General features: G+C 44.8%; 1 long non-coding RNA gene across 2 annotated transcripts; it reads left to right on the top strand.

Annotated features, from left to right (window-relative positions):
- The first annotated feature begins 13350 nt into the window (after positions 1–13350).
- On the top strand, positions 13351–54012 carry LOC310657763. Of its 2 annotated transcripts, none has more exons than XR_014501909.1 (3): positions 13351–13496; positions 51162–51325; positions 51482–54012. It is a non-coding gene; the product is annotated as an uncharacterized lncRNA (long non-coding RNA). The 2 variants fall into 2 exon arrangements; XR_014501910.1 differs by lacking the exon at positions 13351–13496 and adding an exon at positions 49111–49248 and having other exon boundaries at positions 51482–54011.
- The last annotated feature ends 18077 nt before the right edge of the window (positions 54013–72089 follow it).

Here is a 72089-nt window from a genome sequence, read left to right as displayed (position 1 = left end):
ATTCTTCAAATACCACCTTGGCATTTCTACTCGAAGTGAAAGGTAGTACATAGATTATTTTGATGATGACGAATAGCAACAACAACTTTACTAAAAATAGGAATGTGCACAAGTGCATACCTTGGAGGTTGACATTTGCAAGTGAAAGGAATTCATTTTTGCAGACATCTGATCCTTGAAGGTTAGAGATTAAAAAGCCAGATCTAAGATCTATTATGGCCCTGGTCCCCCTAGAGTCCTTTACAATTAATTTGTTAGAAACAGAGTTTCAGGTATTGTTAATGTGCAGCGATGAATAACATTTCCATTTGAACATGAGCAGTGCAACTGGAGGTATGATCAAAGATCATGCCTGGGCTTACTGAAGAGCAGCTCAGCTAATTAAAATTGGGGAGCGCTCCCCCTCCCCAAGTGTCAACAGAAGATGATTGGTATGGTAGGTGGATGAATTTTCCCACTCTGCTTTTATCATACGCATAATATAATTACATCCTGACTTTTGCTCACCTCTATTTTTTTTGTTTTTTGTTTTAAAAAGGATGTCGAATTAGCACTAAAAAAAAAATTGCCACTTTTCTGCTGATCACTGCTTAGCAAGGTATTCCTCTCCAGAGGTTTATTATCTTTAATAGCACTCTCATTATATAAGGCAATCAATTACCTGCATCGCTCTAAAAGTCCACAGAGGTTGCTAAAATAACTCTGGAGGCCACAGCAGAGAAATAGGACAATAATGGAATGATTAAATGTAACCCTTTCTAGGGCGTCAAGAAGCAACAGAGGGGCAAAGCTCCTGCTGTGCCTTTAATTGTGGGGTAGGAAAGGGCGTTGTGGTCTTTGCAGCTTTTTATGGGGGCAGCTGGGCCTACAGTCATTTATTATATGGGGCAGGGAGGCAAAGAAGGGGATGTGTGGGTGCGGACTTTCTGGAACCCTGCTGTTGTGAGGCAAGCAATATAGATAGAGGCCTGGGGGCCAAATGCAACAGACCAGACCTCTCCATCTGGCCCTCAGGACTCTCCCCAGGCAACAGGCACCCTCCCTAGACCACACACTTTACTGCCTCTGCTTTGCACCCTCCTTGAGTGTTCTTACCCATTGTCCTTGGACTCTGATAATGTTTCTTGAAGGATGGAGAGGAAGGTGTTGAGTGTGTTTAGAAATCAGCCTATTATACAGAGGTAAGGTTTGCATTCATTGCTGTGCCCATTTCCCCCTCTGGCCTTGCCTACCACTATCATGGCCCCCGCTCTGCCAAGGGTTGCCTAGAATGGGATGCGACTGACAGGAGTGCCAAGCTGGCCCTGCGACTGTGGGTGACCAAGGCTGTGGGTGCCATGCAGCGTGCATGGCCCTGGCACCAAAATTTGTGGGTGCCCAGCCCCTTCTTGGGGAATTTTGTTTCTCATGATCTAACTCCCAGGCTTAATGCAAACAGCAAGTAGACATCTTTAGTTTTCAAGCAGATTTATTATACACAGTAATTACACTCAGAACAACTCCCATGGCTCCTGCCTCTTTCAGGATGTTGAGGCATCTGAGCTCCGATTCCAATGCCAACAGGATGTTCACCAGAACCCCGCCTTTCACTTCCTTGATCGACACCTTTTCCTGACCCTCGTTAAGCTACGAGCACAGGGAGATTGTGGCTGTTGTACTACATCTGACGAATCACCCCCCCCCATGTTATTGTTAGAGACCGCTTATCAGCGACTTGGCCTATCTCCAGCCTCCTTTCGCTTTCATGAGAATTTATCTCTTCTTTTCCCACTAAGGAGGGACGCGGGTGGCGCTGTGGGTTAAAGCCTCAGTGCCTAGGGCTTGCCGATCGAAAGGTCGGCGGTTCGAATCCCCGTGGCGGGGTGCGCTCCCGTTGTTCAGTCCCAGCGCCTGCCAACCTAGCAGTTCGAAAGCACTCTCGGGTGCAAGTAGATAAATAGGGACCGCTTACTAGCGGGAAAGTAAACGGCGTTTCCGTGTGCGGCTCTGGCTCGCCAGAGCAGCGATGTCACGCTGGCCACGTGACCCAGAAGTGTCTTCGGACAGCGTTGGCCCCCGGCCTCTTTGAGTGAGATGGGCGCATAACCCTAGAGTCTGTCAAGACTGGCCCGTACGGGTAGGGGTACCTTTCCCACTAAGGAGGAGAGGGGTTGCTGGTGACTGGTTTCAAACTGCTGAGAAGGAAGCAAAACTACTTCTTCCTCCTCTGACTCTCTGTTCCTCTGATCCTCCTCATCGTCACTCTGGGGAGCCCTGTCCCTGACATTGTGGGTGCTTGGGCACCCAGGGCCCCAGGGAGTTGGCACCTATGGTGACTGAAAAGATTTCCCTACCTCACTGCTCTGGGATCCTACCCAAACTGTACCATCTGGCCATACCAACCTTCAACCCTCAGCTAAGCTGGTGACATACAGCATGTTTAGAGGTAAATGCACAGAAGGCCCAAGATATTTTGCTGTCTGAGGTCCAAACAAGATGGCACTACTTGGAGCTTTCCAGTGGTGAACGGGTGTTGAATCTTAATTCAATGCTGGGGGGAGAGCGCAAAATATGGTTTGAAGCTCAACATCAAAAAAATTAAGACCATGGCCACTGGTCCCATCACCTCCTGGCAAATAGAAGGGGAAGAAATGGAGGCAGTGAGAGATTTTACTTTTTGGGGCTCCATGATCACTGCAGATGGTGACAGCAGCCACAAAATTAAAAGACGCCTGCTTCTTGGGAGAAAAGCAATGACCAACCTAGACAGCATCTTAAAAAGGAGAGACATCACCTTGCCAACAAAGGTCCGTATAGTAAAAGCTATGGTTTTCCCAGTAGTGATGTATGGAAGTGAGAGCTGGACCATCAAGAAGACTGATCACCGAAGAATTGATGCTTTTGAATTCTGGTGCTGGAGGAGACTCTTGAGAGTCCCATGGACTGCAAGAAGATCAAACCAATCCATTCTTAAGGAAATCAGCCCTGAGTGCTCACTGGAAGGACAGATCCTGAAGCTGAGGCTCCAGTACTTTGGCCACCTCATGAGAAGAGAAGACTCCCTGGAAAAGACCCTGATGTTGGGAAAGATGGAGGGCACAAGGAGAAGGGGACGACAGAGGACGAGATGGTTGGACAGTGTTCTTGAAGCTACCAGCATGAGTTTGACCAAACTGGGGGAAGCAGTGGAAGACAGAAGTGCCTGGCGTGCTCTGGTCCATGGGGTCACAAAGAGTTGGACACGACTAAACGACTAAACAACAACAACAAATGAGACAGCATCCACCACCACACTTGAGGACATGTGGAGAAGTTGCATTTGTCCTCCTACTCCCTGTCCTGCTCCACACTGTTTCTTTTTTCTCTGGTTTGTGTTCTTTCTCCCCAGCCACAAGATGCCTTGGGTGTTCTCCTGGATTCCCACATGGCCTAGACTTCTAGGGGAGATAAAGCCTCTTCGTAATATATCTCCAGCTGCCAGAACATCTTCTCTAGAGGTTTCTTAACTTTCACTGCTGAGCTCGCATGGCATTTTCCTCTGGCGCTGTGTGGGCCGCCATGTTATGGGCATGAATGAATGCAAATCCAAGGCTGAGAAAAGGTACAAGAGCTAAAATTCTCCCTACTGCATAAATCACAAATTTCTGCAATTTGCCTTTCACATGTTATTTGAACTGAGAACTATGTTGCAAAATTCAGAGAAGTAAAAATCAGAAGGATAATTATATTCCAAGCCATGCTTTAGTCTGGGAGGTGCAAATTAGATGAGTTTACTTAAAAATGCAGATCAAACAAAATTCTTCCCATCCATGCTTTGAACATCAGTGTTTCCTTGAAGTGTGTCCCAGACATCTGATGGAATATTTACTGTACAATTGCAGCAATGCCCTTTTTAAAGCCCCCCACCCTTTAAATAATCTGTATCTTTTGTATTTTATCTTATCTTGGTCTACACTGCTTCAATAGCTTTGGCTGTTTATAAATCTGTAAAATGATAAAATATGTAAATAAAAGGAACCATCGTTTTTCTTTCCATGGGGTTTGCTCCTGGGTTATAATTATTATTAGTCTCCAGGGCTGGGAAATAAGCAAAGTCGCTTGGTCTTTCTCCTTTCAACTTTATGCAGACTCCAAGGTTGTCTCTCAGGTGGCCGTGACATGGTGTTTGCTCCCTTATTAAGCACTGACTTGAAATCAATTACCGCCACTTTGGATAAACTCCAAAGGTGCTGATTCAAGCAGCATTTTCATACTCCCCCCCTTGCTTCCCACTTTCCATGCTCTGCCACATGCCAGGAGATAAAAAGTTAGGAGTTCGAGATTAAAACTTCTGGAGCTTTTGGCACCTGCCCCATCCAGAGTTCAACAAGTGACACAATCATTATCCCCCCTGAATGAAGATTCCCTCTCTCACACTTTTCTCACCATCTTCACTCTTGTCCCTTGGGGTCAGCATCAGACAGTTCCGTGCCTCTGCCTCATTAGCTTAATCTGCACCACTTCTCCTTCTTCTGTGTCTTGAATGAATTGGAGAGAAAGGGAATGGGAGGGGGGAAGAAGAAGATCAAGGCAACACCTCATGACCCTCTTCAGGAAGAAACTCAGAGATGGCAATGGAAGAAGCGAAGGAGGAAAGCCGTTAGTGACCCAATGAACGATGCGCTGTAGGAATTAACATTACGGAAATACAAAAAGGAAAGTGGTGAAAGGGTCTCATGTGGAATTTGTGAACTCATTTAGAAGCCGGGGATAAGTTTCAACGTAGCCTGGTGGGGAGAAGAAAGCTGACCATTTTTAAATACAGACGTCTTCCATTTTCAGAGAAGTGAATGAGCTTTCCTTTTGCCATAAACGCAGACCCTCCAACTGTCCCTAATTTCCAGGGACAGTCCTGGATTTACAGAAGCTGTCCCAGTTCCTGATTTGTTTTTTGTTTTTTTAATTGAGTTTTATAAACAAGAATAATGTTATACAAACCAAGTTTTCTTGTGTCATTTGTATATCACAAAAATTGCACAATTAATGTGGAAAAATATCTACAACATATGTTTCATTATTAGTGGTCAAGGTATAAGTTCTTGGTTTATGAAATGGTTTAAACAATTAAAAAGAAGAACGGGGGAAAAGAAAAAAGGGGGGAAGGGGGAGTGGTGAGATCCCAGAATGTCCTCCTTTTTCTTAGGATATCCCTATTTTCATTGGATAAATGTTGGAAGGTATAGAGTTATGTGACCCCCGAGCCAAGGAGATATGTAACTATACAACCTTTAGAAGACAGCTGAAGGCAGCCCTATATAGGGAAGGCTTTTAAAAAGTGTTTAATTATGTTTTTATATATGTTGGATAGCAGAGACATCACCTTACCAACAAAAGTCTGTATAGATAAAGCCATGGTTTTCCCAGTAGTGATGTATGGAAGTGAGAGCTGGACCATAAAGAAGGCTGATCGCCTAAGAATTGATGCTTTTGAATTATGGTGCTGGAGGAGACTCTTGAGAGTCCCATGGACTGCAAGAAGATCAAACATATCCATTCTGAAGGAAATCAGCCCTGAGTGCTCACTGGAAGGACAGATTGTGAAGTTGAGGCTCCAATACTTTGGCCACCTCATGAGAAGAGAAGACTCCCTGATGATGGAATAGGATGTCCCTATTTTCATTGGAGAAATGTTGGGGGGTATGCAAATGGTGCTTCACTGCAGAGCAGGGGTGGGGGACATCAGGGCCAAGGGGCAGGTGTGGCCCTCAAGGCCTTTCTATTTTCCCCCTCATTCCAGGTACACCCATCCTCAGGCCACAACCTCCTTGGTCCTTTAGTCTGTCTGGAATGTAATCTTGAACTTGTGATAATTGTGTCGTTGCCCAGCAGGGCTGACTTACTTAGACTCTGGGCACATCAGTTAACATTCACCATGGACAGCTTTATTTAAGTATGGCAGACAAGGAGTCCTGCTTACGCCAAGGTTTCCATATTGGCTTCCTCCTCCCACTCACTTCTACAGGATGTTCCATCTTCAAGTACTTCCCCCTGACCCAGGAAGTAACTGGATATACAAGAATGTCTCTTTCCTTGTCTGTAAAGAGGGCAGTAAAAGGTAAAGGACCCCTGGACAATTAAGTCTAGTCAAAGGAGACTATGGGGTTGCGGTGCTTATCTCGCTTTCAGGCTGAAGGAGACAGTGTTTGTTCACAGACAGCTTTCCAGGTCATGTAGCCAGCATGACTAAACCACTTCTGGCACAAGAGAACACTGTGACAGAAGCCAGAGCACAAGGAAATGGCATTTACCTTCCTGCCGCAGCGCTACCTATTTATCTAATTGCACTGGTGTGCTTTCAAACTTCTAGGTTGGCAGAAGCTGAAAAAGAGCAACGGGAGCTCAACCCGTCATGCGGATTCAATCGGCAAGCCCAAGAGGCTCAGTGAGACCACAATGCCACCTGTGTCCCAGGAGGGTGGTGGGGTGAATCTCTGACTTTGAATCTCTGACTTTGGCATGGCTGTAATGTAACACTGCTTTTGGCTCCAAGCGGCTGGCATGTGCCCACTCCTGGGACGGTGGGGAGTCAAGTGGGGAGTTTGACTGGGGTGATACACCTGTCAAATCATAATTCATGTGTCCTAAGGGAAGCTCAGGGAGGGCAAAAGCTCACTTGATCTAGATTTTCAGCATGAATACTGTACAAAGGCTAAGAGTCACATGCAGTGCACTGGTCACTTTCACATCTGGTCCTGCCCACCACTGGTGGTGGTTTTACACGGGGTCACCAAATACATGTTTCTATTGTGGGGGGTCTTAAGGATAATAAGAAAGGATATATTGGATAAGTATTATCCTTCCTTCACTCACGCTAGTAAGTGATGTAGCAGAGCAAATTCCCCTCATTATAACTGGAAGCTAGTTTGCAGATTCCTTTGAATCTCATAGTTAAGATTATTCCTGGTGTCCCCTTTTGAGCCCTCTTAAAAGAACAAAGACACAAGAGTCTTTCTGAGTAAAGTAACAAAACGTTTACTCACATTACAGTTCACGATTTTATCCTTGAAAGGCAGGCGTTACACAATAAAGTCTGAGTTCATCTCATATGGAGACTGAACTAATGTGCCGCTGGCTGAGAACCAACAGACAGCAAAATTGCATTAAGACAACAAAATGGATGCAAGAGAGCAGCATGGCAGCAAAATATAGAACAACAAGACAACAGAAAGACAATACTGGAGACTCGGAAAATGGCCATGTGACTCACCTCTTTTATGGTCATATGCAGGGGGAGGAAGCTTCAGACCAGTGGAACAGGAAGTTACACTGACTGGATGCCCCCCTTCTTGTGCCCACTCTAGGAAAATAAGGAATGTTGCATTTGACTGTACCAATGGATTACATCCCACATCTATCAACCCCTGTTTTAGAGATGCTTCCTGTATGGCAGAGGGGAAAGCATTCCACGTCAGCAGGAAATGCCCATTTTTCGGTCACTGCCTAGTGATATTCTGCAGGATACGGTGCCGTGAGAAAAATGTCTCCAGATCATCTTAGTGCACTTATAGGTTTATACATGGGCAGACAGTCTTTCAGATAATCTGGTCCTGAGTTGTTTAGGGCTTCATAGAATTGTAGAGTTGGAAGGGACCACGAGGGTCATCTAGTAAATCTTTTCCCCAGTGTGGGGCTGGAACCCAAGACCCTGAGATGAATGCTGTCATGCTCTTCCAACCAAGCTATCCCATGTGCAGTAGCTGAAAGAGAAAACATCATAGCCATGGGTACTTTCCCAACTGTACCACCCAATGAAAATGTAACATTTTCTGCTCCTAGCACTGATACCTCCTGACATTCTTCTCTAAAACCTTTAGCATCAGAGAACAGAAAGGGTTATCCTAAAGGTGGCTGGAAGAAAGTCTTTCATAACAATTAGCCAGGCAGTATCCTCTAACACATTTTGAGCTGACAAGGTTCTTCCTCCGGGGATTCCATTACATGTGTGTGCCTGCAGAGACCCACTCACCCATCCCACAGAAAGACCTTATCAATTGAGTCAAACGTATTTATCATTATTCTACATTTTTGTATTATTTCTTTGTCATTGACATAATGAGCCTGCTCATTAGGTTAAAAATAATCTGTCTCTGCTGTTTAATGATCAGAAGTTTTAAAGGATGTATAAAAATTAGAGCTGAGCAAAAAAAAAAATCCCATTGTTTTTCTGCAAATGTTCTCGGCGATGCTGAAAAACACCTCCCCTCAGCAGTCCTTGCAGAAATGTTTGCTCATTCATTTTAAATTACTGTCATTCCAAATTACCCTTAGTTAATCCAAGTGATGTCATTGCATTACCAAATACCATAGATTATGTCACTTTGCAGTTGAGCTGAAACAAATGCAAACATTTCCACTGGATTAAAAGAATAAATCACTCCTTTCCATTTCAGCCGTGTTTGGGAGACAGAGCTGAAAACAGGGGCGAAAATATTTCCTCACTAATACCTATCAGGAATAAAGGACTTCCTGCCCTCACTCTGAATTGGATTTGCCATTCCATGATCCCTGATTGGTTGTGATCACTTGCAGAAGGTGCGGGGAAGGAAGATAGCTAGGAAAAGTGCCCACGAACGGCAGCAAGACAGGGGCTTGATAATTCTCCTCTTTCAACTGCCAGCCTGGGACATTAAAATGAGGGACACCTGCATACCAACAATGCATAGCTTTTGATGTCAGGAAATGCCTCATGGCAGTAAGTGCATAACTGCAACTTCCCAGTGAAGCACCAGGAACTGCTGGTCACTGCCCCACCCGGAGAAAAGCAAAACTTCAGTCCCTCAGTGAAGAAGGCAAGGAAGAAGTGACATGATAAAAGTTGATACAAATATTCATGGCATGGATAAAGTGGATAGAGAAAAGATTCTCTCATTCTCTCGTAACTGATGAGCATTCAGTGAAGCTGAACGTTGGAAGGTTCAGGAAAGATAAAAGTATTTATCCATGTGGTGTATAAACGCTGGAACTTGGCCCCCTCAGGAGACAGTGATCGCCACCAACGTGGATGGCTTTAAAAAGAGTATTGGACGCATATAGTATTCTGCTAGAATGGGAAATAAAAGAACAGAAATCGTACGGCGGTGGTGCGGCGGCAGCGGGAGGCCCCATTAGCTAAAGTGGTACCTCAGGTTAAGAACAGTTTCAGGTTAAGAATGGACCTCCGGAACGAATTAAGTTCTTAACCAGAGGTACCACTGTAGAAACCACAGGAGGGAAGAGGGCTCTTGTGCGCAGGTCTAGCTTGCAGGCTTCTCTCAGGCACACGGTTGGTCACAGAGAGAATAGAGTTCTGGACTAGATGGGCCATCGGCCACCGGGTCTTGGGTTCCCCATCCCTGCCTAAATGTCAATTACAACAGAATATTTATTTTTCATAAAATAGAAACTTTTTGTTTGCTTTGTGTACCTCTCTCCACATCAGGATGTTGTCAGCGGCTTGCGGTTGGTTGCCCAAGAAAGTATAAAGACAAGGAGAAGTTTCTTACAGTCTTTTTTATTTCAAACTTTACAGAGAGAGGTTATAGAACCCAGCCTCTTGGAAAATGGCATTGTCTCGAGTGAATCTCCACCCCACACCCCTTCTCTCCTCATTTGTCATCACCATCACCTCCGCTACAGGTGCTGCGACGTGCCCTCTGTCTTTGAGCTCTTTGCTCTCCTACTTTTAAGGCTCGCCAGGTTCTGGGAGATGGTGGGTCTGGAATGCTTTCTGATGACATCGGGTCAGCCAGCTGCTGCTCTGGTTCTGCCTGCTCCTCCTCTCCCATTATTTCCCAACTTTTCCCCTCATCTTCCTCTGAGCTGTGACCTCCCGCAAACCACTGTTGTGAATCTATACTGTCTTCCTCTTCCTTCTCCCTTCTCTCAGGATGGGGAGGCGGTCTCCACCATTCTTCCTCCTTTGCCCAGTCCCTGACACTCCATTTAAAGGGAGTATTTCTTTCCGTAACAGATTTAAGCAAGCTCTGATCTGGCCTATTTATGGTTGTGTGGCTGTATCCAATAACAGCCACTGTCCATTCATTTGGCTTCCAAAGGCATGGCTTGCACCACCAATTTATGCTCCAGCACAACTCACCCTAGGTTCTGATATATACCTAGCAGTCAGACCTGGGCAACAGATCTTTAGGACAGCTTAATGACTGATGCTGCTGGATGAGAGATGGTGATGAGAGGAAAAAATCCATACTTCAGAGCTGGCTTCAAAACAGGGGCTACTCAATCAGTAATCCCAAGAAGGGAGGGACAGCGAGAGTCTGGCCTCATATCATATTTATTGCTGTCGATGGTGCAGGGTTATGAAGACTCCTAGATTTACTTCCCCAAACAGTCTCTGTTTGTCATGGGGAAATGATGCTTGTAATGGGTACCAGTGGGAAACAGATCTGGGACGATTGTTTGAAAATGTTGCCAAAGTCCGATAAGGGAGCCGCGCCCAAAGCTTGCTTCTCGCAATAACAGTTATGGGCAAAATATTGGCATGAATTCACACATCGATGTCTGGCCATCTTGGAGCAAGCTCAATGAGACACGGAAAATGTACCTTCAGGGCATCTGTCACGGCCCAGTCTATGGGCAATCAAAGCCCCGGCTAAGGACATCAGGACCAGGGGCAAGATGGTGGGGTGGAAGCAGGAACAAGAGTCCAGAAGCCAGGGGTCCGAGGGTCAGGAAGCAGGAAGCCACAAAGTCAAGGGTCCAAGGGTCAAGAAACAAGGAGGCATGAAGTCAAGGGTCTGAGGGTCGAGAAGCAAGGAATCACAAAGTCAAGGGGTGAGAAGCAAGGAGTCAAGAAGCCGAGGTCCGAGGATCAGGAAGCAAGAAGCCAGACACAGCAAGGCAGGGAACGTGTTGCTGTGGCAAAGAACCGAAGGGAAATGCTGACCTTATATCCCTTCCTGGCTACCAGGTGCACTGAGTTACCAAGCGGCCTCACCTGTGCGGCCATGCCTTGCCTCTCCAGAACAAACTTAGGAAGGCCCCAGTCCTGTGAAGCCCCACTGGTCACAGGGCCCGGCTTCTGCACGCTACTCCTGACAGCATCTGGCATAAGGCAGAAACATTATAGGCCTGTGGTTTTCATGATGTGTTTTGGGGACACTCTACTGTGTATTTCAGGGGTGGGGAATGTCAGACCTGGGGGCCAATCATGGCTTCCCCACGCCTCTGTATCTGGCCCTTGGGACTCTACCAAGGTCACATCCCCTCCCCAGGCTATTGCTCTCACTGGTCCTGAACCACATCCTCCTTGAGTGCTTTTGGTTGGCTGGGAAGTATTTTTTAGGGTAGGACCTGAATTAATGGCTTCATGTTACAAGATAGGAGATTCCAACTAAACATCTGGAAAAACTTTTTGACAGAACTATTCAGCAGTGGAACGGTTTCCCTTGGGAGGTTGTGGACTCTCCTGTCTTGGAAGAGGTTGGACGATCATGTGTCATCGATGCTTTAGCTGAGATTCCTGCATTGCAGGGGGTTGGAGTAGATGACCCTGGGGTCCCTTCCAATGCTACAATTCTATGATTCTATAGTGCCTCTTATTTGCCCAGATGGAGAACAGAGAGGGGTTTGTGAATGTGTGCAGATACTTGTGACAATAGGAGGATGCAGTGGCGTAGCGTGGGGGGTGCAGGGCAGGGGGGCCGGCCGCACCGGACACAACATCTGGGGGGGAGGCGTGCTCGCACTCGCAGCTCTCTGCCCCTACCTGGCTCACTCACTCTCTCTCACTGCAGTGCTGGCTGTGCGAATCCGATCAGAGCCGCCGGATCGCCGCCCACTGTGGAGGGGAGGGTGCCATGCGTGTGGTGCGGTGCGGAGAGAGAGCGAGGGACTATCTGGGGGAGGGACAGTGCAGCGGGGGGGGGGCAAATTACTTGCCTTGCCCCGGGTTAGGGGGTGCAAATTACTTGCCTTGCCCCGGGTGCTGACAACCCATGCTATGTCACTGGGAGGATGGAGAGATGTGTGACTGTGTTTCTATGTCTGTGCATAAAAACCTTAGGATTGTGCATGGCCTTTGAATGGTAGGCTACATTCCAGCCATGCAATGTCCTGAGGTCTCTATGCACAGGCATAGATACACAATGGGACCATTGTTCCATCCACTTTTGTATCTGGCTTCTCTCACCACTGGAATGTGGCCCCCAGAATGTTCCACGTGAGGGAAAGTGGTCCTTAGGCTGAAAAATGCATGGCAGAGAAGGAGCTGCAGTCCCAACCAGTCACTTATGTTTCTGCTGGAAAGGCGAAACTTTCATCCAGTTCATTCTCATGGTCTGCTCCTATTGAATGTTCTGCATTGCCTCAGAAGTTCCTCAGAAGCTTATCAGGAGTCCCTCAAAGAAAAGATTAGCACTGTGTTGAACATTTATCCTGCATATTATTATTATTATTGGCCACTCTCCATCAATTAATGAGAAAAGAAATTGCATTTGAAAATTATCAAAGGGGAGGAAAAAACACACACTAAAATTCACATGGGTTGGGTACAGTGGTTTCAGCTGCGATTACCTTACTTTTGAGGTGGCTGAAGGGTATTCATAAATGTCCTTTCTATCATGCTGCAAAAGATATCACCAGTGGCCTGCACTCTGCAGCCTTCCTGGGTGCATGTTCTTCAATCACATTTGCACCAGGAGTGCCAACTTGAATAAAATATTTGGGGGGGGGGCAGGTAAGCTCTGCCAAGCAAAATTGATCATATGACACAGCACAAACACATCATTTGAATGGCAAAGACCATCAATTTTGGGGAGACCAGGCCCCCTCAAATATTTTATGGGGTGGGGGCAAGGAGAACTCAGTCCCTAGGAGTTGGCTCCTATGATTTGCACTATACATTTAAAGCACTTTCATATCTCAAACAGTCATGGAGAATCATAGGAACTGTGGTTTGTCAAAGGTTCTGGGAATTGTAGTTCTGCGAGGGGTAAACTATGGTTCTTTTGGGGTAATCCATAGCTGTTAAAAGCACTTTGTGCACATGGGCAGTATGGAAATGAGGTAGGGTGACATGGCCATATCATGTGACAGTGGTCAGCCAATCATACTTTGAACATTTTGTTCATCTGCTGAGACATTCACCTGGACAGTTCAGCCATTTTGTTTTGTAAAAGCCCAATGGAGAATATCACTACAGAAACACACACACACACACACACACGGAAAGGAGGTCTCTTTAAAAAATGTCTGGGCAGTTTAAGTAAATTTGGCAGAGAGAATGAGGCTTTATGTACACAGAGTGTTTGGGAATGATAGTGCGGGCGAATGTAATACACCATGCCATAGCTAGGGCAAAGTACACTGAGCTTAATAGATCACACAGCAGGGAACTGGGACCAGCAAACACCGATTTGCACACTGTAAGGCATGTTGAAAAGGGCTTGCAGAAGACGCCGACTGTGCCGTGAGCGATCGGCTTTTCACCACTGGATGCCTGTTGACATTACCATAATGCATTCCTTTGGAGCAGCTTCCAGGTATAGTCATCCCATTGCGTTATATAAAGGTTATATAAAGTCTCATTTGGGGACAAAACGTGATTTTGCAGCAACAAACGTGTGTCGGGGTCAGATTGGCACTGAAACCCTAAAAAGCAGAGGGAGCAGGTAGCTGGACCTTAGCGCAGCCATACGTCTCTCCTTCCTCTAGTTGTGTGTGTGTGTGTGTGTGTGTGTGTTTAAATTTTGTTTTCCTCTCCTGTGAATATCACCACTATGCAATAGCTGATATAGTGGATCAGTGCTACTTTCTGCCCCACTCATGATTAGAGATGAATGGATCAGTCAATTTTGGTTCTTCCAGTTCCCCATGTCTCCAAATTTGGTCTCCATATTAAATATATGGAGTGAGGGAGGGAGGGAGCCTATTGATGCAGAAATATGGAGGAAGAATAAAATATAAGATTGGAAAAATGAGACTAGGTGGGTCATTGGCCTGATCCAGCAGGCTCTTCTTAGGTTCTTAGGTTCCAGACCCCTATCCTAAATGAAAGGTCTAATAAGAGTTGGACAATGGACAGAGATAGGCATTTGGGGTTTGCTCCTTGGTTAGGAGCTTGCCGGTGATCCTCTCCAGCTTCCTCTGCTGCTCTACAAAGGGGCCTTCAGAATTCTCCATGGTCAGAGCTTTGCTTACATTTGGCTGCTTTTAAGGAAGTGAGTGTAACATGTAGTTGGGCTCTGGACTGGGTGTACAAAGTTATGAAGCAATGCACTCCAGGCTCGTTTTCTTTTAATTCACCGGGCCAAGTTGCAAAATAACCGTTCCTCTGGGCAATCCTTTTACAGGGAACCAGAAATAATAATTCATACTCATGACAAGAAAGAAATAGCCACAAAGGAGCCACAATTTCAAATACAATTGTAACAAGGCAGCTATGGTGCCATAAATCAGGTCCCCAAAGAGGAGCTGTCAGGTTGTTCATTAGATTAGATACAACCATTTTATTCTTCTTAAAGCAAGGGCAGATTTAGTGTCTCCAAACTTTCCAATTTTTATTTCCATCAAGGAGAAGCTTACCAGGGTAGCAGGTGGGAATCTGGCCACTCCATGTGAATCACTCTGTCTGAGAATCTGTTCTGTGTTTCCTATGCTATGTAGGGTAATAAAATGCCTTTACAGCCAACATATAACTTTTCCCATAATGTATATACTATAAAGAAAGCACTTTCTCTTCCCCACCTGAAAAGTGATCCTGTGAGAATCATTTTGAGAATCTCACCAAGATTTTTGTTGCTAACTGCAAAGATTCACAAACAATCCCCCTACCAACCCAAGAAACATCGAAAAACTTACAGAAGTTGGAATTTGTTTTTTTCAAAACATGAGTATTAAAATCTGAAATTGAGTTCTAAATATCCAGGCATCTTCCAGCAGAAAAAAAAAATGGGGATGGATGTTCAGTCTATAGGAGAAGACGAGAGGTGGGATTGCAGGACCTCTCTGTTGGCTCAGTTTTGAGACCAGCTACTTCCCATATTCCAGCAGTTCGAAAGCAGGTCAAAGTGCTTCTGGCGGGAAGGTAAATGGCATTTCCGTGTGCTGCTCTGGTTCGCCAAAAGTGGCTTATTCATGCTGGCCACATGACCTGGAAGCTGTACGCCGGCTCCCTTAGGCCACTAAAACGAGATGAGCGCCACAACCCCAGAGTCGTCCACAACTGGACCTAATGGTCAGGGGTCCCTTTACCCTTTACCTTTACTTCCCATATAATGTTCCGTTTGGGCCACTTGCACCCAGTACTCCATGAATCTCATCCCAGAAGATGCCAATTATGTTGTAGACCTTTCCCATTCGAAAATGGTCTCCTTTCTCCCTTCCTGCCCAGAGCTGCAGGAGCGAAGGAACAAATTGCACTTGCCAGAGGTCTGAACAGATCATTTGCAGCAGGCTTTTGAAATTAGTCTGGGGACCTCAGGTTGCTCACCTGTGCTCTAGTATATAATGATATTCTATACCAGGGATGGGGAAGCAGGAACCAGATGCATCCATCTCTAGGACTCTTGAGACTCTCCTCAGGCCACACCCCTGCCCTGGGCCACCCTCCTTCACCAGCCCTACTTTGTACTTTACTTTCCCCTGTCTGAAATGTCTCCCTGAACTCCAATGATGCCTCTTGGTTGCTGGGATGAAGATAGAGGTGCTCATGTGTAGAAGCTCTCCTGCTGTCCAGATGTAAACTTTACATGTATTGCTTTTGCCTCTGGCACTGCCCGGAGATTGCCCAGAAAGTAATGTGGCCCTTGGGTCACCTATCCCGCTTCTAGTATATCATAAAATTAGTTCAGTTAGTAGATCATGAGACTCTTAATCTCAAGGTTGTGGGTTCAAGCCCCACATTGTTTGCTGCACTGCAGGGGGTTAAACTAGATGCCCCTTGTGGTCCCTTCCAATTCTACGATCTGTGATGCACTATAATATATTTAAAGAGTAGCCACACTCTTGGATTTCAAAACAGGGCAGGTTATTGCTTGAGAACATTAGTTTAGAGAAGATGGAATAGAGGCCTTAGCAGAAGATCTTGGCCAGAGACCTTAGGTTTGCAAACAAACAGGGATGTTGCAAATGCGCTGTGATTTCTGTTTTGTGTATGTATGACATGTTGGTGTGCTTAGGTTATAATACTGTGGTTATGATTTAATAGATAGAATATAGGGTGCGGCAGAAGGGGAGAAACAAAAACTCCATGGAAAACAGGGTGGGAAGTCAACAACGATAAGAAAAAAAAGACATAATTGTATTTTGATTTCATATGCTAAAAATGTTGACGTTTAATAATATATATATATATATATATATATATTTAATGTTAGTGTGTGTGGATTTGTGAAGAGCCATAGAATCATAGAATTGTAGAGTTGGAAGGGACCCAAAGCACCATCTAGTCCAACCCCTTTCAGAAGACAATTGTTTGAAATACTTTGGATATGAAATATCCCCCTTTTACCTACACAGTTGGTCCTGTTGATGCCTGTTTTTGTCTTTCTAAGAAGAACAAAATCCCTCCAGTGATGGCTTTGTACCAAAATGTAACTACGTACCTGAAGACTTGATCAATGCATTTGAAAAGTCATCGTGGTAGAATCCCACCTAGAGAGCATCACTTCAGTGGCAGGCTGGCTTTTCTCCCACCTGAAATAATCATCACCACCATCATTGTGATGCAGAAAAATAGCACCTCAGGGGGATGCTGCTGCTGCAAACTTTCTCCTTGAGCTGCTAATTGTCCCCATTCAGAGAGGTTATTTCTTTTACAAGCACAGGACTCCACCAAGTGATTTCTTTGAACGTTTAGCTTGGCTGCCTGCTACAGCAGCAGCAAATCTCTTACATGTCATGGGGAGTTTATTGAAACGTGAAACCTTCCTTCTCCTTCTTCTCAGTCCATGTGACAAGACTCTCCGGCAAATGATCTGGCGGAGTGGGGATTGCAACGGCTTTTAATTTCTGACAGCCTTGTCGTGACAAAAAAGAGCAGTTGCCAAATGTGAACGTGTCACCCCATCCTGAGAGTGACATTGCAAAGTAGCATATTAGCTTTTTTAAAAAGAAAAATTTGAAGCGATAATATTCAAGGCCTTGGGATTTCCTGGGGATTGATGATTGGCTGGGGGAGTTGATGGCCTGAAGCAGAGCTCCGGGCTGTTAAGCAAGATGGTCATTAATTTCCCAGGAAATGGTTTGGTCGGAGGACTTCATTGCTATTATGGGATAATAGTTTTCAAAGACATGAGTTTTTGGGTTGCTGTTTCCTCCAACTCCCATCCTTAATTTTGTTGGAAAATAAGCAGTCTATTAGGAAACCTTGAGACTTGACTACTGTAATGCACTGTACCTGAGGCTGCCCTTGTACCTGGTCCAAAAGCTATAAGAAGAAGAAGAAGAGTTTGGATTTGATATCCCGCCTTTCACTCCCTTTAAGGAGTCTCAAAGCAGCTAACATTCTCCTTTCCCTTCCTCCCCCACAACAAACACTCTGTGAGGTGAGTGGGGCTGAGAGACTTCAAAGAAGTGTGACTGGCCCAAGGTCACCCAGCAGCTGCATGTGGAGGAGCGGAGACGCGAACCCGGTTCCCCAGATTATGAGACTACCGCTCTTAACCACTACACCACACTGTAGTTTGTTGGCAACTACTGTAGGTTATTGGCAAAATGTTACTACGTTGTGGAAAGAGCTGCACTGGTTGCTGATTTACTAAAAGGCCAGGTTCAAGGATCTTTTGTTAATTCATAATTCAGCATTAAGGTGTGCCTGATTCCTTATGCTCCACCTCAGTCATGGAGATCTTCTGATGGAGAACTTTTGGTTTCCCTGCACACACTGCTGATTTTTGGTTTACTGAAGACCAAGGATGAGTGCGACTCAGAAAAGACCCACTGAAAGCAATCAGCCTAAGGTAGTAACTTTTATTTATTCAAATTCATTCATTTTGATGGGTTTACTCTAAGTAGGACTTACGTTAGACGCAACCTCAAGCCTTTAGTGTGACAAGTCTATGGGAGAACGGGCGAAATAGTTGATTTCATATTTATAAATCATGACATATGCTCATGCTGTTATTTGTTACATCATTGCATCATTGTGGTGTTTTTTTGAGCAAATAACCTTCTTTTTGCCTATCTTGAAAAAGTCAATAAATATATCCCTCCCTTCCCAAATTTTAATAATCAGTACCACAATTTGCAGAAACTCCTGGATCTAGCTTTCCAGTAGATGACCAGATTGTGAGAGGCATAAATCCTCTATCCCAGCTCAGACGGGCCTCAGCAAGCTCAGCTGGAGCTAGCTCAACTGGAGGTGGGGAAAAAAATACTGTAAAAGTGTCTTAATTTTAATGTACTTTTCCTAAATGTGGGTACCATCCAAACTTCCGATGCTGCTCAGTAGGGCTTAATGGTCCAGTGGGGCCATTAAGCCTTGCTCAACACATTGATAGTAGTGGAAGGTGAGCAAATAAATCACTGCAGCAGCCGGGAGGGGATGCTGCAATGGGGTCCAGCTCAAGCCCAATGCCACCAGAACTACCTTTGAAGGTGACCCAGAAACTACAACTAATCCAGAATGCGGCAGCTAGACTGGTGACTGGGAATGGCCGCCGAGACCACATAACACTGGTCCTGAAAGACCTACATTGGCTCCCAGTACATTTCCAGGCACAATTGAAAGTGTTGGCACTGACCGTTAAAGCGCTAAACAGCCTCAGCACAGTATACCTGAAGGAGCGTCTCCACCCCTATCGTTCAGCTCCAAGGGCCTTTTAGCGGTTCCCTCATTGCAAGAAGTGAGGTTACAGGGAACCAGGCAGAGGGCCTTCTCGGTAGTGGCGCGTGCCCTGTGGAATGCCCTCCCATCAGATGTCAAGGAAATAAACAACTCTCCAACTTTTAGAAGACACCTGATGACAGCCCTGTTTAGGGAAGTTTTTAATGTTTAATGTATTTATCATGTTTTTAATATGCTATTGGGAGCTGCCCAGAGTGGCTGGGGAAACTCAGCCAGATGGGCAGGCTATAACTAATAAATTATCATTATCATTATCATCCTGTTTCAGGGCATTTTTGGTCACTGCCAGTGTTGGAGATTCTGATGAGACCACTTCAACTGTCCCACTTTGGGCAGGTGGAAGGGGGAGCAGGCATCACTCCTCAGGCGAATGTGGGAAAGTGTGTGCAGACAGACACCTCCACCCAATTCCGCCCCCAGCCCAGCAGAAAGGAGCTTTGGATTCCACTCTGTCCCAGTCTGTATTTCTGCAGCCATGTTGCGAGAGTGCAAAATTCAGTATTTCTGGCAGGGAGAAATCCATATCGCAGTGACTTTCCTATTCTTCCCCCATCTTGCGTGAAGAACCCCTAGTGGACTGAAAGAGAAGAAAGAGAGAGAACAGGGCTTTCCATCTTTCTATAGCAGCTGTCAGAAGTGATCACTGCGACAACCAGCCAGAGGCTCCTTTCGACATTGAGGTTTATATGTGCGCAGGAAGTGGGCCAGTGGCATACCCTCCATTAATTACAGGATCTGCTTGTGGGGAACAAATCGGAGGAACTCTATGCTAGAGCTGACACTGGAAAGATAGATAGATAGATGACGATAGATATAGATAGATGATAGATAGATGATAGATAGATAGATAGATAGATAGATAGATGATAGATAGATGATAGATAGATGATAGATGATAGATAGATAGATGATAGATAGATAGACAGACAGATAGATGATGATGATAGATGATAGATGATGATAAATAGATAGATAGATGATAGATAGATAGATGATAGATTAGAGAGAGAGAGAGAGAGAAGCCACAATCATGATGTCAAGTCAGCTGATCTCTGATCTCCTTTTTCAAGTTCTGGACATCTGACAATGGCACGGAGGACTCCTGGAGTCAAACGTGACCTAATTGATTTTCCAGCAAAAGCAAGTGAAGCCATACAACGAAGGAGATGAATGATGGACATGGGATACAGCAATTGCTTCAATTACTCTGATTTCATATCAGACCCACCCGGGAATGAGATGTGTTCTCAGCTCTTGCCCCTGTCATATCCACGATGAAATGGATGCCGGAGGGATGGCAGTGACAGGAAATAAGGTGAAACATGCCAGCAAAGGAGAAATTTACTCATTTGCCGGCTCCATTTTGACCCTTCAGGGCTGTCATTGCACATCACCAGAGATGCAACTCACCTCGGAGAAGTCAGATGCCCTAACTCAGAGGAGGGGCAGGATATCCGTCCACCACAACCGAGAGGTGAACGGACATGTACATGTTTTGAGAAGATCCTGAATGCAGACCTGAAATGGCTTAGCTAATGTTTGGATCCTTCTAGGCTGCACCCTTTTTTTTTTTTTTAAGATAATATTTATTAAAAGTTTATAGTTACAGAAAAAAAAGAAAAAAGACGCAATAAAAAGACAATTTAACAAACAGTATGAAAAGTAAAAGAAAAACAAAAAATACAATACATAAAAACAGCAAGGAAAAACAAAAACATTTAAAAACACATCCAATATTTCCATACCTTTACTTTTCATTCACTTGTTTCATCGACCTCCTCACACCTCCTTTTTTTGTATTCTAGTTCAGTTATCTGTTTCAGCAAACCCTTTCCATCTTTCTCCATTTTTGTTCTATTTTTTACCTTAACACAATCTAACTTTAAAGTTTCCACTTTAACCCGTTAACAATCAGTTTTTGCTTAATTCTTTAAAACATTTCTGCTAAAACCATGTAACTTCATTCCAGCATTCTTCTAACATTCATTAATTTTACAGTGCTTTTGTAAATATACTTTAAATTTTTTCCAATCTTCTTCCATCGACTCTTCTCCCTGGTCTCGGATTCTGCCAGTCATTTCCGCCAATTCCATATAGTCCATCATAGGCTGCAACCTTGCAGGAATCAATCGCATGTAGGAATGTATCATGTCATGAGAAAAGGCTTTTGGCAAGACCGCAGCATGAGAGAGGACAGTAATAAGGGCAGTGGGCTTCTTTTTATTGGGCATGAATGTATATGTGTAGTTAGAATTCCCACCTAAACTGGTGAGGCTCCACTATTATATCCACTTTCTGTTTTATGCTAGGTGAGACAGTAATAGTGGAGCCTCACCAACAGTTTAAGTGGGAATCCTATGTGCAAATCTTGCATCTCAGCAGTACAACACATGTTTTGGATGCAGAAGGTCCAAGAGTCCTTCTCCAGATCATCTTCCACAGAAGACGTCTGCCTAAATCCTTGGAGAGCCACTGTCAGTCTGTGTAAACAATGCTGGGTGTCTCCAAAATTTTTTACACATCACTTGGGAAGACAGGTGGACTAATGCCAGTGTACTGGAAGAAGCAAAGATCACCAGTGTCGAAGCAATGATACTTCAACATCAACTTAGTTGGATTGGTCATGTTGTGCAGATGCCTGATGATCATCTTCCAAAGCAACTGCTCTATTCCAAACTTAAAAATGGAAAGCGTAATGCTGGTGGTCAACAAAAGAAGTTTAAATACTCTCTTAAAGCAAATCTTTAAAAATGTAGCATAAACACCGACAATACTGGCCTGTGAGCAATCCAATTGGAGAACAGCCTTTACCAAAGGTGTTGTGGGCTTTGAAGACCCTCGAACTCAGGACGAAAGAGAGAAACGTGCTAAGAGGAAAGTACACTTGGCGAACCCCCACCATGATCAACTCCCGCCTGGAAACCTATGTCCCCACTGTGGAAGGATGTGTGGATCCAGAATTGGCCTCCAGAGTCACTTACAGACTCGTTGTTAAGAGCGTGTTCATGGAAGACAATCTTATTCAGCCGCCAAAGAAAAGAAGAGGAAGAAGGACTTGGCATATGGCAGTGTCTAATACCTGCTTTATGTTTTATGCTAAGTGAGAGAGTAATAGTGGAGCTTCACCACCAGTTAAAGTCACTGTAATGGGACTAGCACACCCCAGCTGAGAACTTTTGGAAGCATTGTTTTCACTAGCTGCTCCGTAGTGTTCCTTTCAACTGGATAGTCCCATGCTGGGGTAATGACTCCTCTGGGCTGAACCCCCCTTTGAGCCCTCCCAATATTTGTTACTGGGCAGAGCACCCACAATGATCTGGGCATCACTTTTGATGTCATGATGTCGTATGGGATGCCTGGATATGACACTACAGTGGTGCCCCGCAAGACAAATCCTCGCAAGACGGAAAACCCGCAAGACGAAAGGGTTTTCCGTTTGCAGAGGCGCTTCGCAAGACGAATTTCCCTATGGGCTTGCTTCGCAAGACAAAAATTGAAGAAAATTTTTGAGGTTTTTTTCCGCTCCAAAACCCCTTTTTCTGAAGCGCTAAGCTGCTAAAAGCATTTTAGCAGGAAAACCGCTAATCCCTTAAGCCTTAAAAAGCCGTTTTTAGCCCTTAAACTGCCAATAGCGCTAATAGCGCTACTCCGCTAATGGGCTTGCTTCGCAAGATGAAAAAACCGCAAGACGAAAAGACTCGCGGAACGGATTCTTTTCGTCTTGCGAGGCACCACTGTATAGTGCACAATACCAGGAATACAGCAGCTCCTCCTCCTCCTTCTGCGGCATCATTTGGATTTGCTGGTGACACATGGGGGGGAGGGGAAGAAAAGGCAAGATCTTGTATGAAACTGCACTGGAAAGCTGGTTTGTGTGAGAATGACGATCCAAAAGCTCAATCTGATCTTCCAAACAGTTTCTTGTATTGTGTCACCGAAGGCCGAGGCTTTTAAAAGGGGGACACTTCTGTGTTGACATCATGGCAGCCTTTTCTTCTGAGTGCAAGAAGCCTTAGAGGAAGAAGGAAAGAGCCACTTTCACAGCGGCCTTCATTATGTGCCTCTCTCATTGTGACTGGTAATGGCTTTGACATTTGCAGACTTCGCTTCGAAACCATGCCTGGCAGGCAGCAGCAGCAGTAGCTCAGGAAGAAAATAAAGAAATAAATGCCAAGATGGCCTCTTCATGATGGCTTAAAGAGACAGCAAAACCTCATTGTTTTCACCTGCTTCCAGAATGACCACTTCTCTTGGCTGGGGATCACAAGAAAGCCTGTCTTGCTCTGATAAAACCCTCTGGAGAAGAAACTGTCAACAGCTCCAGTGGTCGACTGCATAAAAGGAGCAGCTGTTGAAGATCATAAGGAGAACCCCTAAGAAAGGGTGAGGTTTCACTAGACTAGATCTAGGACCCATCTAGTCCTGGGTTGGAAGGTCTTTTCCAGAGCGAGGGCCACATTCCCTTCTGGAAAACATTCCAAGGGCCACATGCCAGAAATAGGCAGGGCCACAGGTGTGTGGAACAATACATGCAAATTTTGCCTTTGTAGAGTAGGCTAGTTTCTGCATACTCTGTCTACCATCTGGACAACCAAGTGGCACTATGAGAGTCAAAAGACACATTCCAGCCAGGCAAAAACACTCAGAGAGGGTATCAGGAGGGTTGTGGCCTGGGGGATGTGTGCCACTGTTGAGGGATTGTATCCTTGCCTGGCGTGATCTGGTCCATGGGGTCACGAAGAGTCGGACACGACTGAACGACTAAACAACAACAGCATCCTTGGAAGAGTGCTGAGGGCCAAATAGAGAAGCTTGAAGGGCTACATGTGGTCTACTGGATCTGAGGTTCCCCACCTCTGGTCTATTGTTGACTTGTGGAAGTCAGCTAGTCAGCTGGAAGTCACCACACCTCAGCCAGTGTGATGTTTCAGCAGAGTATGCAGTGCCCCAGCAGAGTCTTTAGAGATTTCCTGCTCCCGGCAGAACAGCTTCTTCCAGAGTCCATGCAGCAGCGCAGCTAGCTGCTCCGGCATCCGGAGCGGCGGGGGTGGGGCGAGCCACCCACTGGGGGGTGGGGCGATTTGCCCACAAGGGTGCCGTGGCGATCTGTCCACAGAGTCCACCTGGCAGACACAAGCTCCACGCTGCTGTTTTGGGCAGTGTGGGGCCCCGAGCCACCGCATCACTCCTAGGAGAGACATGTGGCTCAGGCGCGCTGCAGGCCAGGCCCCGTGGTAAGTGCTGCCCCCTGCGGTGTGCCATTTTGTCACACCCTCAGGGATGATACCTGGGGCGAACCACACACCCCCACACCCCACTTCCTATGCCCCTGAGTCCATGGGAATGGTAAATCTGGGTTAAACAATGGTGGCGGTGAGGTGGCATTTTGATGAGGATGACATAATGTTACTTGAGAGGCCACCTTATTGCCTGCACACCCACTAGGTCGCTGTGGTCTGCAAGGCAGCTTCTCCATCAAGTTCCAAGGATCTCATAAGCCTGAGCCATAGTAACTTAAGGCAGGGCTTTCGCTGTGGCTGCTCCTGTTCTGTGGAACAGCATTCCTATCAATATATGACAGCTGTCCACTATTTGCACTTTCCAGAAACAATTTAATAAATTTTCGTTGCTAAGGCTTTCCCAGCTGCATGAATAGGCCTCTGCTGTCTGTATTATTATTTTAATCACTTGCTGTCATTCTCTGTGTTAATAACATATGAAGAGTGTGCTGGATCAGGCCAATGGCCCATCTAGTCCAGCATCCTCACAGTGACCAGCCAGATGCTTGTGGGGACACTCACAAGCAGGACCCAACCACATGAGCACTGGTATTTAGAAGGTTGCTGCCTTCAAGTGTGGAGACAGAGCAGAGTTTAAAAGACTATTTTCACCCAGTTGCTTTTATCGTGTTCTGCACCTCTTATTGAACTATGTGTGTGGAAGTTGATAAATAATGTGTATGCTGGGGGGAAAGAAATTTGAATGGATGAGCACCTCCAAGTCCACAATAGGCTTCCATGAGGAAGCTGTTAGGTTTCTGTTTGTGCCACTGTGCAGTTTTTGGAGTCACAAGACTCTGTTTACATTCCAGACTGTTGGAAGTCTACGGGAGACGGAAGTTGTTGCTACTGGTTTCCTGTTTCTTTGTGCCAGTTGGTTCTCTGACTTCACAGAGAGCAGATGTATAGTCCTGAGTAGTTAGCAATAAACGTAGCAATGTAGCTCATATATTTCTCTTTCTTCTGCTGCTGCATGTATACTCTGCGTAATAGGAACATGTCTGGAGCCTCATCAAAGGCTTAGGTTGTTAATCACCTTCGGAGGAGATTCCAAAGGATCAACCAGAGGAGCAGCTCGGTCGAACGGAGTTCCGACAGAAGCAGGGGCGTCTTGCCCATAGAGGCAAGTGGTGCAGGGCGCCAGGGCCCCAAGTTCTGGAGGGCACCAGGGAAGAGGTGGAGGCTGGACGTGGTGCCTCCCAGCATCAGCTCGCTGCCCTTGCCCGCCTCCGCCATGCCGCACCGAAGCAGCGCCACACCTGGAGCCTCTGCCTGCCATGGTCACTGCAGCATGGGTGCCAGGGAAGAGGCAGAGGCTGGGTGAAGCACGGCACAGTGCCTCCTGGCATTATCTCGCCCCTCTCACCCGCCTCGCTGAAGCAGCACCGCGCCAGGACCCTCCGCCTCTTCCCTGCCGGAGGAGCTGCCCTCCAGCCACTGTCTGCCTCCTCCAGCCCTGCAAAGCTACCGGCAACCCCATAAAAAGGTCAGCAACTCTGGGAAATGGGAGGCGGGCCGGGTGGCGCTGGAGGGATCTTTGCACCACGGTGCCGGATATACTTAAGACGCCCCTGTGTGGAAGAACCCTCAGCCCCATCAAATTTGGATCTAGGGGAGTGCTGATGCTGGGTGCAGATCTTCTGGGGTGCTGCAGCAGACGCTGCAACTATGACATCCAATTGAAGGTGAGAAGTGGAGCGGGGCTTATTTTGATGTTGCTGAACTTTTGAGGTGCCAGGGTCTACCCCTCACCCCATATTTCTCTCCAGTGGCTCATGCTTTGCCCTGGAACAGTCCGGGCATCAGGAGGGTTCTTAGCTCTGTCCTGTTTCAAAGTTGACAACACAACAGCAGTGGATATAGGAGGGTGTGTGTGAGAGAGACATCTCAGTATTGGATTGTGGCTGATGTGTGTGCACTGCACAACCTCTAAGATTAATAGCTCAGAGTCAGGAAAGGAAGCATCTCAGACTGACAGCCCCATCTTGACCTGATGGATGAGATGTCCAGCTTAGCTTGGTTATAAAGCCAACAGCTTTGCTGGGCCATGGCTCTTTCGGAGATAGCAAATCCTACCCCCTCCCCATTTGTAACATACCTTATACTGAACACCAACACAAATTGAGTATTGACTTCACTGGGGGAGGAGGGATGCATCTTCTTCTTCTTCTTCTTTTATTGCCTTCCTAACAGCTTTTGAGTCTGTTCTTCTTGGTTAAGGTATCTTTCCATTGGGCGTCTTCTGATTATCCAGGCAATTGGTGCAATGCCTAGGCGGCAATTTTTGCAAAGCCAGATTGATCCACCTATATACAATGCGGCAGGAAATCAAAGCATCCTGATTTCATGGCTCTTGATTGAGGCACTTGGGGGCTGGAGAGGGAGCGTGACATTTGCTCTCATCTTTTGGCTATTATTAGACCTCTTTGTCATTTCAGGCAAGCCAACATTCTCAGCAGGATTAAGCAACATTCAGTAATACTGGGTGTCTGAGATGAAACGTGATGGGGGAAAAACAATGCTGTTCAGCTAGATCTGTTTGATTCTGTTGTTTTCTGATGTGCCATGAATAGTGTTAGCTGTGAGTTGTCAAAACTACCTGTTTCAGGAATGAATCTGCCCAGTTCATAATGCTCAGGAACAAAACAAATCAAACACTGCCCTGTATAATTCTTCTGCATCTCAGGATGGAAAACGGAGTATCCCTGCTAGCCATCTTAGACTCCTGTGTGTGTTTATGGGCCAGGAAAACTGGCCACTCCCTGTTGTCTTGAAGTCTCAACGTAAATTTCTCATTTATTGACTATTTTTCATTGAGTGCAGCTATCCTATCCCCTCCCAGTCTCCTCTTTTCCAGGCTAAACATACACAGCTCCTTCAACCATTCCTCATAAGGCTTGGCTTCTAGACCCTTGATCATCTTAGCTGCCTTCCTCTGCACATGTTCCAGCTTGTCAACATCCTTCCTAAATTGTGATCTGGATCCTTCTGCCTGTCCATTTAGGACCTGTAGTTTCCTTCTCTGTCTCTCCTGCTTCTGTCTTTCTTACTGATTTCCTTCATCTGTCTTTCCTGCTATCACTGTCAGCCTTGAAGTTTGCTTTGCTGTCATCCATTCCCATCTATCACCAGGACTCCCCTTTCCCTCTTCCTCTTCTCCAGCCCTGTTATTTCTTCCCTCCTCTTCTTCCTTCTTCTTGAAATTTAATGGCTTAGCAAAAACATCTCCTTTTTTTCATTCCCACCTGCCAGCTCCTCCCATTCTCCTTACCAGCTTCTGGATTGGCCCACGGTCACTGCATATCTGCTACTGACACCTTAGGTTGGCATCTACCAAGTTTCAGACTACATGCCCCACCAATCACATCCAGCACAGCTGTTGTCCAAAACATCTGGAAGGCACCAGGTTGGCAAAGGCTGCCATAGGTAGGCACCGGGCCCCACAGTACCCCACAGTAGCTGTCTGTTGGCACCACCACTGCCAGGAGGAGAGAACACTCCAGTGCTGACCCCTAACATGTAAATGTCTCTTTCAGCAAAGCTACAGTTTCTTTCCCAATACTGCAGATCAAATATTTGTTCTTTGCTTCATTAGAATTTATATGGTTTGTTTTGCTTTTAAATCTTACTATCCAAATGTAGTGGATTTATTGAGCCTGCCAGCCTTATGAAAATAGTTCTGATCTGAGCCAACATGGGCTTTTTTTGCATCTTCAATGGTTGCAATATGGCAATAAAAGTGCAATCCTATGCACACTTTCCTTAAAGTAAAGCCCATTGAATTGTGAAGTTTACTTCATCAGATTAAGAATATATGAAGCTGTCTTATTCTGAGTCAGACCATTGGCATGTCTAGTTCAGTATTGTCTATATAGATTGATAGCACTCTCTAGTGTTTCAAACAGGGAATTAGACAGGGACGTAAGTGGTGCTGTGGTCTAAACCAGTGTTTCCCAACCTTGGGCCTCCAGCTGTTTTCAAACTACAATTCCCATCATCCCTGACCACTGGTCTTGCTAGCTGAGGATTATGGGAGTTGTAGTCCAAAAACAGCTGGAGGCCCAAGGTTGGGAAGTGCTGGTCTAAACCACTGAGCCTCTTGGGCTTGCCAATCAGAAGGTTGATGGTTCAAATGGGTACCGCTGCGGCAGGAAGGTAAACAGCATTTCTGTGCGCTCTGGCACTCATCACGGTGTCCCATTGTGTCAGAAGTGATTTAGTCAGGCTGGCCACATGACCCGGAAAGCTGTCTGTGGACAAACGGCAGCTCCCTTGGCCTGAAAGTGAGATGAGCACCACAACCCCATAGTTGCCTTTGACTGGACTTAACCGTCCAGAGGTCCTCTACCTTTACCTGCCCTACTTGGAGATGCTGGGGATTGAACCTGGGAGCTTGTGATACAGAAGCTCTGCCAGTGAGCTTGTCAGGCTTCAGGAAATTGGCTCCCCCCCCCCCTTTGGCCATAGATAAGCAGAACAAAGGAAAATGGGTCTTCTTCCCAGTTAGAGAACAAAGAATCAATTTACTAGGAATGAAGGTGCTCCCAATTAAGGGTTCCACCCACTTCCTTCCTAGTCATCCATGCCACTACAGCATCCTGTAACCTGAGCTTTCTGTGCTCTTATCTGCTTTTCCTGACCTTGGGCTATCCAGCGACTGTGAGTCTGTTAACTCTCTCCCAGTTTTTCTTCTTCATCCAGTATTTCCCAGCTTTTGTCTTTTGAACTATGTTCCTCTACAAACCACTGTTCCATATCTATACTGTCCTCCTGCTTCTGGGAAGATTCAGGATCAGGACCATTCCTCCTCAGTGCAGCCCTCCTCAGCACAGTCCCTGGCAGAGCTAGACATATCCCCCTGCATCCTTTGGGTCACCTTGGGAACAGAATGTGAGACTAGATAATGTCTTTCCTCTGATTCAGCAGGGCTCTTCTTATGTTCTGATTGCATGTAAAGCTCTGTAAAGCACTTCATACTGCTTGTGGAAAATCACATGGTTGAGGGTTTCTCCATGCAAAAATTCCTTGCACACAGAAAACTAGCAGGTCAAGGAGCAGTGTAGACTGTGTCCTGGCTATCTAATATGACCTCTGAGGAAACATACATAGAATTGTGCGGTAAGGTTGCAAATGAATCTAGCACAGGGTGCCTATCAGTGATCTAAGACTGAGAGATCAGTCCTTCAGCACAAAAAAACATTGTCTTCAAAGGAGGTGCTTGATAATCCTCCTCTCCTGGCTTGCAGCAAAGCTAAAGAATTATTAAGCCCCTGCTGGGCCATCACATTTGGTTTGTGTTGCTGCAAGGAAAAAGTAGGTATAAAAGGAGAATTTCCTGGATCCCAAGATCCAGGTTTGGGGCATCCAGGTTCTTGTGAGAGAACCTCTGCAGGGATTTAAAATCACAAAATATGCAGTAAAGTAAAGCATAGAAATATAGGCTGATAGACTGTTAAAATATGCCCTTGTGAGCTCCAAACGTTTCCCTCTTCCCGTAACATAGAAAAAGACCACACATTTGACAAGCTAAAAATGGTTTACTTACAAACTCTTCAAAGGTCAGGTTCATGTGCTTTTACTTACATCAATCAGAAAGGTTGCACAGGCAGTAAAAGCTGGCTTAGTTACAGTAGTTAAATTTCCTAAATTATTGGTATAGGAACTCAAAAGTGACTTGCAAGAGCCATGTGGCTTTGCCTCTTCACATGCTGAACTTCTCAGGAAGATTGAAAGGAAACGAAGCCTTGATTACCTAGTCTCTCCCAATGTGAACTTAGTCTGGCAGGACAGCTTACTCTATGGTCTTAACCCCTTCATGCATTAATTAGACTTAAGCATACTGGTTATATGAGGCTGTTTATCCCACAGTTTGATGAGTCACAAGTTGTTTGGATTCGCATTAGATCAACTTTTTGGTGAATTTTAAGAACGTTTTAAGATCAAAGACATATTTTAAATTGTACTGCTGCATATCACCTTTAACTCCGCATATATTAGGCCTTTATGCTCTCTTCCACGTTTTGCATTCCCAGCTCTGATGGAGCATCATAATTATTTTCCTTTCGTTCTGTCAGATCCACCGGGAGTGTTTTCAGATTTTGCTCTTTAGATATAATATCCTTTCTTGTTTTACAATTCCCCTGTAGCTTTATTCTGTGACTTTCCTTGGACCATGCAAGAGCTGCTGAAATTATGGTCTCTTATGCAGAGGCATTCCAGAGGCTTTGCATTAACTTATCTATGTTCAAAGAAGACATGTCCTAGCAATTGCAGGATTGTTGCATATTAGGGTCCTCCATCAAAGGGTTGCATTTTCATTCATTTATTCAGCGAGTGAAGTCCAGCTGCCTTTAGCCCATCATATGCTTTCCTGACAGAAGTACATTAACAACTCATGTCTCTAGGCTCCATGTGACTACATCCTGCTTCCTTGATCTTCATCCTTACACCCCAAGCCTCCACAGCCCTCACACTTGGATTCACCACGGCACTTCTTGCATCCTTAAATGTGAGTCCCCATCCAAACTCACCTCCTATTTTTCTCACCAAAACTATGGATTTGTAACATTTCATATCTGACCTTTGTTCCTTGGCAGCAGACACACCAACTCCTAAGGGTGAAGGGGCCTTTGGACCCCTCAATAATCTATACCCCCATAAGTGGATCATACAGACATTTAAATCAGGGATAGAGAACCCTCCAAATGTGGTTGGACTCCAGATCCCATCATCTTCATCCACCATGGCCAATGGTCAGCAATGATGGGAGATGTAGTCCAGAAACATATGAAAGCCACGGGTTCCCCATCCTGAAATTCAAATGAGAGTGATGGAGAAGAACTTTGTGCATTTTAATTTTTAAATAGAGCCTCTTTAGATTTTTGTTGTGGTTACTTGCCACATTTTCAGTAATTTTTTTAAAAATAAAATCATTCTATCACTGGATGGCAGTAGAGCTATAATACAAATTTATAGACACACAGATGCTGCAGAGATGCATCAGAGGCCATATTTATGTTTCTCTGTATATTTCTCTGCAGTTCCAGTTTGTATTATAAGCTTTAAGAAGTGTCAAGCATAGGAAGGCCCTGCATTTCCAGATGGGATTAATGCTGAATATATTTCATTTGCCCAGACACCATAAATAATGGGAGGTGAGGTCTAAAATTCCTCTAAAAATTTTTTTTGGGGGATATAGATGGCTCCAAACTTTGCAGAGTATTTTTTAAAAATGTAACTTTATTGCTATTTTTTAAAACTTACTTTGCACGACAGTTCCTTTCCAGCTGTAATGTTACGGTATCAAGCTCCTATTGTAGAGATGGATAACCTAAGTGCAGGGAATGGATGACCACCCTTCCCTTCCTATGCCTCTCTATATTATCTTTGTGGCTCCCTGAAGGTGAGACACTCTCCTGAACCATGCCCCTCCCCTCCCCTGCTCTGCACCCTTCCTTGTGTGTTTTTGCCTTCCTGGCATGTGTCCTTGAGCTCAGTGGGTAGAGCAGGTTCTGTCCCCAGCATCTCCAGCTCGAGAAGAACTGCTACCAGCCAGTGTAGGTCAGCCTTTCTCAAACTTTGGTCTCTTGATGTACTTGGACTACAACTCCCATCATCCTTAGCTACCAGGACCAGAGATTATTGGAGTTGTAGTCCAACAACTTCTGGGGAACCAAGTTTGAGAAAGGCTACTGAGCTAAGTATAAGGCGTCTTTTCTGTTTCTGTGTTTCCAGATCAAGTGCCAGAGACAGGAACATAGTCAAAGATGGCAAAGCAAGGCATCATTTGCTTTTGTTGTATCAGATAAGTCCATGCAACACAGGGGTAGAGCAGGGGTTATAACTAGCCAGCCAGGCTCCTATTGGTACCTCAAGCCACATGATCCAGACTGAATTGAAGAGTTCTGGAGCTTCCATCATCCCTGATCATTGGCCATGAAGGTTGGGTGAAATATACTCAGAGCCGCAAAGTGATTTCATGCTCTTTATTCAGCTCATAGTGATGAGGAGGAATGAATGAAAGTCCCCTCAAAGTATCAGCTTTATATACATTATTTACACAATGGGCTGCACATGATTGGCTAATTCTGGAATTCTACTGTAAGCCAATCAGGTTGTGGATTCACTTATATCTGGAGCATGATTGGGTGGTTCCTGCCAACCAATCATACTGCTGCATTGTTCTAGGACCAATCAGACTGCTGCATTCTGAATCCTATTGTTCTAGGACCAATCAGACTGCTGCAATTTGGATCCTATTGTTCTAGGACCAATCAGACTGCTGCAGTTTAGATCCTATTCAACTCAGTACATAACACTGGGGCTGATGGGAGTTGGGGTCCAGTATCTGGAGTTCCCCATCTCTGGTGCACACTGACTGATAGCAACTCTACATGTATTCAGACTGTTCATGTAGTCTAGCCTGTAGCTCTTCAGACGCTTCATGGTGCTGATAACACCAGGGGTGCAGGTGTTAAATGGAGATACTGGGTTGAATTTTAGACTTTCTACATACAAGGTGCTTTACCTCTGAACTATTACCCTGATTGTATGCCTGTCATCATGCTACACAACCAATAAGATGTAGCTGTAAGCGGCCATCACTTAAGACAAGTGATGGCATTGGACAGTGAGGGCAAATGAAACTTGCAGGCCAATACTTTTGCAAAGGATGGCGAAAAGTGGTTGAAAATGTTCACAAAAAACCAGTGAGCCATTTCAGCTCAGTCTTTATCCCCACTGTTGCTATGATTGCCTGTTTTATTCTGCTGTATGCTGAAGTCTCAGGACAGTTTCCAATGCAGTGTTTAATCTGCGACAGCTCATTTAAACATGCAAGGCCATCACCTGTTGCCTGGCATAGTCGCTGCTTTTTGAATAGTTAAGGGAAGAAGCCAGATTTGCAAGGGACTACAAGAATGCTGTGATCTGCTTCTGCTTCCTCAGCAATTAGGCCAATTTGCGGAGTGCAGATTGAGACCAACACAGCAGGCTTATGGAGGCATTTCAGATGTTTGCTGGAAGGAGTTCACAGGGAAGGAACACTGTCAAAGTAACCGCCAAAGGCAACCAGAACCAACAAGTATGACAACAGAACAATCGCCTGCCCCCAGAATAACTTTGTTTCCCTCCCCATCTCAAATCAGTGTCTGATTATGCCTGAACTGCAGCCAAAGTCTCTCCCGCTCCCTCTCTGCTGGCACATTAGTCAGAGCTTTGACAAAGATTTAAAAAAAGAAAAGAAAAGGGGAATAAGACAAAATAACTTTCACAGCAGCAGCTCCTACAAGAACACTGAGAATATTCATTGCCAAACAGGTACCCTAAATAACGAGACAATAAGGCAGAAAAGGGACAGTTCCACCGCAAGCGATGGAAGAAGGAGACAAAATTGTCTTTCTTGCTTGTCTTCCCTGCTGGCTTTCATTCAATTGACTGGCCGGTTCCTTTGCTTTACAGCTTTGTTCGCACTATGTCTGTTACTTACTGATGCTTGCCTTGCATGCATTGGTGCTTTTCCCTGGTTGGCTATATAATAATAATAATAATTTGTTATTTATACTCCACCCATCTGGCTGGGTTTCTCCAGCCACTCTGGGCGGCTTCCAACAGAATATTAAAATACAATAACCTGCTAAACATTAAAAGCTTCCCTAAACAGGGCTGCCTTCAGATGTCTCCTAAAAGTCTGGTAGTTGTTTTTCTCTTTGGCATCTGGTGGGAGGGTGTTCCACAGGGCTGGTGCCACTACCGAGAAGGCCCTCTGCTTGGTTCCCTGTAACTTGGCTTCTCTCAGCGAGGGAACCGCCAGAAGGCCCTCGGCACTGGACCTCAGTGTCCAGGTATAACGATGGGGGTGGAGACGCTCCTTCAGGTATGTTGGACCGAGGCCGTTTAGGGCTTTAAAGGTCAGCACCAACACTTTGAATTGTGTTCAGAAACATACTGGGACCCAGTGTAGGTCTTTCAAGACCGGTGTTATATGGTCTTGGCGGCTGTCCCAATCACCAGTCTAGCTGCCGCATTCTGGATTAGTTGTAGTTTCCGGGTCACCTTCAAAGGTAGCCCCACACAGAGCGCATTGCAGTAGTCCAAGCGAGAGATAACTAGAGCATGCACCACTCTGGCGAGACAGTCCACGGGCAGGTAGGGTCTCAGCCTGGCTACCTATGCCAGGAAGAACTTCCTGACAGTAAGAGCTGTTCGACAGTGGAATTTGCTGCCAAGGAGTGTGGTGGAGTCTCCTTCTTTGGAGGTCTTTAAGCAGAGGCTTGACAACCATATGTCAGGAGTGCTCTGATGGTGTTTCCTGCTTGGCAGGGGGTTGGACTCGATGGCCCTTGTGGTCTCTTCCAACTCTATGATTCTATGATTCTATGATTCTATGCCACTGCTCCCCTGAGCTTAAATACATGACCTTTCACACACCCTTTCAAACACAGAAATTATGAGAGGACCCCAAACTTCGCAGAAAGAGAAAGAAAGAGAATGAGAAAGAGAGGACCTGAAGTACAGGACAAAATGTTTATCAATACAGGATGCAGCATTTTACAATGAAACATGGGACAACCCTGTATTATACAGCACAGGTGGCAACCCTACTACTCCACAGATTCCCTGTCCCTGTTTCAAGGCATTTCACTCGGAGGTGGAGTGGGGGGGGGGGAGAGGATGTCCTTCCAAAGCAAGCCTAGCCAGTGGAAATGTATGGTTGAGCTCCTCCACAGGTTTTGATGTTGGCACTGAAAAGTGGCTTGGATGAAGCCATGGACTTGCATTAGCAACGACAGAAGGCTCGCTTAAGTGCCGCAGTGACTAAGGGCACGTTGCTTGATCATAAAGCAGGGTTTGAACATTTAAAGCTTTTGTTTTTTGTTTTTTAAAAAAGTCTTTTGCCACTTGCGGCCTCTCCAGCTGCTCTTGCAATAAAGCAGAGGTCAACGCAGGCCCCTTCTGCTTATAAAACATCTGCTAAGTTGAAGCAGGTTAACGACAAAGTGCAGAGCTGTCTGTTTCAAGCGGGCAACTTAATGCATACTGGAGAATTGCCTTCATTGCCCTTGATTGCGAAGGCAAAAGAGCTGGCGAAGCTGGCTCAAAGCGCCTTCTATGTTCACTTCTGCTTTGCAGAGCAGACACCTCTATTTCTCTTTCTGAAGGATGCATCAAAACAGCCCACCAAGTTTTGCCCCTCTGTTAGGAGGCAGAGGAATGGGGTGATATCAGCTGTTTGGAGAACTGTCCTGAAATGTTTCTGGATAGCTTATCATTACCCTGTCACTTTAAAGAAACAGACTCTCCAAGTGTCCCTATTTTTCAGGGATGTCCCTGATTTAGAGAAGCCATCCTGGTTTCTGATTTGATCCCAGAATGTCCTGCTTTTCCTTAGGATGTCCCTATTTTCATTGGAGAAAAGTTGGAGGATATGGAGTCATCTGTCCCCATAGCCGTCTGAAGGCAATCCTGTATAGGGAAGTTATTTTTTTAATGTTTAATGCTTTATTATGTTTTTATATATGTTGGAAGCCTCCCAGAGTGGCTGGGGCAACCCAGTAAGATGTTTGGGGTATATATAGTAAAATTAACATTATGGAATGGGGCATCCCCATTTTCATCATAGAAATGTTGGAGGGCATGAAAAAACTCTCTGTCTCCCATTCACCCCCTCTCTCCATTCACACTATGATCACACTTTAAACAGTCCTCTAAAGAATTCTGGGAGCTGTAGTTTTTTTAAGGGTGCTGAGAGTTGTTATGAAATCCCTGTTTCCCTCTCAGAGATACAATTTCCAGAGTGGTTTAACAGTCAAACCCTTTTCAAAAGCAACTCTGGGAATTGTACCTCTGGGAAATGAAGGGAGATTTCGTAACAACACTCTGCATCTTTAGCAAACCACACCTCCCGGAATGCTTTGGAGGAAGCCAAGAATGTTTAAAGTGTGATCATAGTGCTTTTTATGCATGTTGTGAGTGTGGCCTAATTCAGTCTCTCCCTCTCCTCCTCCCCTCCCTCCCTCAGTGGGAGAGAAAGCTCATTGGAATAGCCAACTACTGGCCAGCGTCCTCCATTATTTTTCTCCCAGAAGGCACCAGCGTTGGTACATCGTGGATCAAGTTATCTCATCCAGGAAAGATAAAGCTAGATGTGTTCAGCTGATTTATGGTACCCAGTCCTAAATATCAGATAATGTCTCCTAGTGCTTTCATGTAGATGTTAGATAGGCCAAAGAAGGATAAGCTGGAACCCTGCAGAATCCCATGAGTAAACTGTGAGAGAGCTGAGCACGACCAGTCCCATTCCAACCAATGGACAAGGGACAAAGGCAGCAGGAAAAGAGACCATATCCCACAAGTGTCTCAGAAAAACTGGGACATCCCGTTTATTATCATAAGAGAGTGGTGGCCATTTTGGTTGCTGTGGTCTCACATGATTTCGTAGCATGATTTCTGCCTGATGAAAGCACTTTGGGGGCTGCAATATTGTGTGGTGCCCCAAAACACATGTTTTGGGTTGCAGTACCCAAAAAGTGTTCTTTTTGGGGGGCAGGGAAACCATGTTGTGAAATCCCACACGGTTACAGAAACTCAAATGGCTGCCATGCTCTTACGATAAACGGAAAGATGGGATCCGGGAAGATGACGTCCTGGATTTTGGCTTCAAAGTGTTGGAGGGTGTGAGAGACAGGACCACTAAATGATATCAAGTTGCTTTGCCCACTAAATGATGCAGGCATGCTCCTCCACCAACTGGAGCCAACGTCTAGGGGCCAAGCTCCCTTTTGCCCCCCATAAAATATTTGAGGGAGCCACCCCCCAAAAGTTGATGTGCATTGCCCTTCAAATGGTGTGCATGCACCATGTCATGTGATCAATTATGCAGGGTGGGGCTTACATGGCCCCCCACTATTTTATTTAAGTTGGCACCCCTGCTTCCATCTGTTGCTCCATCAGTGGAGGAAAGGGCATGGACATCAGTCTGCACTACTCTTGTTCACAGATAGTGGCTCCTCTCCTCCATTCAGAACAGATAGGAGGGTAGACATCCAATGGCTAATCCAATATACATGGTGGATATTGAAGAAGCTGCATTTGATGCAGTAGAGGTTGAGTCGGTGCAAACAGGAACTCCACAGGAAGAGCAGAAATCTCTAATGCACTGTAGATTTTTAAAGAGATATTTGCCATCAGAGGTGATGAGAAGCACACAGGCACCTCTGGGCGCTACGTTTGTGACCCTCGGCCCAAGAAATACAGTAAAGATGTGAGATTCACACAAAGGACTTCCTGACTTATAGCTCAGGTTCTTAGCCAGTCCACCACACTATCTCTCATTATGCTTCACACAATCTCACTGTATTGCACCAACTCATCCAGTCACGGGATGCCTGCAGTTCCTTTTGCATTTGTGTTGTGCCTTACTTTTTCTCATTTCATGGAACATACTTTTGCATGGAATAGCTGCTGTTTTTTAAGTTCGTTACCCCTACCCATTATAGGGCCTCCTTCTATGATTGGAGCTGCTGTTTTGAAACAGATGTGCAATAAAATGAATGTTAAGCCGATAATTAATAGTTGGCTACAGGGGAGTGCTTAAAACCCCAAATCATAGACCAAGGCCTCATTTGTGCAAAATACTGCATAAACAATAAAAATAGAAATGGGCCCTTGCCTCAGTGAGTTTATTATCGAGGTTTGTGTATCCCATCAGTTTTTCCCCGGCACAAGGAAGGTAGGGAGGTTAAAGGAGAAGACAGTAACACAAAGTTAGTTGGAAGAAGTACAGCAACTTTTCTCCCGGTGATTATAATCCCTTCGTCCCACAATTCTCTGCCTCATGAACTTGCCATTCCCCATCACTTGTGTTCATTGAAGTTCTCACAATGGGGACAGCTTCTGTGGGGAGGACCATATAGCTTAGTGGAAGAGAATCTGCCTCCTAGGTTGAATCCCTAGTGTCCCCAGATAGAATTGGCCAAAGTTCTTGCCTAAAACCCCAGAAAGCTGCTGCCAGGATAATATTGAGCTAAAAAATGAACCAATGGTCAGACTCAGTATAAGGCAAGTTCCTATGTGGTCATGTATGTTGCAGATATTAACATTGCAAAGCTTGAAGCAACTGGAAGCATAAGAACTGACTCCTTTTGGACTAAATCATTGTCCAGACCCATAACAATATTATTCAAAGTTTACTTGCAGAACTCTTCCAAACTGTAACATAATACATCAAATGATGATTCCAAAACATCCGTACAATGTCTTATCCTGTCCAGCACAGGCTCAGCATCTTGGAAATAAAAGATAACTCCAAAAATTGAAACAGTGTCTCTCTCCTCCATCCCAGCCTAAGGCTATGCAGCTTCTTGGAGACCCATTATCATATCCTTTTGTTCTCTGTGGCATTCAGAGAAAGACTGAACAGGCAACTCCCTTCAAAATGGCAACCTGCGATTCAATACCTTTGTCACCCGATCTAAGGTTACAACACTCACATGTTAGCTGGCAGAAAACAACAATTAGATAATGATCGACTCATTAAGAAGCTGAGAGTCTCTTAGAAAACTATTGTGGGGAAAAACCAGTGTTGAACCTTCATTAATACACCAACATTTTCCATTTCTGTGTCAATTAAACCAATTATACTTAACAATGGAATATGCATAAACATTCTGACTGAAGAAGTTGGAATGGGCAGTTATGGATTGCTAAGCACAGATGAAACTAGTTAACTAGTTGGACGGAGATGGGGTGGAGTTTCTCAATTTTGAGCCAGGAAACAGTGTTGTTGCGGGGGGGGGGGGGGACAAAGTTTGGAAAGATGGGAAACCCCAAATTCCTCATATTGGTTCAAGACAGCTATCTGAATGTTGAACAAGTACACATAATTAGCTAGGACATCTTGCTGGTTTTGTAGCATTGTGTTCTGCAGGCTGTGTCTCCTCTCCCTCCCTCCTAAAGGCTGTCTGAATCTGTGCTTGCGATTCCAGGCGAGGAAAGAAATGTCCATGTTCTGCTGACTGGAACACTTATTCTTAAGTTTGCCATGGGAAAATACTGTCCTCTGTTATCTTAATAACCTGGGAGATTGCAGTCTCTCTTTGCTTAGAGGGAGCTGACTCACGCTTAATGGGCAGAAGGCTGCATTATGTTGAGGTTAAGGTAGGTGACAGTCTCTATGCAGCACGGAGGGAACGCAAGGCTGTTAAATCTGCTGGGTTCTTTAGCTTAAAAGAGCATTCGTGTACAGGGCCTACCAGTGCTCTAAGTGGACCGGCATTAGCTCTGCAAAATCTATATTCACCTTTTTTTTTTTTTTACTTAAAGAGCCTTAGATTGCTCACTCATTTGACTGGTGCCGAGTGGAAAGAGGAAGGAAAGGAAGGCAAGGACAAAGCGGAAAGCTGATTCTCTCATATGTTGCACTTGCCACAGGTAGTATATGAATTGTTGGATACACCGCCACAATTTCAGTGCTCCTTTACGAAGTGTGCAATTATGAAATTTGCTGCTGCAAGTCATGGCGATGATCACCAATGCAAATGGCTTTGAAAAGGGATCGGAACAATTTTGTGAAAGAGTGCTCTATGATTAGGGGACGAGCTGTGGTAGAGCATCTGCTTTGCATTCAGAAGGTCCTAGATTCAGGGAAACTCCGGTCTGAAACTCTGGATTGCTGCCACCAATCAGTGTAGACCAAGGTTCCCCAATCTTGGGTCTCCAGCTGTTTTTGGACTACAACTCCCATCATCCCTAGCTAGCAGGACCAGTGGTCAGGCATGATGCGAATTGCAGTTCAAAAACAGCTGGAGAAAATACTGAGCTGCATGGTTCAATGGTCTGATTCGGCTCAAGGCAGCTTCCTGTGCTCCACTCCGAAGCTAAGCTAGTTAAGTAGAACCTCAATATTTCAAGGCAGCGAACCTCTAGTTTCTGGGGAACGAACAAGGAAAAAGAGCTGTTACCTTCATGCAGTGATGGCTTCATCTTTTAAAGCACACTGGGGCAAGACACACACTACGGAGGCCCTCTCTGAGTGTCTCCACTTCCTCTTCACTTTGGGACTCACCCTGGGAATCGCGCTGCTTCCCCCGCACTCCTCTTCCTCCGCCAGTGGAGACAGTAATGAAAGCAATGGATGCTTTTCTCAAGTGAATTAGTTGTCACAGCAAGATGGAAGAGGAGCAGGACCAGGATGTCTCAGGGGTTGACACTGGACTCCTGCAATGGTGTGATCACTGGCCAGTTTCCAGGTGATGCTGCCTAGCCTTGATAGTGATGCATATATAGACAGTAGTCCTGCCTTCCTACCTTTTTGTCTGTTGTTGGAAACAGGAATCTGAGCATCATGGGTCTTTGGCCTGATCCAGGAGGGCTCTTCCTAGGTTCTCAATATTGCCATGCCTCCCACGTGAGTGACCTTGAAAGTCTAGAATTATTTTGGAATCCCCATTGTTTCATTAGTGATTCATAATTAATGTTTAATATAGGAGGCAGCAATTACTACTAGGCGGAAAATCCAATAAAAATGCATAATTTCTTCATAAGGAAAAGAGGCCAGAATTAAGCAGATTGCCCATTTCTCCCTTGACTTTGTGGCAGTACTTTGAATGGTCTTAATAAAAATCTTCCTAAATATTCCAAGGAAGCTCAAAGAGATAAGTCGATCGGTGCAAACTTTCCCAGTTTAAGGCAAATCTTGAGATCTGTGTGCACCCCTAATTAAAGCTCAGTTGTGTCTACTTCTCTTTTAAATAGGGGTGTGTGAGAGCCCCAAGATTTGTCTCACATCTGTATTGTTGTTGTTTAGTCATTTAGTCGTGTCTGACTCTTTGTGACCCCATGGACCAGAGCACGCCAGGCACTCTTGTCTTCCACTGCCTCCCACAGTTTGGTCAAACTCATGCTGATAGCTTCGAGAACACTATTCAACCATCTTGTCCTCTGTCGTCCCCTTCTCCTTGTGCCCTCCATCTTTCCCAGCATCAGGGTCTTTTCCAGGGTCTTCTCTTCTCATGAGGTGGCCAAAGTATTGGAGCCTCAGCTTCAGGATCTGTCCTTCCAGTGAGCATTTGGGCTGATTACCTTAAGAATGGATAGGTTTGATCTTCTTGCAGTCCATGGGACTTTCAAGATTCTCCTCCAGCGCCATAATTCAAAGGCATCAATTCTTCGGCGATCAGCCTTCTTTATGGTCCAGCTCTCCCTTCCATACATCACTACTGAGAAAACCATAGCTTTAACTATACTGACCTTTGTTAGCAAGGTGATGTCTCTGCTTTTTAAGACATCTGTATTACAGATCACATCTTTTACAATTCTGATCTGCTTGCTGTGTTCTCTCTGTTTCGCTCTGTGTCTTGGGTGCTGAGCTCTTCTGTGCAAAATGAAGCTCTGTGTTTTCCTGATCACTGTAGCACCTAAATCATTCCTAGAAGCTGAAAAAGCTGCACCAGCCTTGCAAGTCTGCATGGGAGCATCAACCCTAGACAGGAGTTAACTGGAGGGATGCTTCAAGAAGAATCTGTTAATGCTTGGACCTATCAAATCCATCTTTTGTTGGGAGAGCTCCCAGCAAATGAGCCTTTCCCAAATCTCATCCCGCTTAATAAACAGCTGATTACCCAAAGCATCAGAGCTTGTCTCTTTTCTGTGTCCTCTGATAGGCCTTTTCACATCTCTAATATGCCTTACATGGCAAGGCTGCCTAGAATGCTGCCTATGGGGTTCTTTCTTTTTTTAATATAAAATATGTAAGCTTTCCAGGATTTCCTGGGGAACTTGGGACAACTATTAAACTGGTCTATTAAATCTTCAGTGTAGGCCTGGAGACTGTCAGTCAATTAATTGGGCCATGTCTCCATGGAGACCTGTTAGTTACAGGTTGCCATTCATGTCTTGGAAGCATCTGGTTTCCTTTTATTTGCATACCTTTAAAGTTGCTTGGCATGATTTCTGAGTAGTTAGGATTGCGTCGCCTGCTCTTCCGGTGCATGCAGAACTTTCAATATTTTAACATTTTCACTCTGAACGAATCCCTCGCCCAGCTAGGCATTTGATCATTCCAAGGTGCTCCCTTGTTTATTTTAATTGAATGCTTGGCTGGGGAATTATGCTCAGATCAAAAACAGAAAATCATCGGTCCAGACGCTGCAAATGCTAAACGTCCTTGTATGCTTGGCTTATTGATTGCAGTGTTAACAGATTTAAAGGAGTGATATCCCTGTGAAAGAAAGAGAAACAGATGAAAGGAGGCCAGTGGAGAAACAGTTATGGTGCTCTGTTGCATGAAGAGTAATTAAGAACATGTCTCATAAAGGGAAGGCGGCTAGATACAAAAGGACAGAAGAACCGCCAGAGATGGTCCAAAATCTAGGGCAATGGCATACAGCCACAGAATTCTTGGACTAAAGTCCAGACTCTATGAGGGATGTGATATGTCAGTATGGATGGGAGAGAGAACACAGTGTGCTGGCAAAGCAGAGCAGATGGAACCTATTATTATTATTATTATTATTATTATTATTATTATTATTATATCTGCCCTTCACCCTAAGGTCCAAGTGCAGGTTACCACAAGTAAAGCACAATGTTGGAAACAGTCTCTAAAACAACTTGCAATCATAGAAATAAGATGGGTTCTGTTGCCAGATATGGAGTGGGAGTTTCACAACTTAGGGTCTGCCACAGAGAATTCCTTCTCCTGGGTTACCCACCCCCATCCTGCCAAGGTTCCGAGGGTGGTGGAACAACCAATAAGGCCAATGATAATAGCAGAGGGGACCTATAGGGTGGCTTCCATTGAGACCTGTTAGTTACATGTTAGCAGTTATATTATCATTATATACTGAATAAATATGACCACACCCTGAGCCAAGATGTTCAGACATGCAGTAGGATATAGTGATCATCTTTAACAGATTGCAACCATTCACTTATGCAGGGCTAGCTGGAAGGGGTGAATAAGAATCCCAGTTGATAGATGTGTGTGTGTGTGTGTGAGAGAGAGAGAGAGAGAGAGAGAGAGAGTCCTGAGTTAAATGGGACAAGAGCTGTCCATTTTCTTAGCTATCCCATTGTCATGGGTTGACCCATTTGTCAAAATGGAGCTGGGAACCACAAGTTGTGGCACTTTGGGTGGGGGTGTCGGATCTGAGGGATAAAGCCAGAAGCCAAGCCAAAGACCAGAACCAGGAAGACAATTTTTGCTTAGGCAAAATCCCAGACTGTACAGCAAGGGGCGTACAGCTCAGAAACCTATCTCACTCTGCTGTGGACCAAGTCTAATAGGTAGGCAGGCCTGTCAATCACTTGCGACCATTATGATGTCAGATGAAAAGCAGGGCAAACAAGCAAGGACAGAGCTCTTCACCCAACACCTTCACGCACCCATTGCTCTAATCCCCTGCCTCTACTTCTTTACAGAGTAGCATGCAGGGAGTATTAACCTTTTCCTTCCCTGCTGTGCCCAACTCCCCATAATCCTCCTTTCAGCAATTAGACTTGGGGGGCGGGGACAAGTAAAGCACAATGTTGGAAACAGTCTAAAACAACTTGCAACCATAGAAATAAGATGGGTTCTTCAAAAAATGGAAGGATTAGTCATTGCAGTGTAGGGAGAAGGGGAAAGAGGGAGGAGGCCATGGGAGACCTTGAAATGGGCCGAATGCTCCCCACTCCTGTTTTACATGAGCCAGAAAGACAAGTAAGCAATAAACATTGCACTTACCCCCTCCTTTGTTTTCTCTCTCTTTTCACATGCTAATAAATAAAGGTATGCATAAAGGTAACCATTACCCATTAAGTTGAAAAAGAGAATCTGGAAGCTCGTGTGAGGAATCATCTGCCAGATCATCTAGCAATTACCATTATTATTACACTTGTAGCAGCACGTGCCACAAGTCTGCTGCACAACTTAATATATCCTTGCTCCCCAAAGACACATGATAGAGGAACACAAAGGAGCTCCTGACAGCACAAAGTTACAAGCATGGCAATGATAACCTCACGCCTCGGTGCCTCAGCCTCTGTGGCTTTTGTTCTTCTCTGAGTATGCAGCATTCTTTCGAGAGCTTCAGTGTTCTTTGTACAGCCATCTTGTCATTAAGACGTCCACACATTACAGCAAAGTCAGGCAACAGAAATGATTCATTAACTCTTTTGTTCTCTTCCTCTGGCCTGGTTCATAGACTTTCCGGGTCGGGGCTGCAGGTTTGTGCCAGAGGAGCATGCATTTGTGCCCCTCTTGTTGCCGTTTTGCCCATCATGTGCTGCAGAGGTGGGGAACCCGTGGCCCAAAGCAACTTGATGAGTGGGGCAAAGTTGCTACACTGGCTTGCTGACAGGTGGGGCTCTGATGTTTGCCAGGAAGAAAAAGGGTGAGCGAGGGAGAAAATTCCCTTTGTGGGTTCAATATGGAGGTTCAAACCAGATTTCCAATTAGTTAGACTTTATTCAGCAATGTATTACTGGATAGAGTCCAAAAGAGTCTGTGAGATGGCACAATCCCTATATATGCAATATATTACCTATATATTATATATTTTAGCTATATATGCATATATATATGTATACACACACACACACACACACACACACAAACACACACACAAGTATATATATACAGTGAGGAAAAAAGTATTTGATCCCCTGCTAAATTTGCCCGTTTGCCCTCTGACGAAGAAGTGACCAGTCCATAATTTTAATGGTAGGTTTATTGTAGCTGTGAGAGACAGAATAACAACAGTAAAACCTGTTATTAGCTGTTTGTTCTCAACCTTCTGCCACTCCAGTCACTGAAAACACTTATTGAACCCAAGTTCTTTGTGTTAAGTGCTGGGCCCTCCTTGCAACTCATCTGGAATTGTTTTTCACTCTGCCAGTCAGCATTAAGGCTCCTACTTCTTCTTCTTTGGTGATCCGTCATAGCCAAGTAAGACTGTCTTCCATGAACACGGTCTTAACAGTGAGTCTGTAAGTGACTGTGGAGGCCAATTCTGGATCCACACGTTCTTTCACAGTCGAGACATAGGTTTCCAGGTGGGAGTTGATCACGGTGAGGGTTTGCCAAGTGTGCCTTCCTCTTAACATGTTTCTCCCTTTCGTCCTGAGTTCAAGGGTCTTCAAAGCCCATGACACCTTTGGTAAAGGCTGTTCTCCAATAGGAGCGCTCTCAAGCCAGTGTTTCCCAGTTGTTTGTGTTTATACTACAGTTTTTAAGATTTGCTTTGAGGGAGTCTTTAAGCCTCTTTTGTTGACCACTAGCATTACACTTTCCATTTTTAAGTTCAGAATAGAGTCTTTGCTTTGGAAGACGATAATCAAGTATCCGCATAACATGACCAGTAGGATACGTGAAGCTGGACTCAGAAATAAAGGGTTTTGCAGATTTTCTACTTTAAGAGGCGATAGAGAGGTTCAAAGAAGATCTTATCCTGCATCATTACACGGTGAGCTTCCATCAATGGTGGAACAATGAAAAGCTATCCCCAAGCTCATTATAGAGCCTGGTATGGGGTGGGGAGAGGATTTCCATCAAGCACTTTGGATGGGTCCAAAGTCATTCAAGGCTTTATACCTAACATTAATATGTTTTAATTGAGCCCTGTAATATAGAGGCAGCCAGCACAAAATCTCAATATAGGTCTTAAATGGCAGGTGCCTCAAACAGCCCTCTGGCTGCTGCATCCTACACTACAATTGCTGCTGTAGCAGGGCCATCAAGGACAACCCTGTGCAGAGCACATTACTACCCATCAATAATGCCTCCAACTTGTTTGGATTCAGTTTATTGGCCCTCATCCAACCCATTATAGCCTCCAGACGCAAGTTCAGCGCTGAAATGGCTACTCAGATGGCATGGAGGGTGTAGACCTGTGTGTTATCCACATATTGAAGATATGGATACCTCTCAAGAGCTGGAGACCTCGCAAGAGGATACTATGTGGAGCTCTGGTTGCATCCTGTTACTCAGCCCTATACCCAGGGAAGATATGATAGCCACCTTCAAATATCTCAAGGACTGCCACATGGAAGATGGAGTAAGCTTGTTTTTCTCCTGCTCTGGATGATAGGACTCTAACCAATGACTCAAATCATAAGAAGGAAATTCCAAATAAACATCAAGAATTACTTTCTGACAGTAAGAGCTGTTCAACAGTGGAATGGTCTCCCTCAGAAAGCTGTGGACTCTCCTTTCTTGGAGGTTTTTAAGCCGAGATTGAATGGCCCTGAGGGATTCTGAGTTCAACCCCCTGTAATTCAGGAATCTCAACCAAGGCATCCATGGCCCATAGCTGTCAACTTTTCCCTTTTCTTGCGAGGAATCCTATTTGGAATAAGGGAATTTCCCTTTAGAAAAGGGAAAAGTTGACTGCTATGCCATGGCCATGCAACTTCTTCTTAAAAACCTCCAGTGAATAAGCTTTTACATGTATAGGATGTCAGGCTTAATAGCTTATCACAGTACAGCAAATACTAGACGGAGCTTCATTGATGGTTGCTACTTTATAGATAACGCATCACCATCACCATCATCATTTAATGTTGAGAACCTGCGAGTTTGCCAGAGATTTTACTGCTCACAAGAAATAATAGCATAAGACTTGAACCAAAGCAGAATGCCCACCTCCACTACCTTTTTTATTGAATGATGCCCTATGAGGAAGGAATGACATACAGAGTGGGGAGATGTTAGAGGAAACTTTTTGGAAAGCGAGCGCTTAAGATGAAAGTAAATGTGCTTCCTTCGTGTCTTCAGAGGTGACAAACAGCTTAAAAAAATGCAAGGACTCTGAACTCCGGCCTCTAATCATTTGTAAATGTCAGAACCATATTCCTGTACACTTGGTTTACTTCAGCTCAGAAAGCTATACCAGCTGCACCAATTAAGATGTACCAATTAAGAGCATCCCTTGATCCCTAGGTTAAGTCTGCGCTTTGAATGCTAACATGGATTGTTTTCCTGTTGCTTGTTCTGAGAGGTGTAGTAGCAGAAGCAATATCTCTTCTTATATTCTTGTGATTGGAAATGGAAAATTTGTGGAGATTAGCATGTTGAAGCTCAAGATACCCAATGAGGTGCTCTCAAGGTGTTGTCAGACTACAACTCCCATCACCCCTGGCCATGTGTGTGGGGCAGATGAGACAAAACATCTAGAGGGAACCACATTAGAGGGAATAGGTTATCCCTGTTCTAGCCTATTGGTGCCAACATACTTTATTATCTGGTGTGACAGATCTCCTTGCTGCTTCGTTCGACAGTGGAATTTGCTGCCAAGGAGTGTGGTGGAGTCTCCTTCTTTGGAGGTCTTTAAGCAGAGGCTTGACAACCATATGTCAGGAGTGCTCTGATGGTGTTTCCTGCTTGGCAGGGGGTTGGACTCGATGGCCCTTGTGGTCTCTTCCAACTCTATGATTCTATGATTCCTTATTTGACCAGAGCTCTCTCTTGTTCTCTCACATTCTCATTGGCTACAACCCACAGCAAAACTGTTCCTCCACAGTGCCACTTCTGCAAGGACTGTATGCCTGAACATTCCTCTATGGAAACTTGAACGCGCGCGCGCGCACACACACACACACAAACCCCACACACCACAAAGTTATGCTATAATCTAGTTGGAAGAAGGTGGAAGGCAGAAGAAATTAGCAGGATGGGAATGAGGTCAGGAGATGACAAGTGCTCATGATATTTGCCTCAGATTTCAGTTTTGTGTGCATGTGATTGAATTGTTCCTCAGACAAATAAACGTTCTGCTGTTAACCTTGGCTAATTGTCAGTGCATCCCACGCAAAAGACGTCTGAACACTTTTCTGTTTGTCTACACCTACTCAGTGCTGTTAGCATCGTTCGGCTGTGACACTCATACATCAGGGGGGAGGCTAGACTAGAAAACATCGTCCTGGCACCTCTCTCTTTCTCCTTCTCTATCTCCCTGTATATGAACTTGCAAGAGTCAAAGTTGTCGCTGTAGAAAACTGAAGAGCTCTGGATTGTTTTCATTATAGCACAGCAGCGGAGGAGTTTCTTTGAAAAAAAAGTTAAGAGCTTAAGTTAAGTTTAAAAACCCCTAAATGAAAAAATCTGATGTTGCTCTGCTTTAACAACAAAAAACAGCCCAACACAGGGCTGTCACATGGATGATGGAGCAAGCTTGTTTTCTGCTGCTTCAGAGGGTAGGACCTGAACTGATGGATTCAAATTTCCAGAAAGGAGACTCTGACTAAACATTAGGAAGAAGTTCCTGGCAGTAAGAGCTGTTTGACATTGGAAAGGTCTAGCTTGGAAAGTGGTGGACTCTTCATCATGGGAGCTTTTAAAACAGAGATCAGGTGGCTATCTGTCAGGGGTTCTTTAGTTGTGATTCCTGCGTTGCAGGACGTTGGACTAGATGACCCTTGGGGTACCTTCCAACTATGATTCTATAATTCTTTACAACTCCACAGGGAGCATTTCAGGATGTTGTAAGGCCTGGCAGAGACCTGTAAAGACATACTGGAATCCCTGCAAGAATATGGAACACACAAACACTCCCACTGTGAAGCTGCAACATTTTCTTTTTTAAATGTGCAAATCAGAATTCACACCACTTGGCCACCTCTTAATTATTTTAAGGTAATAAATAGATGAAACCCACATTCCCTTTCCATAAAGGATTACGGAGGAACATGAAATCTCTTTACTTCCCCCACCAAAAGCCTTCCCTTATAAAACTGAAAACATGGCATGCTTAATCCACTCTGGAAGGGCTTCTGTGCTGATAAATTTCATGCACTTTGGTCAAAATGGGGGGGGGGGTTACAGATTTATTTATTTTTTAATTACCCATTATAGTGAATGAGGGAAGGCAGATCTTCATTTTATAGAGTGGCTTGGAACCTGAAATGCATATCCAAGTGGAGAGGAGACAGTAACTCAGAGACGTATAACATCCCCCCCCCCCCAATAAAAATATACAGATAAAGTGGTACCTTGGTTTTTGAATGCCTCCTTTCTGAACATTTCAGAACTCAAACACTGTAAACGCATAACGCGCCTCAGAAGTCGAACAGGAAACACAACTTCCACTGAGTGCAAAACCCTAAAGCCTAGCTGTCGGCTACTGAGTTTCAGTTTTTGAATGTTTCAGAACTTGAACAGTCTTCCGGAATGGATTACGTTTGAAAACTGAGGTACCACTGTATAAGGTGACTTTATGGATAGAAGCAAGCCTGAAAATCCCTTCCTTGTACTGATGCCCTGCTATGAAGCTTGGCATGCCAATATGGGCTGATGATGCCATCAATCCTTATCCATTCTTGGCCTTTATGTTGGCTAGGCCACCCCATGAAAGATGGGAGGGCATTAGGGTGGTCATTTACACTTTGCCAAATCAGTGAGAGGGAATGCCAACACCAAAGGAAGAGGGTACAGATTTCCAAATCATTGCGCATGTTGATTTAGATGATAGATGATAGATGATGATAGATGATAGATGATAGATGATAGATGATAGATGATAGATGATGATAGATGATAGATGATAGATATGATAGATAGATAGATAATGATGATGATAGATAGATGATAGATAGCTATATAGATGATAGAAAGACAGATGATAGATGATAGATAGATAGATAGATGATAGATAGATAGATAGATAGATAGATAGATAGATAGATAGATGATAGATAGATAGAGATAGATAGATAGATAGATAGATGATAGATAGATAGATAGATAGATAGATAGATAGATAGATAGATAGATGATAGATGATAGATGAAGAAGAGTTTGGATTTGATAGCCCACTTTATTACTACCCGAAGGAGTTTCAAAGCGGCTAACATTCTCCTTTCCCTTCCTCCCCCACAACAAACACTCTGTGAGGTGAGTGGGGCTGAGAGACTTCAAAGAAGTGTGGCTAGCCCAAGGTCACCCAGCAGCTGTATGTGGAGGAGCGGAGACGCGAACCCGGTTCCCTAGATTAGGAGTCCACCACTCTTAACCACTACACTACACTGGCTCTAGATAGATAGATAGATAGATAGATAGATAGATAGATAGATGATAGATAGATGACAGATGGATAGATAGATGATGATAGATGATAGATTAGATAGATAGATAGATAGATAGATAGATGATAGATATACAAAAATAATTGTTGTGGAGCACAGTGACCTGTGTGGCTGCTCAGTCTGCTGTCCAGGAGTTGAGTGCTGATGAGCAACTTCCAAGGCCCCCCAACCTCTTTAATCTTGGTTTCGATTGGACAGCCCTCCAAACAGGACTGCACCCTTCAAATGAAGCACAGTCCTCTGTAAAGCAGGACACATGGACACCTTGGAGTGCATCCTTTTTTTTCACAAAATGGCTGGATTCTAGATTATGCTCAATAGTAAAGGGTGGTGGTGGTGGTCCAGAAATAATCTAGAATTGCAAGAAATATTTCTAAATTACAGGGGGTAGCAATTAGCAGGGGTCAGGTGTGTTTCTTGATCAGAAGCAAGCTTTACTACTGATTTTTTGAGGGTGAACACCTTTAGCTCTTGTGCTCCCTAAGCATTTCCTTTCATTATTCTGCTCCACGCACAGACCCTTGTGTAGGCTCTCTTCACCAGGATAGATTTCAGTTGCCACTGTTTGACTAATCTGCACAGAACTGCACACTCTGGCAACATACCTCAGCTGCAAAAAACCCCCTAAAACCCTACATTTTTTAAAAAGATGGAGAGGGCCCATAGTTCATTGCCAAGGCATTTGCTTCCCAAGCACTCCATTTGAGGTTCGATCCCTAGCACCTTCTTTTAAAAGAGGCAGCGGGTGATGGAAGAGACCCTAGAGAAGCACTATCCACAAGTGTAGATGGCATTGGTCAGGATGGATCAATACACCAGCTTAGGATGTTCAAACAGTTAACGAGGGGGGGGGGGAGTTAACTGTGTTATACAGTCCTTTAAACAAAAAAGATTTTATGAAAACTATAAGAGGGGAAAGAGGAGAGAGAAAATATTCATGCTTGATTGATCGACTTTGTGTCTACAGCACAATAACCTCCTACAAGGATCAGCTAAACCGATATTCTCTTCTTATCCCACAGCTATTGAAAAGGACTTGAAAGAAAACACCCACCCAGCCCCTCCTTCCCCCTACCTGATTTGATTAATGAAGTCATTAAAAGAGATGCACAAAGACTGCCGAACGAGCCCTGCATTTCTATGTCGGGACAGAGCAGCTTGAGCGTATATAAAAGCTGTTATAGAAGTGAGTGCACTTATTAAATCTTCCAACAGATTTTCCTCTTGTCATTATCATGGAAGAGACTCCAACCCGCATGCCAAGAATCACAGATGATCTATGATTATGTAGACAAATCTCTCTCTCTCTCTCTCTCTCTCTCTCTCTGTCTCTCTATCACAGGAACACAGAACCAAGGAAACACTTCCTTGACCAACCGTGTGACATTTTTTGAAGTGGAGCTCAGGTTGTTCTTGTCCCCTAAAATATAATGCACATCACATCTGCCTGATCATTGCAGATACAACTGTAGGGGAACATCTATGAAGCCTATTTGTCAATGACTAGGAAGCTGAAAGAGAAGGAGAAATGATTGGCTCACTGGATGAAGACAAAATTGAATCAAGTGGCCTACAAAGAAGGTCCTATCCTGCATCATTACACAGTGAACTACCGTCACTGGTGGGACAATGAAAAGTCACCACCAAGCTCATCACAGGACCTGGTATTGGGGGGGAGGGAGTTCCATCAAGTACTTGGGTGGGTCCAAAGTCATACATATTAATACCTAATATTAATATGTTTTAATTGAGTCCTGTAATATAGAGGCAGCCAACACAAAATCTCAGTCTAGGTCTTAAACGGCAGGTGCCTCAAGCAGCCCTCTGGCTGCTGCATCCTACACTACAATTGCTGCTGTTGCAGGGCCATCAAGGACAACCCTATGCAAAACACATTACCACCCATCAATAGTGCCTCCAACTTGTTTGGATTCAGTTTATTGGCCCTCATCCAACCCATTACAGCCTCCAGACACAAGTTCAGCACTGGCTACTTGTGGTTCAGATGGTATAGAGGGTGTAGACCTGTGTGTCATCCACATATTGAAGATACTGATACCTCTCACAATGAGCTGGAGACCTCGCAAGAGGATGCTATGTGGAGCTGTGGTTGCATCCTGTTACCCAGCCCTTTGCCCAGGGGAGATATGATAGCCATCTTCAAATATCTCAAAGGCTGTCACATGGAAGAGGGAGCAAGCTTGTTTTTCTCCTGCTCTGGAGGGTAGGACACAAACCGATGACTTCAAGTGACAAGAAAGGAGACTCTGACTAAACATCAGGATGAACATTCTGACAGTAAGAGCTGTTTGACAATGGTGTGGTGGTCTCCTTCCATGGAGGTTTTTAAGCAAAGGTTGGATGGTCATGTGCCATGGATGTTTTAGCTGAGATTCCTGCATAGCAAGGAGTTGGACTTGATGACCCTTGGGATCCCAACTCTACAATTCTGTGATTATATGATATGAAGAGGCAAAGATCCCCCAGTGTAGAGCCTCTTCCTCTGGGGAAAGGCCATAGCTCAGCAGAAGAGCACCTTCATTGCAGGCAGAAGGTCCCATGCTCAATCCCCAGCCTCAGATATGGGGAAACCACATCCTATTGGTGCAGGCAGTACTGAGCTGAGAGTGACCAGTGGTCTGTCTTGATAGAAAGCAGATTCCTATTTTCCTGTTTTTCCTTGCCTTGACAGCCATATAAATTATGGTGAATGCAGACAAAAGAACAGAACAAGCCAATGCTCTTGACTGATGCTTTCTTACACAAAAAGCTGCTGTAGACCAATTGTCTGTGTCCACTGCTAGCCAGTTCTACACCAAGCCCTGAAGGAATCCTTTAACTGAAATCACTCTCTGCTTTTTCTTAATTAGTTTCATTTCAGCCTTCATCCCTAGGCTCCTTGTTTGCAGAGATTTCTTCAGATACTCTCCTGCAAGATTCATGTCTTGAGACTTCAGAGCAGCTTGCTGTGAATGTGGATGAGCATATTTTGTAACTGCCAGGCAGCATAATAAACTCTTCACTTGTATTGCTATTTAATTTATATACCGCTTATACACCAAGCTGACTTCCAAGTAGCTTAAAGGTATTAAAAAATCAATTATAAAATGTGGACATAAGTTAAACACACAATTAACAATCTGATTAGGACATCAAAACATTCTTAAGTAAAGTATTCAATACAAAGCCAGCTAAGAAGCATGACAATTAAAATTGTTAAAAACAAACAGAACAAGAAAATCAGAAGTTCAAATACAGGGGAATGCTTACCTAAACATGTGCATGTTCAGGACTCAGCGGTATGCCAATACTGATGTAAACTCTCATATTTCAGCAGAAAGGGTGTTTCACAGAGCTGGTGAAAAAAAGTCGTCACTGCATTGAGCACCTATCCTCTCAAGTGCTGTACCCCCAAAGGGGGTATTAGAGACTAATGTTTGTGGATTTGCTGATTTGAGAGACAATCACTGATGTCATGATCCTAGAGTACAGCAATGCCCATAACTGGACAATGCAATGCCACCAGCTGAGAAGCCAAACTGGGTTCCTGGCTCTGATCCTGATGAGGATGATCACAGAACTAGTGAAGATGAGACTGGCAGGCAGGATTCCACTGAACCAGATCTCACAACACCAGGGCATTGGAAAGCCAAGATGCTTCTGGGTGCCTTCCTCTGGGCCATAGGAACTGAATGCCTCCCTCAGTTCCTTGCCAGTTCAACAGGGGAAAGAGTGTACTGGGTAGGAAGCCATGGAGGGCAGTAGAAGTGCTGTCTTCAGGCCAGAGGGTTGGCTTTTTAAGATGCTTTAGTTCTCCAGTAGGATGTGGGGCATAGGAGACATAGACTGAATGCAGGGGCTTTAAAAGGCTTCAGTTCTCATCCACCCCTAGTTGGAGCAAGTTGCTCACTTGGAGCTCTCCTTGGTGCTGAACAAGACCAAAGGCCCATTAAATCCAGCAACTTGTTATCACAGTGGCCAACTAGATATTCTAATCTAGAGGATATCTGGTTCTCTGTGGCAGCTCATAAATTGTAACCCCTCCTCTCAGGGTTACATCTCGCAACTTCACTATACCTTTTTGGGTATAGCGAATGTGGAAGATCCACCTTTTTACCCTGGCCTTTGACACGTGAGATGTTTATTTTTTAGGAACCACTCTATCTTTGTGATTGTAAGTTGTTTTAAATGGCTTTTGATGTTGTAAATTGCCCTGGGACCTGCTGGTGAAGGGCAGGTATTGAATAAAAGTAATAATAACAAATTGCACAGTAGGGATATATTGTTCATGTTGAAACCCCCCTTTACAACATGGCTGGAGAAACGAAGGGTGGGATAAGTGATTTGGTACACAAATTTATATCTTTATTTAGGTTGATTTTGGGCTTTCTGGGGGGCATTAGCCTTCAATTCACAGCCCCAGAGAGAGTTTCCTCAATAGCACCAATCCTTGATAATGGAATCAGGAGGGGTCCTAGCCTAGCCTTTCTCTCCCCATGCCTGCCACCTAAAGAGATGAATGGTGCTAATGAGCAGAATCTGGCTGGCTTTTTAGCCTGGAGTGTAATTCTGGATCAAGGCAAAGAACTCTACAAAACCAGGGAAAGGAGGAATGGTAGAATAAATTGTGAATCTTCCATCCCCACCACCCATGGCTTTCTCTGCGCTTACTAAGTCAGATCATTATACAAGGTAGAGTTTCAAGAGAAAACACTTTTCACTGAAAAGGAATGACTAATGTTTTGGGTTTCATGCAAAAAGTTAGATGTGGAGGAAGCAACACCCCACCTTACAAAAAAAAAATAATAATCGTAAATGCATTGGAGGCTGATCCACTAAGGTGAATGGGGCACTGCCCCACTGAACTCACTCAGCCCCTCTCTTCCTTTCTCCTTCTTTTTAAGTGTTCCAGGGGTGGCTCTTCCCACCAGTTTCCTCCTTAGTCTCAGTGTTGTTGTGCTGGTCCCGGGGGGAGGTTACTGTGAGGTGTGGTCAGAGTCTGCTCCTGGGTCAAGGGTCTGGAGACTGTCCACAAAGGGCGAAGCGGCATCCGAAGCGAGAAGCCGGGCTTGGTCAGGAACTCCGGAAGAACAGGTTTGGGTGCTGGCAGAAACAGGTTTCCAACGACATTGCTCCCGCAACCTGGGACTGGGCTGATTGGCCTTTATCTCCTCTGAGGCCAGGGGTGGTCCTGGCCCACAGGTGACCCGCCTCTCCTGGCCTTAAGGCGAGCACTCCTCCTGGGAGAAACCAGTTCCCTCCGCCTCTCTGCCCTGAGCCTCTGCAGCTCAGGAGAGGCTGGAGGGTTACTGGACCCAGGAGCAGCTTCCCCTTCCCCTGACAGGGCTGGGAGAGGCGCACCGGCAGGCAATGGGTCCTCAATCACCTCCGGAGCCAGAGTGGATACATCTGGTGTCTGCTCCTGAGGATCCGGCACAGGTGCAGGCCCTTCAGATTCAAGCCCCTGCCCCGGCTCAGCCGGCCCTGGAGGCAGGGACTCATGTGCAGGCTGGGACTCCTCAGGTTCAGCTTCTGAATCAGACTCCCAGACCATCACAGTTGTCCTTGTAGACCTCTGCAGAGAAGAGGATGTGGACCAAACCAGCTCTCTGTGTTATTGGCTCTCACCCCGCCTACTGCGTGGATTCTCTGCCTCCTGTCCCACCAGTCTTGGTGGCCCCCAGCCACCACTGGTTATATATTATATTTAGCACCAAAAATATTGCTTGTATTCTACCACAAACATGTAGCATTAGGTGTAGGTCTAGAAATAATAGCAAATGTATGAACAAGTTCAATAATGGGTCTTGCTAGGGGTTGGAAATGGAATGGTCTCTTGCTCCAGCAGACACCACGACCCTCTAGGTTGGAGTCAATAACACTTCTGAATTCCAGCTGTGTGGAAGGCACAGGAGGAGAGAGTGTTTTTGTGCTGTGGTCCTGTTTGCACGTCCCCATAGGCATCTGGCTTGGCATTGTGAGAACAAGTTCTGGATTTGATAGGCTTGATCCAGAAAGTTTTTCTTATGTTCTTATGAATAGTTTGAGAAAACATGTGCCACAGTAAAGTTGGCATATCACAAAACATATCAAATACCTGAATATGAAAAAGATGCTCACTTTTTGCAATGTTCTGAAGTGACGAATGTCAGGAGATTATTGGCATCTGTCTGTCTCAGGAGACAATGGAGTAGAGAGCTTTTGGAAGTGAGGTCCAGCTGTTGGATGGTTGCAGCACCCTTCTGTGGCTATAAAGACATGGAGAGGCATGTTTTGTTGCAGCTGGAGCAGATGAAGGTGTCCAGTTGTGCTGCTGCAGATTCACCCTGGCATTTCTTCTCTCTGCACTCAATGTTCAAACATTTAGAGTATTTGCTTTATTAAGATAAGCAGAATATCAATTATCAATGCTATTTATTCTTATTCTTATACAGAAATTGTCTTTATCTTATTGTGAACTTTGCAAAAGAAATTTTAGAAAAATGATGGAATAGATATTTAAGAAGCTTTGCTGCTGGATAAATGCCTTGCTCACCTTCATCAATTAGATTATTACAATTATCATTCTTATCATCATTTTCATGATAAAGTCATTTGATTTTATAATTTATCATCATACCCATGAGGGCAGCTAAATCGTGTTTTCATGCCATTTACAAATTTAAAATTAAAGGCTGTAAAAGCTTTCCCTTAATTAGATCAAATATAGAGCTGCAGATCAAACGTCTCCAAATTAATAATAATTACAAGGCTTTGCTCAAACATAAAAGGCAACAACTCAGGCGAGCCATTTTGAAATACCATCGTGAAATCTCTGTGGTGGGCTGTACTGTTTAATTCTGCACATCTTTATGAACTGCAAGGTAAGTTTCAACTGCATGCGGGGTTTAGTGACAATTCCATACCAATGCTATTCCTAGAGCATCATTCACACGTTCCTAACCCAACCTACAGATGTCCACACAATACTTCAGGTGATATTGTTGGTCCAGCTTTCCTTGGCAACCCATGCTGGTGAAAAGAAATTAATATGCCATAAAGACTGGGGTTGGAAGGTGCAAGAAGCTGGCTAACATTTCAATGCCTTCATCAAACTATTTGCATGATGTGGGGGAAATTAATTTGACGTGAGGGATCAGAGGCGGGTCCATCTTCTGCTTCACTGTTGGACATCTGCTTGGTTCTGCTCTGAGAGTTCCTCCAGATGACCTGTTCTCCAAGCATTCATTGTGACTCACTTGTACAAAACTTATGATGTCTGGCCTTTATTGAGCATTCATTCTGATGTGTTTATGGGGCAGTTATACAACCATTACTATTTATCCTGATTTGCTTGTTGGGTGCATACAAGCCTTCTCATTCATCAACGCTTTTCAATACCCTTTTCTCATCAAATTCATAACTATAAAAAACCATCTATTTCTTTATTTTTTTAAAAAACTGAGTTTGTTGCTAGGGTGACAGAGCTCTTCAATTAATTTTTCATTGTGTACAACTAAATTTCCAGCAAGTACTTGAATCTGGGAACAAGAGTCAGATTTTTGTTCATCAGGTAAAGGAGGTGAGCGCTGCAAAATTGTAGGGGGAGGGCATAAAACTCCCAGAGGTGCTGCTACCAGATAAACCTGTGTGGCCAGTGCCTCTCCAGCCCAAGAATGTGGCACAACCATCCTCTGACTCTGAGGACTGCCTGGGCAGCCCTGAACATCCTCTGCTCCTAGAGAAGGCTGGACCTCTGTAAGTAGAGCAGCATCTGTTAATAATTAGGCTGCACCTGGTGATACTTCTATAAAAGGGCTCAGTTTCAGCTAGTTCACTCCTGGAGCAACCTTTGAGCTGTGTTTCCCAGAGCCTTGTATGCAGCCTGAACCTTGTCTACCCTGCCTTGTGTCCAACTTGAACATCACAGAACAGTATAAGAAGAACCTCTTGGATCAGGTAAATGGCCCAGCTAGTCCAGCATCTTGTTATCACAGTAGTCAACCTGATGCCTGCGGGAAACCCCACAATCAGGATCCAAGTAAGACTTGGGTGACTAGACAGATTCACGGATTAGACAAATTCATGGAGGACAAGGCTATCAATGGCTACTAATCATGGCGGATATGTTCTGCCTCCACTGTCGGAGGCAGTATGCCTCTGAATACCAGCTCCTGGGAATGACAGGTTGGGAGAGGGCTGTTGTGCTGATGTTCTACTCATTGAGCTCCTGTAGCCTTCTGGTTGGCCACCATGAAAATGGAAGCCTGATGAGGAACAGTTGAAGGAGCTGGGTATGTTTAGCTGGGAAAAGAGGATACTGAGAGGAGATATAATAGCCACCTTCATATACAGTGGTACCTAGGGTTAAGAACTTAATTCGTTCTGGAGGTCCGTTCATAACCTGAAACTGTTCTTAACCTGAAGCACCACTTTAGCTAATGGGGCTTCTCACTGCTGCTGCCCTGCTGCTGCACAATTTCTGTTCTCATCCTGAAGCAAAGTACTTAACCTGAGGTACAATTTCTGGGTTAGCGGAGTCTGTAACCTGAAGCATCTGTAACCCGAGGTACCACTGTATCTGAAGGGCTGCCACATGGAGGATGGAGCAATCTCGTTTCCTCCTGCTCTGGAATGTAGGACCCAAATCAATGGCTTCAAGTTATAGGAAAAGAGATTCTGATTAGGCATACGGAAAAACATTCTGACAGTAAGAACTGTTTGACAGTGGAACAGTCTCCCTTGGGAGGTTGTGGACTCTCCTTCCTTGGAGGTTTTTAAGCAGAGGTTGGATGGCCATCTGTCATGGATGCTATAGCTGAAATTCCTGCATTGCAGGGAGTTGAACTAGATGACCTTTGGGGTCTCTTTCAACTCTTAAAATTCTATGATCCTATGACTGGGAGGGCAGGTTATCTTGGTAGTTCCACCACCCTCAGAAGTGAAGTGAATCTTGGCCTGGGAAGAAGAAGAAGAAGAGTTTGGATTTGATATCCCACCTTTCACTCCCTTTAAGGAATCTCAAAGTGGCTAACATTCTCCTTTCCCTTCCTCCCCCACAACAAACACTCTGTGAGGTGAGTGGGGCTGAGAGACTTCAAAGAAGTGTGGCTGGCCCAAGGTCACCCAGCAGCTGCATGTGGAGGAGCGGAGATGCGAACCCGGTTCCCCAGATTACGAGACTACCACTCTTAACCACTACACCACACTGGCTCTCACTGGGAGAGGGCTTTCTCTATGGTAGCCCTAAATTGTGGAACTCCATCTCCACAGAGGTGGGTCTACCATCTTTATCGTATAGCCATGTGAAACATCCTCTCACTGCATATCAGACAGGTTCTGCCCACGCTGTTTTTTCAGTGTTTGTTGAAGACCTTCCTTTTCCAGCAAGCTGTTTAAGTGGAGATCTTTATTGAAGGAAGCATCTGTCTTGGATCTGAGATGGTTTTTGCATATGGAATTGTATTTATGTTTGGAATCGTTTTGGATTGTATTTATATTTGGAACTGTTTCTAATTGTTGTTTATTGATGGCTTTACCATGGAATTGCTTGGAGATATTTTATGGCAAGTGATTCATAGTGGAATTACATACTTTAAAAAATGTGTTTGGAAATGGGGGGGTTGGGGATGGCTTCATACTCACCTCAGCAGAGCGGGTGGCTGAAGCAAGCAGGAAGAAAATGCATTTCAGAATCTGTGATACAGAAGAACTGCGTTCAGGTCTTTCTAGCCGCCAGTGAATTCTAAGGAACAATCTCCCCACCTTTGTCACTCCCCCTGCCCTGCTTCTTTCTTCCAGGAGTACTGTGAGATCCAGGATATTTAACATTCTCAACCCACATGTCAATCTTTGTAAACAGGGTATCATGTGTTGGCTGTTGGGTGCATTATTCCCAGCATGCCAAGAGTTTATATCCCTAGAATGCAGTGGTTGACTCACAGAATTGCCATTCTCTGATGCTGCTCTACATCTTCATTGTCTTGCATACGGAGCAGCAAATTGGTCCCCAATAGATGGTGCATCAGGCATTACAGGGAGGGATGGAAGGGTGCCATATTTGCTTTGAACATAAAAAATGTATTTCTGGGTTGGAGTGCCTTGTGCTGGCAGCCACAATCCGGCAGTGCTCTTTTCAGTTCCCATCTGGAAGCAAGGGGTGAACAAGCTGCCAGGCTTTCAATCTGCAGTTGGTGGAAGGCAGAACAGTCACTTGGCAAAGCACTTGTCAGCCAATGAAGTTGCAATGCTACTTGATGGATGTAGATGCTGGAATGCAATTATGGAAAACTCCCCCCTCCCCTTAAGATTAAATTTAAAAAAATATTATTTATTTATTATTTTAATATGTATAGACCACACTTCCTTAAAACAACAGCAACAACAACACCATTTTGCAATTTGGGCGATTTTGCTGATGCCATGGGTTGGCTGAGTTCAGCACAATGCAGATGGAGGATTGGCCGAGGACCTAGGGGAGGGCTCCAGTGGGATGTGGGGGCCTCTGTCAGGAGTGGAGAATTCTGCTACTCAAGATCCTGGCATTGGGGGTGAGAGCTCCCTCCATCCCTGTGAGGAGAGCCATCTCCATCACTCCCTCCATCTCCAGCGTTGTCAGAGCCTCTCTCTGGCACTTCCACCATGCTTGTTGTACTGCCTAGCCCTGTACTGTCAGTTACTGGGAGTAGCTCTGTTCACCCAGAAGGGAATGTTTCACCAGTCCTGGCCACCTCTCAGGTTTCAGAGATTTCTCCTCCGTCATTTAGGTCCAGAAGAGTCCAAAAAGAAGGGAACAGAGGGTTGCTCCTACTGGGTGTAGTAAGAGACTGCAGAAATGGTTTGTGCCCTAAGATGAGCTCACCTGATTCCTATATATAGGATAGCAAAGGGGTGTGGCAGTGTTGAATCAATGTCTAAAGCTTTGACAGTTAGAGCATCTGCCACGGTTGTAGCAGTATTCAGAATTAACCACACATATTGCCTGAAGTGTCCTAAGTCGGCGATTTGCATATGTACTGCTGTAATCTAAACATTAACGTCTTTGAAAAGAATCCTTTCTCAATTATTTGTTCTTCAGCAACTAGGAGCTAGGACAGCCATGTAAAAAAGGTAAAGGTACCCCTGCCCATATGGGCCAGTCTTGACAGACTCTAGGGTTGTGTGCCCATCTCACTCAAGAGGCAGAGGGCCAGCGCTGTCCGGAGACACTTCCAGGTCACGTGGCCAGCGCGATATTGCTGCTCTGGCGAGCCAGAGCCGCACACGGAAACGCTGTTTACCTTCCCGCTAGTAAGCGGTCCCTATTTATCTACTTGCACCCGAGAGTGCTTTCGAACTGCTAGGTTGGCAGGCGCTGGGACCGAACAACGGGAGCGCACCCCGCCGCGGGGATTCGAACTGCCGACCTTTCGATCGGCAAGCCCTAGGCGCTGAGGCTTTTACCCACAGCGCCACCCGCTTCCCAGGACAGCCATGTAGCTATCGCCAATAAAATACCTTCAGTCCACCAATGTCCTTCCTCCAGAAGTTCCCCTGAACCAGTTGTAAGTAAGAAGGCAGGCAGATGGGAGGAGATTTAAAGGCAGGCCGGCAGGCCGGCAGGCAGGCAGACATACAGACACATTTGCACACCCAGACAGGTACACGCACTCTTGAAAAAGGATGCATACAAGTCAGCAACTGCACACACAAAAACACATGTTAAAAGAGGGAGAGGGAGAGTATAACATGGTGGCTAATGAGACAGAGCTGGCAATCAGGATGCCTCTGGTTCAAATCTCACCTCTGTCCTGAACCGACTAATTGGTCTAAACCAGGCATGGCCAAACTTGGCCCTCCAGATGTTTTGGGACTACAATTCCCATCATCCCTGACCACTGGTCCTGTTAGCTAGAGATGATGGGAGTTGTAGTTCTAAAACATCTGGAGGGCCAAGTTTGGCCATGCCTGGTCTAAACAAAACCAGTGTCTCAGTTTCAGTCCCCTTCCCCCTTCTGTGAAGTGGGCAATGTTTTTTCTTTTTGGCAAAAAGTGAGGTGCCAGTACACATTTCTTGATTGAAGTGGTGTGGCTGCCAGCGCAAAATGGTTGTCATGGGCAGCAAACAAAAAGAGAGAGGAGAAGATGGTTAATCAAAGTGGTGAGAACTGTCACACACTAAATGCATTGCATGTGGAGGATGACTTGCTTCACTTGAAAGTGCTATACAAATCTTCCGAATTCTATGAGGAAGATGACTGGCAAACCTTAAGCAACAATAGCAGTATAACAGGGAGATGTACTGAGCCTTCATAAACCATCCTGTGTGGCTGGTGAATCCACACCCAGCTTTGTGGGCCATACGTTGGTTCACCCTCCTTAACTGAAGCACCCCTCAGCATGCAGCATTAGAAACTGACAGAAGACTGTGGCCTGTATTCAAATATTGGCTATGAAATGCTCGGCTGTAGCAGGATAAAATCAGACAAGTTTTGCTTTCAGGTTACCCGCACACAGTTTCTAGATGACCTTAAGAAAGTAATCTCCTCCGAATGAACACCTGAGAACTTATTAATGGCAGGAGATGGTTTCAGAAGACAAGGTTTTATTACCTTTACAGAAGCTAATGCCTCTTCAATTTATTCGCCTCTGTGCTATCCCAATATTATCAGATTAAACACACACACCAGTGGAAGCAAATACTTTGTGAACAACTTCTCTCAAAGCCCTGACTGGGGAGGAGCATGAAATAAGAATATCAGTCTCATCTTTCGCTGGAACACACAGAATCCTGATCCTGTTCTCTGTGAGCATCCACTGCGATGGCATTCAAGTGATCTCCTATAAACCTAGTGGGGGAACCATTATATGTTGGAATGCATGTGGGATGCATCCACACAGCATTTTATTCAGTTTCCTCAACATTTTCATAACTCTTAATTTCTGCATTATATCTGAGCTTTCACGTGAAGAAAAACAAATTCCAGGAAACTAATATTTAGCGCTCATTTGCAGCCCTGGTAAGCTGGAAAATTGTGGGAGTAAAATGATGGAATTTGGGGTGGTATACCAGAGTACAGTTATTTCTTGCTGGGGGAAGAGAAGCATGCATGTGTGGAAAGGGTGGTGGACATTAGAATAGAATAGAATAGAATAGAATAGAATAGAATCATAGAGTTGGAAGAGACCACAAGGGTCATCGAGTCCAACCCCCTGCCAAGCAGGAAACACCATCAGAGCACTCCTGACATATGGTTGTCAAGCCTCTGCTTAAAGACCTCCAAAGAAGGAGACTCCACCACACTCCTTGGCAGCAAATTCCACTGTCGAACAGCTCTTACTGTCAGGAAGTTCTTCCTAATGTTTAGGTGGAATCTTCTTTCTTGTAGTTTGTATCCATTGCTCCGTGTCCGCTTCTCTGGAGCAGCAGAAAACAACCTTTCTCCCTCCTCTATGTGACATCCTTTTATATATTTGAACATGGCTATCATATCACCCCTTAACCTCCTCTTCTCCAGGCTAAACATGCCCAGCTCCCTTAGCCGATCCTCATAAGGCATTGTTTCCAGGCCTTTGACCATTTTGGTTGCCCTCCTCATTGTGCGACATTGTCCAACGACATCTGATGTTAATGGAATTTAGCATGACATGCTGGTATATCAGTCAAAAAGTCACAGTTCCACAATGCAACAGGTACTACAGTGTGAAAGGAATGCTAGAAAACATGGAAGAAGCACTAGCATTATAATTTATTTATTTCATTTATATTTCAATATTTTTTTTATGTACTGCCATATACCTGGAGGTCTCAGGGCAGTTCACAGAATAAAATCAAAATACAAAACAACCCTGCTTTATTTTCCAAAAAGCCCTCCAAGCAGTTTACAAAAAGATAAAACAATAAAATCAAGACAACCATATTTTAAAATATACAAGTTAAAATACTGAAACAGATTAAAATTATTTCAACTTTCTAAGTATATGGGTAGACTTGTCTTTAAAACATACCTGAAGGAGTGTCTCCACCCCCATCGTTCTGCCTGGACACTGAGGTCCAGTGCCGAGGGCCTTCTGACGGTTCCCTCACTGCGCGAACCAAAGCTACAGGCAACCAGGCAGAGGGCCTTCTCGGTAGTGGCACCTGTCCTGTGGAACGCCCTCCCGCCAAATGTCAAAGAGAAGAGCAACTACCTGACATTTAGAAGACATCTGAAGGCAGCCCTGTTTAGGGAAGTTTTTAATGTGTGACATTTTAATGTATTTTTAATCTTTGTTGGAAGCTGCCCAGAGTGGCTGGGGAAACCCAGCCAGATGGGCAGGGTACAAATAAATTATTATTATTATTATTATTATTATTATTATTATTATTATTATTATTAAAAAGAATGCTTTCTGCAGGCACCAAAAATAGTACAGTGAAGGCACTTCCTTGATATCAAGAGGCAGGGAGTTCCAAAGTGCAGGTGCTGCCACACATAACCAGGAAAGCTAACACAATATTCCCCACCATGGGACGCACCCACATTCTCATTCCTAGAATCATAGAATCATAGAATCATAGAGTTGGAAGAGACCACAAGGGTCATCGAGTCCAACCCCCTGCCAAGCAGGAAACACCATCAGAGCACACCTGACATATGGCTGTCAAGCCTCTGCTTAAAGACCTCCAAAGAAGGAGACTCCACCACACTCCTTGGCAGCAAATTCCACTGTCGAACAGCTCTTACTGTCAGGAAGTTCTTCCTAATGTTTAGGTGGAATCTTCTTTCTTGTAGTTTGTATCCATTGCTCCGTGTCCGCTTCTCTGGAGCAGCAGAAAACAACCTTTCTCCCTCCTCTATGTGACATCCTTTTATATATTTGAACATGGCTATCATATCACCCCTTAACCTCCTCTTCTCCAGGCTAAACATGCCCAGCTCCCTTAGCCGATCCTCATAAGGCATTGTTTCCAGGCCTTTGACCATTTTGGTTGCCCTCCTCTGGACACGTTCTAGTTTGTCAGTGTCCTTCTTGAACTGTGGTGCCCAGAACTGGACACAGTACTCCAGGTGAGGTCTGACCAGAGCAGAATACAGTGGCACTATAACTTCCCTTGATCTAGATGCTATACTCCTATTGATGCAGCCCAGAATTGCATTGGCTTTTTTAGCTGCCGCGTCACACTGTTGGCTCATGTTAAGTTTGTGGTCAACCAAGACTCCTAGATCCTTTTCACATGTACTGCTCTCAAGCCAGGTGTCACCCATCTTGTATTTGTGCCTCTCATTTTTTTTGCCCAAGTGCAATACTTTACATTGCACTTTACATTCCTGTTAGTCATTGTGCTGGAGCATTCTGCATCAATTGCCATTCCTGAAACAAATGCAATAGACAGCCCCACTTCCAGTTGGCTATGTGGAAAGGAGAGAAAGCACCAGCCTGTCCTTTACCTGAAGCAATAAAATGTCTTGATTACAGGATGTCGAGAAGTTCAGCACAGGGATGCTCTTTTGCACGGCAGCCCCATGCATCTCATCACAGGCAGTTCAGCCTTAAGCATCACCGAATATCCTTAGCGGAAGTTCTTGAAATGTGAACCACTGAGGCTTATATTGGAACCATCGAGCCTCCGCAAAATAAGCCCATTAGAAATGGCTTCTGCTGTACTTGTAGGTTAAGCTTCCACTGATCAATAACATAAGGAAGGGGGTAAAGGGATTGCAAACTGTTTGCTCCCTGCTCCCACCATTAATCCTTTTATTTATCCAAGTTCGGAGATTGCAAGGTTCAGTGTAAAATACAAAGGAACGGCTTCGGTGACTGGCAGGTGTACCAACCCAATACTTTAATTCATCCTTTTATTCCTAAGAGGGCAACCCCTGTGACAGGAACAGTCTCTTAGGAGAATTTCCAGAAAGGCCAGACAGGCTCACTTTCATCTGGCTTCTTCTGCATGCAGCTGAGGATATAATGAGTTCCAGTTAACCACCTGCTACAGGATCTGTCCAGGGTCCTGAAAGACTTGATGCAGCCTATCAAGAGAGAGTGCCAGTGTGGTGTAGTGGTTAAGAGCGATAGTCTCGTAATCTGGGGAACCGGGTTCGCGTCTCCGCTCCTCCACATGCAGCTGCTGGGTGACCTTGGGCCAGTCACACTTCTTTGAAGTCTCTCAGCCCCACTCACCTCACAGAGTGTTTGTTGTGGGGGAGGAAGGGAAAGGAGGTTGTTAGCCGCTTTGAGACTCCTTAAAGGGAGTGAAAGGTGGGATATCAAATCCAAACTCTTCTTCTTCTTCTTCAAGACCATTTCATTCCATTAAGTGTTAGGGGTGTGCAGACACCACAAGATTCACCTTGTACAGTGGTACCCCGGGTTACATACGCTTCAGGTTACATACGCTTCAGGTTACAGACTCCACTAACCCAGAAATAGTACCTCGGGGTAAGAACTTTGCTTCAGGATGAGAACAGAAATCGTGTGGCGGCAGCGCAGCAGCAGCAGGAGGCCCCATTACCTAAAGTGGTGCTTCAGGTTAAGAACAGTTTCAGGTTAAGAACGGACCTCCGGAATGAATTAAGTACTTAACCCGAAGTACCACTGTATATGTAGCATTTGGAAACTGCCCACTCCAATTTGGGTCCAGTTCCAATCACTCCAGTTTGGTTTGTCACTCCAATCTCTTAAATTCTAAACTCTGTTCTCCTCCTCATTGACTACAATGGGGGGGGGGGAATATAAAAATGACTATAACTTCCCTCCACTTTTTCATGAATGGTTAAATTTGCAGGTAAAGGATCCACACAGTGAACCTTTAAATTATATTTTAAAAGAACAGAATAAAACAGAACAGTCTAAAAAAAAACCTGCCAGAATGGGATGCAAATTTTGGGCATTCCTTCCAAGTGGATGAAGCCTGACATAAAGGGCATTATCATTTAATTTGTTTTCTTAACCCTTTCCTAAACACTCCCAGGAATGATATCGTTCCTTTTGCTTGCTTTCAATGAGCCATCAACCGGGACCCAAACTTAGTTTTTTTCCTGGCTGGTCATACCAATTTCAGACTCCATCTATCTCTACTTCATTAGATCCCTTAGACCTATCCAATTACGGCCCAGTTTCAAATCTTCCATATCTGGGTAAGGTAATTGAGAAAGCGGTTGCTGAACAGCTTGGTAGGTTTCTGGAGGAAACATCGGCATTAGATCCATTTCAGTCCGGTTTCCGTCCTGGTTTTGGGACGGAGACGGCTCTGGTTGCTCTAACAGATGATCTCCGTAGACAACTGGATCGAGGCAGGTCAGGACTGCTGATCCTTTTAGATTTGTCAGCAGCCTTTGACATGGTCGATCATGATCTTCTGGACCACCGCCTCGCAGACGTGGGGATACAGGGCATAGCCCGTAACTGGTTGTGCTCTTTTATCTCTGGTCGGGGACAGAGGGTGGCACTAGGGAGGGAAATGTCGTCGCGCCACTCCTTGATGTGTGGAGTGTCGCAGGGCACAATTCTCTCCCCAATGCTTTTTAACATCTTTATGCGCCCCCTTGCCCAGATTATCCGGAGCTTTGGGCTGGGCTGTCACCAATATGCTGATGACACTCAGCTCTATCTGCTGATGGATGGCCACACCGACTTGGCCCTGAACACACCGACCAGATGCTTGGAAGCTGTGGCTGGATGGTTTCGTGGGAGCCGATTGAAACTAAATCCTTCGAAGACAGAGGTCCTATGGCTAGGTCGGGATGGCATGGGGATGAGGGACCAACTCCCTTCTCTTGCGGGGGCCCAATTAGTGCCATTGCCTTCCGTTAAGAGTTTGGGTGTAATCCTTGACGCCTCCCTTTCCATGGAGGCGCAAGTTACAGCAACAGCCAAGGCGACATTTTTCTACCTTCGCCGCATCAAGCAATTGGTCCCTTACCTTTCCTGCCCCGACCTGGCCACAGTGATCCATGCGACGGTCATCTCCAGGCTTGACTACTGTAATTCGCTCTATGCGGGGCTGCCCTTGAAGCTGTCCCAGAAACTCCAGCGGGTACAGAATGCTGCAGTGAGGCTCCTCACAGGGTCTCTGCCATGGGAGCATATTCACCCAGTGCTTTTCAAGCTGCACTGGCTCCCGGTGGAGTACAGGATCAGATTTAAGGTTTTGACCTTTAAAGCCCTTCACAGCCTAGGACACTCATACCTACGGGACCGCCTCACCTGGTATGCCCCACGGAGAGCCTCAAGGTCCATAAATAACAACACCCTGTGCTCGCTTCGGCAGCACATATACATAAATAACAACACCCTAGTGGTCCCAGGCCCTAAGGAAGTTAGATTGGCTTCAACCAGAGCCAGGGCCTTTTCAACTCTGGCTCCGGCCTGGTGGAACGCTGTGCCTCATGAGACCAGGGCCCTGCAGGATCTGATTTCTTTCCGCAGGGCCTGTAAGACACAGTTGTTCCGCCTGGCCTTTGGCTTGGAGCCAATTTGATTCCCTCCCTCCCTCTCTTTCTTTTTTCTTTTCCTTCTCCTCCTGCGATGAGGCTACATTTTAATATTTTAATGTTCCATTATTTTAATGTCGTATTTTATTTTTGTTTTTAAGTTGTAATCATTCATCTTGTTTTTATTATTGCTTGTAAGCCGCTCTGAGCCCGACCCTGGCTGCGGAGGGCGGGGTATAAATAAAAAAATATTATTATTATTACTACTACATGAAACAACATTGTAATAGCATGCGTCATTCTGCACTCCTGGGAGCAAAGGAAGCTGCCTTATACTGAGTCAGGCCAATTGGTCCATTGAGCTTGGTATTATCAACACAGACTGGCAGCGTCTCTCCAGGATTTTGCGCAGAAGTGGGGTGGTTTTTTTTGGGGGGGGGTGCATGCAAAGCCACTGAGCTATGGCATTTAATCTGTGGGAGGCAGAAGCAACAGCTCCAATAGCCAAGCAAGCTAAAGCTTGTGGGTGCTTGTAAGACACCCTGAAAACCTAAACCAGATTGATTCTTATGCAAAAGAGTTTGCCTTCCCAAGTTTGCAATTTAATTTCATGTGAGATGGAGCACTGAACACGGGTAAAAAAAAAAAAAGGCTGTTGGAGAGCAGTCCATTACGCTGATACACTATCTGTAAATATTCATCTTCTGTTTTATTCATCATAATTTGTAAAGAACCATTATTACTACCCCTCCCTCAACCAGCGGTGCTCATCTCCCCACCACCAACTTCTCCATAATATCCTGCAGATGCCTGTGAGTGTAATTAAACAGATAACAAAGGGAATATTGTTCATTACTGATAAGACATGTGATGAGAAAGAGAGAGAAATGCTTTCATTTCAATTTGCAGCTTGATATTTCTTGACATTTACATGTACCAAAAAAAGAAAGACGCTTCCAAAGTTGAACTTTTCGATATCTAACCTGGATGGTTGTTTTTCTGCCAGACCAAAGGGGCCAGGAAATTAGATTTTTCCATATATAGCCAGGTTGGGCTGCTTTGCTACAGATGTTAGTCCTATATCACTGCTTTCATCTTAAGCTTCATAGCATGTTTTCATGGGCGCTCCTGTCATTTCATTTAAGTTATACATCTATTTATTCTCCACTACATCAGGATGTGTCCTTAAAAGGGCTAGAAAAGAGGGTGTTTGCTACTGCCTTCCTCAAAAGGCCCACCTTGTGAAGTGGGATATTGACCTATAATCACTATTCCCTGGGGCTGATTTGTCAGTATAGTGAAGGCTTATCTAATGCATCACAGTGAAGACTTAAATGAACATTACAAAAACAGTGGCCAGTCGGTGAGCTCCTCATCTGACCATATTTGAAAATTCAAGTGCACAGACCATTTTTGTCATTAGGTGAGGTGACATTCCTGAATTTGCTTGCAGCTCAGAACAGAACTCCCAGTCGGATTACCCACTTTACCAGATTTTGCAATTCAAAAGTGCATATTATTATTATTATTATTATTATTATTATTATTATTATTATTTTGCCTTCCACATATGTGTCTCAAGGCAATGTGCACAATATACTAAAAACAGATAAAACTCTGTTTAAACACAATAGATCTCTTTGTTTTATTTTCATTCTTTCTGTCATTGCTCTGGAAGGATTAGTTTATGGAACAGATCACAAGAGACCTGTATTTCCTTCACTGTTATGGTTACTGCTTATTGCACCATTTATATTATACAAAACACAATAAAATACTTAAAAAAAAAAAAGCACAGAAAGTAACAGCAGATTGATGAAATAAAGGGAGGCATCCATGTCAGATACCAGCTGGAATAACTTGTTGGGGAAAGTGTGTCTTCATTTGTTTCCAGAAAGTACAGATGGTGGATACCTGCTAAATCAAATCTCTTCTACTTCAAAATCAAATCTTTACAGGCCTGTTCAAAAACATAGCCAAAATGGAACCACCCACATATAAGTGGCAGATAGCAGCAGTCCTAAGATAAACCCTAAATTGGAAGTGGTGAATCATTCATAGGCATTCAACCGGGGATAATGTGTGGGGTGCTGCCTTTGGTGGCTGGGTGGACTGCAGCCAGCGGAGGTGTGGCCAGAGAAAAAAGTGAGAGTGGCACCCTTTTCCCCTTCTCTCTTTATGCCACCACTCTCGCCCCTGCTCAGCGCCTGAGGGCCCCAGTCCTGCCACTCACCACCTGGCCTAGGGCAGGGCCTGATGGGCTTTATAAAGGACTGCTGCTGTTGGGCAGAAAGGGGTCCGTTTTGTTTTTTGTTTAAATTGCTGCTATTTTTTTACCTATGTCATTTTAAACTGTGATATTAATGCTGTATTCTTAGTTATAGATTTTCATTTATGTGAAAATTGCTTTCCATTTGGTTGTGTATTTTTTTCTTCTTATGTGGTTTATTTATTGTTTCTTGCTATACTGGCCTCGGTCCAGTATACCTGAAGGAGCGTCTCCACCCCCATCGTTCTGACCGGACACTGAGGTCCCGCTCCGAGGGCCTTCTGGCGGTTCCCTCGCTGCAAGAAGCCAAGTTACAGGGAACCAGGCAGAGGGTCTTCTTGGTACTGGCGCCCGCCCTGTGGAACACCCTCCCACCAAATGTCAAAGAGAAGAACAACTACCAGATTTTGAGAAGACATCTGAAGGCAGCCCTGTTTAGGGAAACCTTTAATGTTTAACAGACCACTGTATTTTAATACTTTTTGGAAGCCACCCAGAGCATTGTTTTTAACTGTGGAAAGGCGGCATACATATAAAAAATGTTGATGATGATCTGCTTGGCCACTGTGAGATCAGGATGTAGAAGTAGATGGGCCTTTGGCCTGATCTAGCACCCAGACACTTCTTATGCTCCCATGTAAAGAGGCCACTCTGTCACCAGAGTGAATTTCATACAGCAGTTGGGATTGGAGTATAGCAGAATTTCAAAATAGCATTAAAACACACCCACTAGAACCCTGAACCTGAAATGTTCATGATTTGAAATAATTCATTCTGCAACTAGAATGAGATTTGGGGCACATTACAGAGTATGTTGGAACCCCCTAAGGACGGAACTGAACAAAGACATTTTCTCTCTCACCTTTTTTCCTAAATGACAAGAGAATTTAATGGCAATATTTGAAGAGATTTGGTTCTTTGAAATGCAATTTCCTTTCTCTGCCTTTTAATTCCTCTCTTGCTTGTAATAGGAACACCCTCCCCTCCCCAAAAGGCCTGGGAAGGTGGGAGTATATAGGAAAATTGGAAACAAAAGATTTCTATTGTGTTCAGGCATATTTAACAAGGAAACAGCAGCAGAATTTGATCGCTCGTAGATTGTAAGGAAAGATAGGGGAGGAAAAAAGTTGTGACAGCTGCACGCACTTTGCTTACATCTCAAGTTAGACTACTGGATTGTACTCTGTGCTAGGCTGCCTTTGAAAAGTATCAAAAACTTCCATCAAGGCAGAATTCAGCAGCTAGGCTTTACAGACCATATAACACCCAAATGCTGCAAAATCCTCATTAGCTCCATAATCCGTTTC

This window comes from Podarcis tiliguerta, assembly GCF_965153285.1.
Source record: "Podarcis tiliguerta genome assembly, chromosome: 9".
NCBI lineage: Eukaryota > Metazoa > Chordata > Lepidosauria > Squamata > Lacertidae > Podarcis > Podarcis tiliguerta.
The sequence above is the reverse complement of the archived record's forward strand: the minus strand, read 5'-3'. Positions and strand labels throughout refer to the sequence as shown.